The sequence below is a fragment of the Alosa sapidissima genome, chromosome 21 (genome assembly GCF_018492685.1).
Source record: "Alosa sapidissima isolate fAloSap1 chromosome 21, fAloSap1.pri, whole genome shotgun sequence".
NCBI classification, from domain to species: Eukaryota; Metazoa; Chordata; class Actinopteri; order Clupeiformes; family Clupeidae; genus Alosa; species Alosa sapidissima.
The window spans coordinates 15,020,271-15,090,840 of NC_055977.1; the positions used below are offsets into that span (position 1 = coordinate 15,020,271).

The 70,570-nt window shown below is 44.4% G+C and overlaps 5 protein-coding genes across 10 annotated transcripts; 3 read left to right on the forward strand and 2 right to left on the reverse strand.

The window, feature by feature from the left end:
- Positions 1-5,604: 5,604 nt before the first annotated feature.
- Positions 5,605-10,480, forward strand: LOC121695236 (progranulin-like). 2 transcript variants are annotated; one of them, XM_042075889.1, is made up of 9 exons: positions 5,605-5,623; positions 6,230-6,331; positions 6,764-6,901; positions 7,169-7,468; positions 7,955-8,092; positions 8,388-8,522; positions 8,817-8,954; positions 9,227-9,400; positions 10,102-10,480. In XM_042075889.1, the coding sequence occupies exons 3-9, from the start codon at positions 6,764-6,766 to the stop codon at positions 10,228-10,230; spliced, it is 1,152 nt and encodes a 383-aa protein (XP_041931823.1). In that variant the 5' UTR covers positions 5,605-5,623; positions 6,230-6,331; the 3' UTR covers positions 10,231-10,480. The 2 variants fall into 2 exon arrangements, with proteins under 2 accessions (XP_041931823.1, XP_041931824.1); XM_042075890.1 differs by having other exon boundaries at positions 9,230-9,400.
- A 2,817-nt stretch (positions 10,481-13,297) lies between these two features.
- efcab1 (EF-hand calcium binding domain 1) lies at positions 13,298-15,772 on the forward strand. Its single transcript, XM_042076959.1, has 6 exons — positions 13,298-13,456; positions 14,296-14,451; positions 14,718-14,822; positions 14,958-15,109; positions 15,439-15,543; positions 15,639-15,772. The coding sequence occupies exons 1-6, from the start codon at positions 13,381-13,383 to the stop codon at positions 15,687-15,689; spliced, it is 645 nt and encodes a 214-aa protein (XP_041932893.1). The 5' UTR covers positions 13,298-13,380; the 3' UTR covers positions 15,690-15,772.
- On the reverse strand, positions 15,761-17,804 carry rbm48 (RNA binding motif protein 48). Its single transcript, XM_042076958.1, has 5 exons — positions 17,625-17,804; positions 17,279-17,469; positions 17,027-17,172; positions 16,386-16,933; positions 15,761-15,913 (listed from the first exon to the last, which is right to left on the reverse strand). The coding sequence occupies exons 1-5, from the start codon at positions 17,748-17,750 to the stop codon at positions 15,842-15,844; spliced, it is 1,083 nt and encodes a 360-aa protein (XP_041932892.1). The 5' UTR covers positions 17,751-17,804; the 3' UTR covers positions 15,761-15,841.
- Positions 17,316-29,675, forward strand: pex1 (peroxisomal biogenesis factor 1). 5 transcript variants are annotated; one of them, XM_042076956.1, is made up of 24 exons: positions 17,316-17,435; positions 18,405-18,548; positions 18,670-18,753; positions 18,899-19,013; positions 19,142-19,830; positions 19,933-20,052; positions 20,319-20,442; positions 20,714-20,817; positions 20,997-21,088; positions 21,643-21,775; positions 21,986-22,082; positions 22,202-22,372; positions 22,635-22,789; positions 22,982-23,186; positions 23,334-23,500; positions 23,857-23,991; positions 24,794-24,858; positions 25,639-25,781; positions 26,282-26,385; positions 26,617-26,811; positions 27,131-27,364; positions 27,820-28,014; positions 28,859-28,995; positions 29,299-29,675. In XM_042076956.1, the coding sequence occupies exons 4-24, from the start codon at positions 18,911-18,913 to the stop codon at positions 29,369-29,371; spliced, it is 3,441 nt and encodes a 1,146-aa protein (XP_041932890.1). In that variant the 5' UTR covers positions 17,316-17,435; positions 18,405-18,548; positions 18,670-18,753; positions 18,899-18,910; the 3' UTR covers positions 29,372-29,675. The 5 variants fall into 5 exon arrangements, with proteins under 5 accessions (XP_041932890.1, XP_041932887.1, XP_041932889.1 ...); XM_042076953.1 differs by lacking the exon at positions 17,316-17,435 and adding an exon at positions 17,873-18,254 and having other exon boundaries at positions 18,402-18,548; XM_042076955.1 differs by lacking the exon at positions 17,316-17,435 and adding an exon at positions 17,873-18,254 and having other exon boundaries at positions 18,402-18,548; positions 26,617-26,793.
- A 6,196-nt stretch (positions 29,676-35,871) lies between these two features.
- Positions 35,872-57,728, reverse strand: elmo1 (engulfment and cell motility 1 (ced-12 homolog, C. elegans)). The gene is made up of 7 exons (XM_042076750.1): positions 57,307-57,728; positions 48,040-48,203; positions 46,088-46,200; positions 40,751-40,858; positions 40,259-40,341; positions 38,284-38,361; positions 35,872-37,953 (listed from the first exon to the last, which is right to left on the reverse strand). The coding sequence occupies exons 2-7, from the start codon at positions 48,198-48,200 to the stop codon at positions 37,753-37,755; spliced, it is 744 nt and encodes a 247-aa protein (XP_041932684.1). The 5' UTR covers positions 48,201-48,203; positions 57,307-57,728; the 3' UTR covers positions 35,872-37,752.
- Positions 57,729-70,570: the final 12,842 nt, after the last annotated feature.

The window sequence follows — 70,570 nt, forward strand, 5'->3', positions numbered from 1 at the left end:
TATAAGAGTACATTAGCAAAACGATATCAGATTTATTGGTCACACTTTACTTGGATAGGCCGCCCACAAACTATCTGTAGATGCTCAGATTATCAACAAACTATCTGTTGACATTCCTATTTATGGTTAAGGTTAATTTTAGGGGTTGGATTTGGTTAAGGGGATGTTTAATAATTGTTCAACAACAATTTTACTGTACTGAAATTATTTTTTATCTTTTACATCTCTGTGGGTGGACTATCCAAGTAAAGTAAGTACAGTTACTGATTTGTTTTACTTGCAAACAGGGTGTCAGAGGTATTTTCAGGATGTTTTATAGTATCAACTTAGCACACTGACCTATCTTGCCTTACAAAAACAGGACCACACAATATTGCATGTGTGGGATAATTTCTATGTTGTACAAATAGACGTGTTTAGACCAGATACTGTACATTTTCTCTTCCACTTAATTTAACCCTAGCCCTTAAAGTTTACATTATAACAGAGAATAAGTGCAGAAAATAAGTATGTACTGTTGCTGACCTTTTAGCATTACCACAGCAATGCTAATAATAATGTTGTAATGTTTTATACTATACTACATAAAACCTAGTCTTCATTTAAGTCGATGTACTAGAGCATTTCCACAATTGAGACATGATATTGTTAAGACTTTAGCACTGTTTGCACTGAAAAATAACCTAGAAGCACACTTTCCTTCTGATTTTTATTCTATTTTTTTAATCCAATACATTGACATCTAATAGATATCCTCTAAATGTTCATTTTGTACTCATAACAGTTCTGCTATATTACAGAAAGTGATCTGAATAAAGGGACTTTGGTTTGGGACATTCAGTTACAGTTCAGTTACAGAAATAAAGCCAAGGCCGTCTGAAGTTTTGTAGACATTAGATTATCTCCATAGGCTTTATTTCTGAAATTATACTGTGTACATGTAGTCCATATAATCCATGGGTTACAGAATATTCTGCTGACGAAAGCAAATGCTTGACCTTTTGTCCTGGTAGGCTTCAGTGTCTCAAACATGTGTTCAAAAGTCTATGGAAGTTCAATCTGCCTTTGCTTATGTGGACAGAACACATTCTGCAACCTGCTGACTGATAGGATGTATCGGACCAAAGACAATTTGGGTGCATCATACTTTGAGTTATCCAGTCGTACCATGGTAAGTTGTGGAGTTCCCCAAGGCTCAGTGCTTGGTCTCATGCTCTTCTATTTGTATATGGGTGCAATTAGGTGCTATAATTAGTATGGCATTAACGCCCATTGCTCTGCTGAACTTTGCCTATGAAACCTAATGAAATTGTACTATCTATGGCACATCCATCCATGAGGTCTGTGTGGGACAGATTTGTAAGTCCTGCTCCTGCAATATTCTGTCCCACTCCCGTAAAAATGTGTAATTTTCAGTCCTGTTCCCGCCCACATCTGTAGCATTATATCCCTTACCTGCCCGCTTAAAGCCCACATAAGAAAGCTATGCAGGAGGGATAGGCTATTAAATTCAGAATAATTGAAAATACATATTATGAAGTAACAAATAACATCCGAAGCACATAACTTTGTAGATGCAATGCAACAAGAAAGAGAGTATTTTCAAGAATTAAGTTTTCCACCATATCCTCCTGAGAACCAAGAAAAAAAAAGTGTCCAACAATTTCTTTTTTGTTGTGATTTCCTTTCTATTTAGGATTAAAAAAACATCTTACAATTTTTATTTTTTAAAAATTTATTTTTATTTTACATTTTATAGCATGTCCCCTGTGGTGGACAAAAAGACCGTTTTAGTATGAAAAGGTAGCCATGAAAATAGACAAAAATGGACAAATTATGCTTTTAGTGGTATTAAATTAAGGGTAAACTTAACCAAATATAAGGGAAAAGGTTATTTATACTTCTAGACTACTTTATTTGCCTTTTTGGACAGTTGTATTTCTTTTTTCTGGATTGTTCATTTCATTTTTATGTTTTTCTTTCATCTGCGATAATTCATTTTTTAGTCTTACTCTTCCTCGCTATCTTCTTGAGGCACAGGTTCATAGTCCTCATCTCTGTTTCACTCACTCATCACCTGAGAGCTCCAAATCTGACCCCCCCCCCATTCATCCTATACAAATGATTTCCCAAATTTCCCAAAAAAACAAAATATTTTGGCCCTGGTGTCCATTATAATGGACATTCATAAAGTCACTATTATTTCAAAATGTAAATAACTTAACTTCTTTCAAAATTAATCATATGATTCCTGACATTTTCATTAACAAGACCATATATTGCCATCATAATGAATGCTTAATAAGAAGACACTATTTGACTTATCTCTCCTCCTTCCATAAAATGTGCTTGTTTTGATGTCAACCATTTTTGAGAACAAGAAAGAGGAGGTTCCCAGCAACCCAGCCAATCACATGATATATCATTAGAAAGCCCAGGATGTCCTCTTTAAAAGAACACAGGAATAGAATAGCTCAAAGGGGTAAAGGGGTATGCATCTAGAACTTATGTCCACTACAAAGGATTCGGTCTCAGGAGGATATATACACTGCCTGGTCAAAAAAAAGGTCACACACTAGTATTTCATTGGACCGCCTTTAGATTTGATTATTGTATGCATTCGATGTGGCATCATTTCCACAAGCTTCATTTATTTCTGTCCAGGATTGCATTGATCTTGTATTGATGACAGGAGCTTCGGAGTTCGGACCACTGCACAAAGTCTTCTACAGCACATCCCAAAGATTCTCAATGGGGTTAAGGTCTGGACTCTGTGTCTAGTGTTGATGTCTCATGCTACCTGGACCACTCTTTCACAATTTGAACCCGATGAATCCTGGCATTGTCATCTTGGAATATGCCTGTGCCATCAGGGAAGAAAAAATCCATTAATGGAATAACCTGGTCATTCAGGTAGTCAGCTGACCTCATTCTTTGGGCACATAACGTTGCTGAACCTAGACCTGACCAACTGCAGCAACCCTAGATCATAGCACTGCCCCCACAGGGATGCTCTTATATTTGCTTAGTTAAATCCAGGTGGTGACCTTTTTTTTTGGCCAGTCAGTATAAGTTAAATGTGCATGGAGAACAACTTCATTACAATGGTAGAAATGGGTTCTTGAGAGTGCAGTGACACAGACAGGACATAGCATCGCAATGTGTATGTAAAACGCTTGTTTTGGCCAAGAAAAAATATATTATATTCTTGTAGACGTCCAGACGGAGATTAGAAACGGTTCAAAGAACGAAAACAAACAACATTTTTGGATGAACGTAAACGGGAACAAAACCAATTTCACTTGTTCCAGAGTGAAAACGCTATTTTCAATTTTAGAAAACTTTAATAACTGTATTTATCATTCCGATTAACCTTTCTTTGAATATTATTCAAAAGTCCATGGGCTTGGAAAGTCACCTGCCCACGCAGTGTTCCCCAGACCCCTTATAGGATGAAAATAATCAGATTTTATGAATAAGTGTCTCCCCTATATAATAAGCTTGGCCTATTATGAGTTGATAAAAAGGATTTTCATATCCAACACTGTAACTGCCTTTTCCAAGTAGGTAGCCTAAATTACTGAAACATTGTGTGAAATAACAGGCTACCAGAGACACTAGGCCTTGTGTCTTGCAATTGGTAGCACCACGCATAGGTTAGGGTATTACAGGGCAGCAAGGACATTTTCTGTGCCTGAAGTTAGGCTATCAGACATTTTTGAAGATTTAATATTATATAGGCTAATTGTCTACTTTCAAATCTCGCCCCACGTCTGAATTCAGACACAGTGTTTTTAACAGTTAGCCTTGATATCTAATGTGCTTGATATAAACTTTAAGGCTGTTGGGCAGAAAAAGAGCCTATAGCCTAGTATTGTGCCACCGGCTATAAAATGAATTTGTAAAGGGCAATGTCAATTTTAAAGGAACGTCATTAACCGTTCTTCTATAATGTTCTAACCGGTTACCATTAAGAGGAATGGCCTTGGAACACTGGAACGGGAACTAAAAAAATAACGTTTTTACTCATAACGAACCGAAATGAAAATCATTGGTTTTCAGTCTGATTTTAAGTTTTGTAATTCTGAATGTAGGCTACCTTTCTTTAGAAAGGCACTAACGTCTGAAATAGCCTACTAGTGGTGCCCTTGTCCTTTGTCATGCTTTCAATTTTAGAGCAGCAGGAAACTATAGCACAACTATAATTATTTACACTAACACTACTTTAATCCTTTCTATATTTTTTTATTTTACGCAAATATATAATTTTTGGGAGTGCAGCGAATCATCTGTTTCTCGCACTCCCACAAACACACCTCTTTCATCCCCCCTGTATCCCCACAGAGCCTCAGGGGGATCCCACGGGAGTGCAGACCTCTACCATGTAGAATAGTCAAAGTCTGCTTTATTGTCAATTTCTTCACATGTCAAGACATACAAAGAGATCGAAATTACGTTTCCCACTATCCCACGGTGGAGACAAGACATTTTACCAATTAGGTCCACAGACAAAACATAACATTCAATTAAACAATATAAAAAGTAAATAAGAAGGCACATACAGTGAAGAAATAAGAGCAGCAAAAAATGGGTTGAAATTGTGCAATTGTGCATACAGTAGACAGTCAATATAATAGTGCAAAAGTCAGGCCAATAAATGGCTGAGGTAGTTCTGTTTGACCTAAGTATGCAAGTGGCATAGTGGTGCAAGTTATGTAAGAGCAGCAGAAGTTGTGTTCAGAAGTGTTTTCAGGACACAGGACAACAACAACAAGTTGCAAAGTGTGCAAGTGTACAAGTGGAGTAGTGCAAGGCATTGTGGGTCCAAAAGTCCAGGATGTTATGTGGCTGAGGGTGGAGGGGGGAGAGGGGGAAGAGAGTTCAGCATCCTAACAGCCTGGTGTATGAAGCTGTTGGTGAGTCTGATGGTGCGGGAGCGCAGGCTTCTGTACCTCTTCCCAGAGGGCAGTGGATCAAACAAATTGTGAGCGGGGTGACTTGCATCACTCACAATTGTGGTCACCTTGCGGGTGAGGTGGGAGGTGTAAATGTCCTTCAGGGAGGGGAGTGAAGCGCCAATAATCCTTCCAGCTGTGTTCACTATGCGCTGCAGGGCTTTCCTGTTGTATTCAGTGCAGCTTCCGCCCCACACCGCGATACAGCTGGAGAGGATGCTCTCAATGGTGCCTCGGTAGAATCTGGTCATGATGGCTGGTGGAGCACTTGCTCGTCTGAGTTTCCGCAGGAAGTACAGGCGGCGCTGAGCTTTCTTCGCCAGTGATGCAGTGTTGGTGGTCCAGGAGAGGTCTTCACTGATGTGCACCCCCAGGAATTTGGTGCTGCTCACTCTCTCCACCACAGCACCGTCGATGGTCAGTGGCAGGTGTTGGGTGTGACCTCACCGGAAGTCAACAACAATCTCCTTGGTCTTGCTGACGTTCAGCAGGAGGTTGTTGTCCCTGCACCACGTGGTCAGAAGGTTGACCTCCATCCTGTATTGAGTCTCGTCGCCCTTGGTGATGAGACCCACCAGAGTTGTGTCGTCAGCAAATTTCAGAATTTCGTGTCAGTGCCACGGAGCGGTAATCATTGAAGCAGGATGGAGCAGTTTTCTTCGGCACAGGTATGATGGTGGCAGCTTTGAAACATGATGGGACGATGGCTTGCTTCAGGGAAGTGTTAAAGATGTCTGTGAAGACATCCTTAAGCTCCTCAGCGCAGTCCTTCAGCGCACGACCTGGGATGTTGTCTGGGCCTGCTGCTTTACGGGTGTTGATAGCAGCAAGTGTCCTCTTCACGCTGTCGGCAGAGAGGCACAGGGGCTGCTCGTATAGATGCTCGAATAGATAATAGATCCATAAACAATGCCCTTATTTTATTTATTTTTGTAAATTGAGCGCATGATTTAGTAAAATAAACTAACACTCTTTTCTAAAATGAGTGCACTATTATATATGGGAAACTGACATTTAAACTCCAACCAACATTGTTTAAATGTGCAATTTTGTCTCCTACAGTTCCTTTGGTTGACTGAGAATTGGTTGCACAAATTATTTCCCAAAATGTCTTTTCCATATATTGAAGCATGTTTGGCTCAAAATTCATCAGTCAAATGTTTCCCATTCAACTAAATGTTAAGGTCATTTGTTGTCCTGTAGAAGAACTTAACTTATGCCTACTAATCATTGACGTGGAGTGGAGCTATAACAGCAGTTTCTATTTTACTTAGGGGAAGTTCCGAAGGATATAGTCTGAGGTTGGAGGGCAGGTAGTGCATAACAAGTGTCAAGAAGAGGAGAGTGTACAACACCACGGTCTGGCTGCTGTGAAAGTAAGATGAGTTTTGATGATGCTATTGATGCCGATTAGCTAATGCTATATTTTGCTTGCTTATTTTCTCAAATTCTTTTTCATGTCTTGTGATTTGTCAATTGTCAAGGAAAATTGAATGTCTGTTAGGGATGGCTTTAGTTATCTCTATATATTATTATATTTTATTATTGTCACTCAGATTATCTAGCCATATTAATATCGATTATCTGACCAGAGATGTGTCAGCGATTAGGGCACATAAAGTCTCTTTTTTCCCCATACTGTATATAAACCAGTTGAGGTCATTCATGTATAGAGTGCAATTCCAGTAGAAGTGGCCTGATCAATGTGCAAACTACAAGACACACTGTAAAACAGTTTGAAGTAATCTTATCTGAATTGCACAGTACAAAAATGGTTTGTGTCATGTAAGGTCTTTGTTTTGATGCAGATGTTGGCCTGTGCTGTGCTGGCATCCCTCTGTGCAGGACTAGTCTCTGCAACAGTCTGCCCAGATGGGGGTCTGTGTCCAGACAGGAACACTTGCTGCCTGACCAAGGGAGGGTATGGCTGTTGCAACGATCCCTTTGTAAGTTGAGGACAGTGACTGGAGCCAGTGAAATGTGGGCAACTTGTGCCAGGCCATCAGAATGATAACGGATGTATTAACAAGTAGATTTTGTGTAAAAGTAGTCTGAATACAAAATAATTTCAAAATTACAACAAACATGAGATGACCATGTATTTCCCTAGATATTGCTCACTGTGCCATCACAGGTGTAATGGGCCTTGGTGTTAAAGGGAAATTATAAGTGTATATTGTGACTGACAACCCTTTTTTAATGATATTTCCCAGGCTGTCTGTTGTTCTGACCAGCTGCACTGCTGCCCAGCTGGCTACCACTGCAGCAGTGCAGCTCAGTCGTGTGTGAAAGACAGCATGCCATGGTACAGACTGGCATGGCTGAAGCACACACCTGCCCAAGAACCTGAATCCGCTCTCCTCAAGTTCTCTCTTCCTGAGTCTGACAGCAGAGCCATTCAGGAGACATCAGATGCTGGTGTGGTGAAGTGTGACAACACCTATTTCTGCCGTGATGATACAACATGCTGCATAGGCCGCTCTGGTAAATGGGGCTGCTGTGGACACAAACATGTGAGTGAAAATGTGAAGCGCTTATTCTCATTTGCGATGTATGGTATGTATTACTGAATTTAAGCAGACACTTTTGACACATGACTTGGCAGTGGTTGTAACTCCTCAGGTTAAAAACACTCATATTGATACTTGACATACTTGATATTCATAAAATTACCATTGTAGAAATTCCAGCCAACTGCCACTGCGTGTATTTTAATCAATTAAATCCACATGGCTATTGCCTTCTGTATTTTATGTAAAAAAACATTATAGTTCATACATAATTCAAGACAGACAGACTGATCGATTGGTGTAATATCAGACAGTCTCTCTGACGCTCTGCTTCAATGTACTCATTATCAATGTTTGTCATAGTGCTAATGTTTCTCACAGCCCTGGAATTTACTTCCCCATCACATCAGGTACTTCAGATCACTTCTTAATCTGAAAACCTATCTCTTTAGGCTAGCATCATCATTATTACGTTTTGTTTATTTTTAGGGTCAGTGCTGTAGGGATGGCATTCACTGCTGTCCATTTGGCTTCTACTGTAACAGAAACTCTACCAAGTGCCTGAAAGGGGATCTGAGCATAGATGCAACTCCCCAGCTGCCAGCTGTCAGATCTGATGATGAACAGGTATACAGAACTCAAACTCAAACTGTCATGGAGGATTTGAATTGTAAAAAAATAACTTTGCAACATAAAATGCTTGTATTAAAAATGGTATGGAAGGGGCCTGCTCTGATAACTCATAAGCATGAGCCTTACATCTTACACTCTGCTCTGTCTTTATGGCTGCTGGCCAGTGCCGTGCTCTTCCAACTATTAGCACTGCAACTAATAGCAATACAAAAAAGTTCAAATCATCACCTCTTCATAGATATTAACCAAGGGACTCAAAACCACTGTCCTCTAACTCTCTGTTTCTCAGTCCAACCACAGAGCCATTCAGCAGAGGCCACCAGCTGTTGATAAACAACATTGTGATGAGGATTATTACTGCAGTGATGGTCAAACATGCTGTTTAAGCCCTATTGGTACATGGGCATGCTGCATGTATTCACGTGTGAGTGGAAATGTGAAGCATTTTTCTCATTTGCTATTGATACAGGCTATAACTCTTGCTAAATACACTATTTGTGATATTTTATAATTATTATATAAGAATTATAAATTACTCCTGCCAACTACTGCTGTGTATGCCATTCAATTAATGGAATCCACATAGCAACTGTCTTATTTCTATTATGTAAAACCCCATCAAAATTCATACATAATTGAACATATGGTTTAGCAATATTAGAATGATTGGAAATATAGGCTTATTGATTGATTGATTGATGGATTGATTGATTTTTAGGGCCACTGTTGTAGGGATGGCGCTCACTGCTGTCCAAGTGGCTACATCTGTGACAGCAGCTCTTACAAGTGCCAGAAAGATTATCTGCGCATAGCCGCCTCTCCCCAGCTGAATGCCCTCAGATTTGATGGCTATGAGGTATTTAAAAAAAAAAAGCTGAAATGGTGTTGGAATATTTGAATTTAAATAGATAACTACAATAAATATACAGAACACAAAATGCCCTTTAATATGAAAATGTGGACTGGTTTGATAACTCATAAAAATATGTCTTAAAACTTACTGTACGCTCTGCTCAGTCTTCATGGCTGCTGACCAGTATCAGGCTCTGCTAACCATGACCACTAAATAACTAACAGAATAAAATAACCTAATAGCTGTTAACAAACAGATGTTTTTCATACCGCCAGCAGAGAGACTTTGCTGCTCCTGTACCCTGGTACACACTGGAGCTGGCCCCTGGAGAAGGCAGCGTGGCCCTGACCACTCAGGTCATACGCTGTGACGGACGTTTCTACTGCCCCGACGGCAACTCCTGCTGCCAGTCACCCACTGGAGAATGGGGTTGCTGCCCGCACCTGCAGGTAAAGCACCCCGAGCACTGTGCTGCCACAGAATGGCCAGGAAACTATAGAGTATAGAGACTTCAGTGATACAGTATTGTGCTGAAACATTATTTCTTACATGTGCATTCATCCATCTATGTATGCATTTATGGACACATATTTATCCACCTGAATCCATCTACAGTAGTGGTGTCAAACTTATATTAGGCAGTGGGCCGGATTTGTTGGAATGAGACCTCGTGGGGGCCGTCATGGTCAATTTCTTTTCTATGCATTGGTATCAGATTGTTGTTTGATGATATACTATACCCATTTATTAGCAAACAAGTACAAATCATCTACTGACATCATATCCTGCTCTTTCTTTCTTGATACACCCTACTTCCATGTCAGTTTTTTGGCCTTTTCTTTCCTGAGGATGGTTTGTAGTGCTAGGTTTAATCAATTTATCACATAAATTGCTCATTATAAATTGTTGAAGATAGCTGCATGTGAATATCTTTTCTTTCTAATTTTTCCTTCCTACCCAAAACATCTTGGGGGCCGTATGGGGGCTGCTGGCAGGCCTGATCTGACCTCCGGGCCTTATGTTTGACACCCCTGATCTACAGTGTCTATATGGCTACCTGCCAGCATGGATGTGTACAGTATCTATACGTTTTCCACATATCATATCATTAAGTGCATTGCTAACTCGGTCTTCTCTGTATTACACAAAGGGCCAATGCTGCCTGGATGGTAAGCACTGCTGTGAGTACAAGTGGAAATGTGACCCGACCTCCATGAGCTGTGTGAAGGGAGACACCAACATCCCTTCATCTGCCATGAGGGAGATACAGCTACTGTGATGCAGCAACACTGCTATGGGTCTCATGTGCAGAACTTCACATCAGTGGGATTCATCCATCAGCGCTTAGGATGCACACTGCTCAGTCTTTCATTGCTCACTGTTCAGTGTTAGCTTTTTGATTTCCATATAAAATAATTAAGTTCAGAAATCATAAAATCCTGAAAAGCATCAATAAAAACAGTAAAGTAAACAATAAAGGCAGTATGATCTACACTTGGAAATAAAAATATATATATATTTACACCTGATCAGTGGGAATGTGTTTTTGCATGCTTTTGTTACACCTTAAGGTTCAAATAATTAAATTTGATGTCAGGCCTACATATTAGGCAATTATCTATACATAATTTGGTATTAGAAAATAAGGACCTAACATTATTATGTAGGCTACTTGTGGTCATGGGCGGATTATGAACTGTTGGGCCCCTGAGCCCAGATGTATTAAGGCCCCCCCCACTTATTGTCGTATATGCGGGGGGGGGGGGGGGGGCATGGTTTTTAATTTGTTTGATGTGATTTCCTGTATTCTGGTGCATTTTAAGGATGGCCAATACTAAATTCAATCAGATTCATAGCCTACATCCTGATTTGTTGATATTGAGGCAATGATTCCATGCAAAGGCTTGGGCTTCAGGGCCCCCTGATCTCTTGGGGGCCTGGGCCCGGTAGGCCCGTGCAGTAATCCATCCCTGCTTGTGGTTTGTATATGTTTATGGTTATTGTTATTTACAAACGGTAAATAACTATAATATTTGTATTTTTGTAGGCAATACGCCTTTCCTTTAAAACGTAAACTGTTCATTTAAATGTTAATGGGTGGTTGACATGACATGGCTTTTTTTTGGTTGGTCCAATGTGTCAAAGATGACTATGGTGATATTGTTCAGAAAATGCTGTTTTATATGAACATACAGAGCATTCATGGGATTAATCTTCCAGTTTTTCACAATTTTCAGCCAAACCAGAAAAAGCTCATATGGCGTGACTGTCCCAGTCACGTTTCACAAATTTTGATTTTGAATAAAAACAAGAAAATGAATTCATTTTCTGTTTATTCAATCATATATTGATAACCCAGATGCCTATGTGTGTCTCTGCTTGACTAAAAGTTCAGGCATAATATTGTGAAGCCACCCTTAACTAAAACACTTTGTCCCAGAAATGGATATCATATAGTGTGACGCCATATTACTTTTTTTAAATGGGCAATTGTTTGGAGACCTTTGGGGAGTAGGGGTCCTCCTTCTTTCAGGAGGAAGAACAACACCTCAGAAGGACACTGAAAGTTACAAGGTGAGTTTTCTCTCTTCATGTTTTCAAAAAAATCAAGTATATCCAGCACTCCTGCTTCAGTTCCCTTTTGCATTGTCTTTTGGTGTGACGCATTTTACGCAACAATGCCCAAATAAAATTACTTTTCAGTCAGTATTACCTTTAAAACTATATTGTCATATTGCAGTTAGCATGTTTTTAGGATGTTAGCACATTGCTTACACGTCATGCTAAGTACATGAAACCTCATATGGTGTGACCCCATATCATATAGTGTGACCGGGTTTTCTCGTCACACCATATGATTTATTTGTCACACTGTATGATAGAAACTGCATTTTCCTGCATAAATAATGTTTTTTCATACATATGTTTAACTCATAATTAAGTGTAATATATATGTTGACATATTTAACATGATTTAACATGTATTATTTAAGATGTGCAACTATTGCATGTATTGCGAATCACACACACATAAAACATAGAAATCACCCCCACACACACTCACTCACTAACTCTACAGCCTTGGATACAAAACATACATACAGTATTTGACATTCTAAATATCAATAGTAGTAAAAAAAACAGTAATATTAATGTTGTCTTTAGCACTATAAGTAATTGCAACAATTTAATCTGATTATAATGCAGGAAAACTTTTTAAATTATCTGAATAAATTGTTGAATTTGTCTTTTAACAGATATAAAGAGAATAAACTCAAAGGGGAACTACAAACATTCAGATTGAAGCCCACCATTGAGAAGAGAAAAACTCAGGGAACCCAAGAGCTATACAATATTTGGTGGCATTCTGTTTTGCATAGTTGTGATTTCTGAAAGTGAACCTTTACATGATATACCTGTCTTAAACTGTCTTTTGTTGCTTGTGAAATGCATATAATACACATTTTTGTATTAACAGATTGTTTTGTGGTGTTATTTATCATATGGCGTGACACCATATCATTTGGTGTGACATCAAGAAATTATGAAAATAAAAAGGCTTTTGGGGTCTAAATCATACAAATCTCAATGGAACAGATAGAAAATAGGGTCAGCAAAAGTCACAAGCATTTTCTTTCTTTTATATCAAGGTATGTCAAAATGAATATGACGTTTATTGAAAGATTGAGGACATATGCCTTACTCTGTGTATTGATGAAGAAATATACTGTAAAATGTAATAAATTTGCACAAGGAAATGCTAGATCTTGATGAAGTAATGATAGAAGATTATAATACATTGCTCACATTAAAAACAAAATACCCTATTATAATTTTACAAACAATAACTTTCATGTCACACCATATGACAATTTTAGTTACTACCACAACTAATTAGTAGATAAATATGAATTTCAACACAAAATCTAAAAGACCATACATATTTTTGGGAATGGAAGGGTCAGTACAACAGGACTAAGTGATTTCCATGCCTAAAATCTGAATTTTCTTTTTCAAAAACTTTTTTTCGGCCTAAAACGTCAACAACCCTAATGCGCTGTTTATTGAAAATCATAAGTGAATTTTAAAACTGCTAAGAATTAACATAGTCTAAGTCTAGGATGCATAAACATGCATTAAGCCCAAATTGTAATTAGAGATGCACAATCTAGATCAATTTGTTGCTTGCAAACACTATTTTTTTCTGTAGGGTGCGCTTTTTTTGCCAAAGAGTAGACAGTATAACCTTTTGCCACATTACTTGCAGTCAGCCAGACCCATAGACTGTACAGTCTATGGCCAGACCTCTATCGGGCCTCGACTACTTTCCCTAGACATGATCTGTTGCTATAGCAACGTGTACACAGTAGACCCTACATCACTTTGTAGAATTTCTTTTGTAAAAGTTGAACAAAAACTGCTAGTTACAATGTCAGAAATGTCTGCCATGAACAGGAAATTAATTCAGAATCTCGCTGAAACGCTCTCCAAGCAAGTGAAACGCTGTAAGTAAGTCATTTCGGTCAGATTTAAATAGTGTTTCCTTGTAACGTTAGATGAGCATTAGATAGGTTTTGCAATGCATAACGTTAGCCTAGCTACATTTTGGTCGCAGTCAACTAGGCTAGAAGCTACACAGGAAACCATAGCATAGATAAGCAATGTTGTTGTTTTGGGATATTACAAAATATATTTATGCTCATTCAAAATGTTAAGTGCAGACTATTCTATTATGTGCCAAAAGTTTGACAACCTTGATCTATGAATAATGAGTGCCTAACTTCCAATTGGCTACATTTTTATTCAGCTGAAAGTTTAACCTAGGCCCTTTCGAGGCCCTTTTTGTCGAACTGAGTTCTTTAGTTAACATTTCTATTTTGGACTTTAGTAACTGCGTTTACAGATTCATCAGATTACAACATTATACTCATCGAATGAAATAAGCATCCAGGCCAGATTAATCTCTTGATAAGTGAACTGTCAAGTGACACTGGGATAATTCCTTCGGTTTCTGTAAATAATAATACAAATAATAATAATAATAATTTAATAATAATATTAATAATCTATAATAATAATAAATTACACCCTTTCTTGAGCTGTAAACCACCATTTAGCATCAGTAACTCATATTTTATGGGTTGGCGATGGAATGCAGGATGATGATAGGAACAATTCTATAAGATGATTAAATTTGTTAGGCTAGACTTAATCATATTCACAAATAATTCGATCAAATGAGTTGTGATGCAATAAGGATGTTTTTAAAGGAAGACTGAGCTATGACCATGACTTACTTCTAACAACTTTTTTCTTCCTGCCTTTTTTTGTGTTGTTGTTGCAGTTAACAAGACAGAAGCAGAATGTCTGATCAGACTGTTCAATGGTCTGATTGGAGACCAAACTGAAAGGCGAGTAGGAAATGGACTGGATCGAGGCAAATTCAGGAACGTACTCCACAAAACATTTGGCATGACTGACGACATGATCATGGACAGAGGTAGGCTACATATTAGAATGACCGAATTAACACCAAAATCGGATCAGTTAGTCAAGGCCAGATAAGCCTATAGCTAATTTGAAATAGGCTGCGTGCAATTATGTGCTAAAAATGAGCAAAGACAACCAGATGTGCTCTTTCTCCAAATCTATCCAGTCTTTGATAGTATTCATGGATTTTCAAAGATTTATGCTTGACTTTCAATAAATGTGTAGACTATGAATTGTACTGTATTGAATTAATAAAGCCTCCTTTTCTTTGAATAGTCTTCCGAGCATTTGACAAGGACAATGACAGTTACGTCAGTGTCAAAGAATGGATTGAGGGATTGTCCGTCTTTCTACGTGGCACCCTGGATGAAAAAATTAAATGTAAGTTCAAATGGCTTTGACATGTTTCAGCAACCAAGTAACTATCATTAGCATTGACAAGTTTCAGCACAAGTGATCACCATTTCACTGCATACTATTTTCACACACTGCATATATTTTCTGTTAAATTCTTAGATTGCTTTGATGTTTATGATCTCAATGGTGATGGATACATTTCACGAGAGGAGATGTTTCACATGCTTAAAAACAGCTTAATTAGACAACCAACAGAGGAAGACCCTGATGAAGGAATCAAGGACCTAGTCGAGATCACTGTCAAGAAAATGGCAAGTCAAATGCATACTAAACTAAATCTTCTGTCAAATAACCAAAATTGATAAAGTGTCATAAACGCTTAAGTCTTTGAGCCCTAATTTGAATGATGGGTTAAAAAGTCTAAAGCCTAACTAAAGCAAATTTGATAACAAAGCAAAATCAATTTCTATAATTTAAAGGCATGGGCCAACTGCATTAAGGAGTCAGCTCAGTGGTCCCACCTGCCACATGATAGCTATATGTCATGTGCAAGGACTTTGCTTGTTGACTTTGCCCAACATTTAAATGAGGGCCCTTTATGTGGCAAAAATGTGTCGCTAAATGAAACTTTCACCTATAGGACCGTGACCATGACGGCAGACTGTCCTTTGCAGACTTTGACAAGGCAGTGAGAGAGGAAAACTTACTCTTAGAAGCTTTTGGAACATGTCTCCCAGATGCAAAGGTAATCTTATTCAGACTCATGAATGCATTTACTATAAAGCTTTAATGCCTGTAAATAACTAAATAAATAAATGCTTTTTTCCCTTTTTTATGCAGAGTATACAGGCATTTGAGCAGCATGCATTCCAGGAACCTCTTGAACACTGACAACATATTTTTGGATCTGAAATTGATGTACTGAATGTCATGGCAATTATACAAGCACACAATTAAAGTGATTTATTTTTCAACACGTTTATTTTATTACAACAACATTAAACTTTGCTGGATTCCAGCAGAAATAGAGAGGAATGGTGTGGTTAAATTCTTCGCCTTGGCTTAGCAGTAACTGCCTTTTTCTCTGGTGGCTTTAGTTCTGGAACTGAGGCAATCTGAAACAGAAGGAAATACATTTGCCATCACTAAAGTGGCTATGCCTCCAGATGTGAGAAAACAAAATGTCTCCCTTATTTGACCAATTTGTTATTTGGTTGCACAAACCTGCATAAGTCAGAATAGAGTGATTATCATTGCTCTGCGAATCGGAATCTTCTGGTTGGATACATACATTACTATACTACCAAATAATTGGGCAACAAAACAGGATTCATTTTTTGTAGACAGTGACTATGCATGGTATAATGAAGAGGTCTATTAATGATCGACAGTAATAACAGCTCATAGGACGCAGCAATGAATCTTGTCTTCACCACCTTGCAGCTATATAATAACTGTACTCTCACATGAAGTTGGTCAACCACACATTTTGCAATTTCAGTTTAACAAACTATAAACCTACTTTCAATCATATATATTATCAACATTATATTGCATGTCTCTAATATAGCAATGCAATTCTCTTACCGTCGACATTGTGGTCCTTATTATGTTGGCTGTAATGTTTAAAGAAGCATCTTGTAAGTCTGTCTTTGGCATTTCCGGTAACTGGGGTCCGATAATACGTCCACCTTCATCACTGATACCCATTAATGACTGACTGATTGTCATCTCTGCTTTGCGTTTCCTACTGTCTAAGTGAGTAGGTCTTGGTAAAAATCGTACATGTGAAGATGCTTTCTTGATCGGTCTGCTGTTTGTCTCCCGTTCTCGTTGAGCCACATGGAGTTTAGGGTCTTTGCTGGGATCAATGTAGTGGTGCAAGGAGCCCATTTTGTCCTCTGTGGGTAACTCCCTCCCCTGCTGCAATTGACCAGAATATGGCGGGTAGCACAGGAGCTTCTCTTGAGGGGGCAAAGGAAGCAAAGGAAATCCTTGGTAATGGTCTCTGTAGCTTGAACTCCTCTCCTTTGGAACATTCTGTGATACCGGCTCTTCACATGTCTCCTGTGAATCGGTCCTTCCTGGTGTAGCAAGTGGCCTGCTCTCTTCACTTTTTGGCTCACGTTCCTTTTCTGCAAAGAGAGAACAGAGACTTAATAGTGACATTTAAGGTATCAGAGATGTCTGTGTACTTAGAAGGATGCAACGCAAACTGTCTGTGTTACCTTTGCTTTGAGCCACTCTGTTCACGTATCTCCTTCTGTCCTGTAATTTCTGCCTGGTATCCTCCACAGTCTCATACTCAGGAGCGTAACACACGTGCAGTAACCCTCCATAAAAGCTCTTCTCATCAGTGTTTCGTTTAGCTGCCCTGAGAGAGAAACAACTGACGTGATTACAAAACTGCATGGCTTGGAGTACTGCACAAATACGGCATGGCTTGGAGCTGCACAAAAGTTTTCGAAAGTCCCGCTCACCTCGCACTTGTGAGCTTTTGAAATTTGAAGAGAAACACTTCAGTGAACTCTTCGGCAGGATATTCGTCAAGCACACGATACTCTTCTATAGCTCCATACAGCGCGAGGAGCTGCACCAACTCTGTCATCACACCAATCGCTGGCACCCCTTGCACCAGTAAGTGGCGGGATTCAAGATTGATAGTGTATACCTAGATAAAGAGACAAATATGAACGGTTTCAATAATAGACGTTCGAACGTTTGTCAATATTAGCAAGGCAGCTAGCCAGCTTACACTGTATCTCTCTGCTCGCTTTATTTTCAAACAAGCTGCTTAGCTTTCTGTGGTGATATATATACACTCACCTTCACAGCCTTCGGTCTCCTTCCATCTCTGTACTTTGGTCGTGTGTGACAAACAGATTGTTGTTCATGGTGTTTATACACTTTCGGACCGTCCCAAACTGAAACCTGCTTGGAGGAGGTCGCCATGTTTTCTCAACAACAACAATACCCATAGACCGGAATAGTGTGAACTAATCAAACAAGATGTGCGCGATTTTTATCCTCCAATCAACAGCAGAGTTGTATAGCAGATGGCAGTGTTAACCTTAGATGTTTAAGTTAATAATATTAATTGTGTAATAGTAATGCAAAGTAATGACAAAGATGAGATAAAATAGCTGAGAGAAAATATGTTTTAAATGAATATCGATGATGTAAAGAACATGTGCGATTGAGTATGACTGCCGCGGTCTTCATCAAGCTGTCATTCTTCGGACCATGCTACTACTATTAGGCTAACTGGAAACATCAGCTAGGAAATCCAAACCACTAACTTCATATATTTATGGAAATCATAGTGAAACTTCAGCATCAAGCGAAGTAATGTTGGGCAGTCATGGGATTCAACCCGTCACAGTGGTATTTAACAACGCGAAAAACTGTTTCCTGCATTTGCCACCGAATTTGATCACAAAACTATCATTGCTTGAGGTAACGCTAACTGCTACAAACATCAAGTTGTCTTTTGTTTACTCAGTAAAACAATTCCTTTTCCTTGAATTAACACAAAGTAACACAAAGTATCAAACGATACACACAAGTCCACCTTATGTTATTGCACCATCTCATTACTCAAAGCAGAATCAGATCCTAGAGCTGTCCTGGGATGGCAGTCCCCCCGTCTTTATTAGCTGGACAAGGGGCAGACACACGACAGCACAAGACAATCCTGTCGAGCTAAGTCGTCAACTGGCGGAGAAACTTGGACTTAAAGAGGGAGAGCAGGTAACTTGGAACTTACTACCAAAGAGATTTCAACTTGCAGATTTGTGTGTCTGCAGAATAGTCTTACCCTGACACGTTACCCTTATTCCTCCATCATTTGGAAACTATGTTGGTCTTCTAGGGTTTTCTGCGACCTTGTCAAAATGTGCAGTCGGTGCATCAGGTGTTTGTGGAGCCGCTTTCCTCGGATGACTGGGAAATCCTGGTAGGTATACCGTTTCAGTGTGTCAGGTGTTCATGCGCCTCAGAAATCACAAGTATTGTGTTTCTGATTTTGAAAATGTCTTCTTAATAATACGTAGGCTATATATAGTTCCAATTTTGTTTTGTGAATGACTTTTTTTATGTAGGAGCTTCACAGCATGGCACTGGAACACCAGTTGCTTGATCAGATCCGAGTGGTGTATGAAGATGCTGTTTTTCCTGTGTGGGTGGACCAGCGAACGCTTATATACATCAAAATAGGTTTGTATATTGAGAGTTATTGTGTTATTGAGTTTGAATAATGTGCACCATGTACTGTATGTGTGTCAAGAATCTGGTTCTTGGAGACATGCTTGAAAGCTTCTTATTCTTTTTTCTTTATCCTGCAGCCTCCTTGTCACCAAGTGTGCCTTATGGTCGACTGGAGCAGTTCACAGAGTTGATGGTCTCTCCCAAAATGAGGAGTGGACAACATGGAACCCCTATGGGGTCAGCACACCTGAACCCAAGCCATAGTCTCCACACACCTCATCAAACCTCTGATCAGTTCACCTCCACAGGCAGCATATCTCAAGAGTCTCCAGGTGACCAGCTGGATGTTAGCCAGAGCCACCTGAACCAGCAGCAGTGGGGTGGAATAGCAGATTTTAAAAGCCTGTTGAGATACGTGTTCACAGGGGGCTGTGATGCTAAGGACGCTCTACCTGTTCCCACGATCCTCACTGTCTTCAGTGACTGTGTGTTGAGAGTGTGCAGAACTCCTCCTCGTTTTGCCAGTCACCTGGGTGCCATTTACGGTGAGGTCCACATGTTGCCGTTGGCCCAGCACGAGGTGCAGTACCTCAGCAGTAGACAGCCTGAAATAACGTATGGGAAACTCTCCAAAGTGGCCTCTCCAAAGGAAGCAAGAGAGAAGGCCAAGCAGGCCATGGAAAAGAGCAAGAGCGAAGTCAAATCCAGTGGGGATGCGGAGGATCAGGACACTGATTTGGTTCTGGTCAGGGTGAAGTGTCACCTTGGAGACCTTGATGACCAGGTGTCCTTTCAAAGGGGGGAGCTCCACAGTGGGAGGTTGTGGGTGAGTTGTGAGCACATTTCTTATCCCCCTAACTTGTAGAGGAAGACTGCAGTGACCATTTCCCTCTCAATCATGCACTTGAATATGCTTTATTCACTTCAGATTCCAAAGGCTTTGAGGAGCAGGTTGAAAATAGACCTCCATTCAGCTGTGCGATTGAGGCCTGTGAAGTCAACTCCAAGAGTGGCCTTGTCTGTCAGGTTGCAGCCAGTACAGGCAATGGTAATATTTTCTCCTATCACACAGATTTACTGTTAATGGTCATCATTGGTCATTTATGGTCATTTAATAAAAACATGGCATTTTCAAGGACTAATGTGGAATCAGAATAAGAAAGAAGTTTTATGTGCCGAAAAAGTAAAATAATTGACCTGTGACCCTTCCTTGTCACTGTAGTATTGGTAAATGTTTTCTTCTCCATGTTTATTCAGGTGTACAAGAATGTTGCGTCTTTTTTCACTCACTTGCATTTTATGCCCTTTTTGCAGCCCCAGACTGTGGGAGAGGAGGAGGTCCGCACTGGCTTCCTGGAGTGGCTGCACTCCCAGAGCCACCAGCCGCTGGCCTGCCTGACCAGTCGCTCCAGCTTCATCCTCCTGCCAAACGGAGAAGGTGCGTCCTTCAGACTAGCACATTCTGCCTCCTCACAAAGTAAACAACATTAACAGGAAAATAACATTGAATGTGCCATATGATTTGACGTGAGAACAAATCATATATAATAGAGCTTTGTCTTACATATGACCTGATGCCTAACTTGTGTCTGTGGCTGCACTCCCAGAGCCAAGGCGGGGAAATTTGCAGTGTTACAGCAGCAAATAATGCAATAACAAGAAGCTTAAAAAAAAACAATATAATAAAATATTTTACTGTGTTTCCTCAGGAAAGTCAGAGTTTGCCTTGGCTGTGTTGAAACCAGAGCCCTCTGAGAAGCATACAGATGAGCTTTTCCTATTAACAAGTTTACTTCAAAAGAAAGATATACAGGTATTACACTTCCTGGTACCTGGTTTTCCTCTGTAATCGCTACAGGTTGTAATTACATTTGTTAATGGTTGGGGTTCAGGTGCTTCATTTTAACAATACTTTGTAAAGTAATTGATTGATAATTATTTAATTAATTGGTAATAATCAACATTGATTGATGCTCTAATGTTCTCATCTAGGTCGTCCTAGAGCCAGTGAGTCCAGGCTCGTCTGATCCTGTGAAGGATTCAGAGGAAATTCATGAGGATTTCCCCTCCCTCAGTTGTCTTGGGTAAGAAAGAATATCACCACCATAGCCACAACTTTATTTTTAGGGACTGAAAATAACTATATTCACCCGCTGATAAAACAGGCAGCCCTTGGCACATTGAATGCAATGGTATACAAAGCTAAAATACAACCAATGAATCATCTCCCCTCTGGTAAAGGAATAGCACTGAATGCCGAGTTACAAATTCTGAATCTGCCTTGATGATTATTCTACTTTGTCTTTTATTACTTTTTTACTACTTTTGCCTTTGTTTTTTTGCTTACTAATTATTCTTTATTTTTAAATTATTTTACCTTGTGTTTTATGTTTTCTTTCTATTTCTTTTTATTATGATCTTTACCTTTTAACTATTCTTTGACTATATTGCCCTTCTATGCTTTTACTTGTTATTATTGTTTGGTTTTGTTTATGTAAAGCACATTGAATGACCTCTGTGTATGAAATGTGCTATATAAATAAACTTGACTTGAATTGACTTGAATGCTTAACTCACTGATTGAATAGTGTTCACTCACGGTTGTCTTGCTGTGGTTGTCTCCTCCTGTCTTGAACAGGGCTGTGGCTGAGATGAGCGCGTTGGCGTTTGAGCACCTCTCGCACAGCCTGATGGGAGGCCTGCTGTCCCGGGAGCTGGTGGCCTCTGGGGTTGGGCTGCGGAGTGGAGCCCTGCTCATCACCGGAGCCAAGGTAACCTTTGACCTCTGACATCAGAGATTAGTGTTTTTCTTAGCATCAGCATTCACCACACTGAAAGGTATTTGTTAAATATATTTTAAGAAATATATGACATGCCCATGTATGTGTCCATTTGGAGTTAAGTTGGAGTCCATTAGTCCATATGGAGTTGGAGTCCATTAGTGAAATCTTACTAAAAATGTTTCATTTTTCAATCTACAGGGAAGTGGAAAGTCTTCTTTATCCAAAGCACTCTGCCGGAAAGCTGTAGATGACTTAGATGCTCACATTGAAGTAGTGGATTGTAAGATGTTGAAAGGTCAGGCATTTATTAATTTCTTCTGTGATTAATCTGTAATCTGTTCAACGGTTTTAACATGGGTGTTTGATCTATGACATCGGATCTATAAAATGTATTGTCTTTCTCCGTTCACTCAGGAAAGCGAGCTGAGACTGTTAGGCAAAGGCTGGAGGAGATTTTTGAGCAGGCAGTGTGGAGACAGCCCTCAGTGGTCCTCTTGGATGATCTAGACCTGCTGTCTGCGGCTGCTGCTTCTCCAGAGCACGAGCATGGCCCAGAGGCTTTGCTACATCTGCACATCGCCCAAAGTATGACTATATTTATTTAGAAAAACACAACATGTTTATATCAATTCTGACCCCTTGTATGAGAAAGTTATTTTATTATTAGAATCACTGGCAAATGGACATTCATTTTTTCAGACCTTGGACACTACAGGGATATTCACACTCATTATCATTACTGTACTTACACTCTACTCACTATTACTGCTGTTCTTGATCAAAGTGCTCTGTGTGCTGCAGCCAGGTCTGAATGAGAGAATGCCCAACTCTGTGTATTGTCTCACAGGTCTGAAAGATGTTGTGGATGATGTTATTGAGCGGGGCAGTCTGGTTGCCCTGGTTGTCACTGCCCAGAGTGAGGACTCCTTGCACCCATCCCTCAGAGAGGTGCAGGGCACCCACTTCTTCCAGAGCTTTGCCCACATCCAGAGCCCAGATCAGGTAACCCAAAAGACTACACTTCCCATAATTCAACATTAATTAAAATGGCATTCTAAAACCTGTAATATTGTCATGAATAGATTTATAGTACTAGCAAGTGTTTGGCTATGCTAACTATTTTATAGTTGTTTTGGATAAAAGCTAATGCTATGTACCTATAACCATAACCATATGAAACCTCCTTGCTTTCAGGCCCAGAGAGTGGAGATCTTGAGGTCTCTCATGCTCAGTAAGAGTAGCCTGTGTCCGGACTGCCTCGAGACGCTTGACCTTGAGGCTGTGGCCAAGCAGACGGAGGGCTATCTGCCAAGGGACCTGTCTCTGTTGCTGGAGAGGGCAGTGCATGCCAGCGTTGTCAACAACAAGGGCTACAGCAGTGCACTGGATAAACATGGAGGTGCTGAGTACTCTTCGAATAGACTGATTTTGCATAGCACAGCACTCTTCTCACTTTGTATAAGATTTATACCTAATATTTGTGAAGCATTACCCCCCCCCCCCCATATTACTTCTGACTGTCCTGTTCCCTTGCCTGACATGATAGACCTGCGAGTGACCTGGCCAGACTTTGTGCACGCTCTAAGGGACTTCATTCCCCCTTCGCTGTGGAGTGCTCAGCTCCAGTCTCCTGGTGTGGCTGGCATGGAGAGCGTGGGGGGACTGAGTCAGGCACGCCAGATGCTGATGGACACCATCCTACTGCCCGCCAAGGTAGGAGAAGTCCGCACGACCGAGTGGGCTATCAAAACCGCTTGCGTGATAACCTAGTGATGTTTTTTAAAAAAAGCAACATTTTGTAAATTGTTTTCTAGAAGTGTTTTGTGGCAAGTCTGTTGTGGCAAGCTACACCAAAACACCAAAAACAACAATATAAGTTCTAGATCAGCTTAAATGGAGAATGTAATTTGTTGTGGATAATGTGTACGTTGTAGTTGAAAACATCACAAACACACACCCTTCTGATTTAGACTCACCTAAGGTCTCATCATCTTTCTGCAGTTTCTCACCTCTCTCTCTCTTTTTCTCTCTCTCTCTCTCTCTCTTTCTCTGTCTATCTATGTCTCCAGTACCCAATCCTGTTCTCCAAGCTGCCAATCCGCCAGCGCACAGGGCTGCTTCTGTATGGAGCGCCAGGCACAGGCAAGACCCTTTTGGCTGGAGCCGTGGCCAAAGAGAGTGGCATGAACTTCATTAGCATTAAGGTAACTCACTGGGCTTCAGAGCAGAACCTGCCACGGTTCACACTAGAGCAATTACTGAAGTAAAAGTTGTGGACTTCCTTGGATACGTTGTTATGGTATTCTTTTGGGACAGACATTTGTCGGTCTTCAGAGTGCTGCAGAATGTTCCATTCACATGAATGGGCCTTCCCAAAGTTTGGAGGTCCCTTAAATCTGTATAATGACCACTGCACGTATACTGTAAAATGACGGCTGTCAATAGCAACGAGTTTTGTGATTCTGATTCACGTCTTTCACATCATTCCGCAAGTATCATCTTTTCAGTAAATATTTTACCATCGTCAGGTTAAAGCATTTTCATTGTCAGTAACTAGAAACCTCAACTTAAGAGTAAAACAAGATACATCAAAGTAGCTTTTACACCACGGTGCTTTAAAGAGTAAAAGCAGAAACCTGTATGATAGTCAGAATATATTTCTTTGAGTTTGTATTCATAAAAGTGGCTGTTATGAACCTCATCAGCATTTACAGTAAAGCGCACCTGGCTTCACCACTCAGACCATTTCTGTGGCTTTTTCTCATCTGCTGCACTGCAGGGGGGAAGGCAGTCGCCAATAAAGGCGAGATAGAATAGCCATGATGTATGGATTCATTTGCCACCTGGCACCGTTAATATCAACAAAATGTAATTGCGTCTGGGTGGGAGAGTTTATGATAATTCTATGGCGCACAAAGCTATAATCTGCTCAAGGTGTTTTTATGAACTAACTCTCTTTCTCTCCCTCTCTCTCTTTCGTTCTCTCTCCCCCTCTGATTTGGGCAGGGTCCTGAACTTCTCAGTAAGTACATAGGAGCAAGCGAGCAGGCCGTCCGGGATGTGTTTCAAAGGTCAGTCTGCTCTTTTATGGACTGAGAGCTTGCTCTCTGCCCTGTCCTTGACTGCGAGACTCTGTGTGATTTAGATACTCGGTCCCTTCACTTGTTTATTTCTGCCTTAATGGCCGTTCACACCAAGAATGTTAACTTTAATGATAATGGCAAAAAGGTATTGATCTAGCTCATTTAAATGGCAACGTCCACACAAACTGTAACAATAACGACATAAAGAACGATATAATCACGGCCACTTTTATGGTCGTGGTTATGGTTATGGTATTTAGCAGACGCTTTTGTGCAAAGCGATACAAATAACAATAATACAAAGTTAAATTTAATAGTAAACAATTTAAAAAGTTGGTAAGACTACATTGAGGAGAATATCAACAATAATAAGCAACAATGTCAATAATAAACTAAGTGCATGTTGAACAGATATGCCTTTAGTTTAGACCCCTCTTGAAAGGCCCAAAACTACTGTATCACAGGAACGGAGAGCACTGGGCAACTCATTCCACCAACAAGGAACCACTGAGTTAAAGGATCTTGAATCTGACTTTTAGTTATCGTTATAATTATCTGTAACTGTAGACTTTGAAACTTTGAGTAAGTTTTAAAAGATGAGTAACGTTACAGTGTAATCTTATCAGTGGAGATACTGTATGGTACGAGAGCCCATGACTGTGGTATCCCCTTGGCCATGTGTGAGGTTTGGGTTGTGTGAGAGCAGAGGAGGAGGGAGGAGTCAGACCCTGATGGCTGATCGCACAACGTTGTCCTTGCCTTTTACAGAGCCCAGGCCGCCAAGCCATGCATCCTCTTCTTCGACGAGTTTGACTCGCTGGCCCCCCGCCGAGGCCATGACAGCACGGGGGTCACCGACCGCGTGGTCAACCAGCTGCTCACACAGCTGGACGGAGTGGAGGGTCTGGAGGGTATGGATGACTACGCATACGTGTTTACACACATACCCGTCATATTGTTTACATACACAGGCATACACACATATTGTATGTTGCACACACAAGCATGTACTTATCCACAAAGAATCTATGCTTTTAAATAGCTGACGTTAATGAGTGTAGGGATTAACGTTTGATGTGTAGGAGTTTTCAAGAGAGTAATCTAAGACCACACCAGCTAGTACAGTATAACATACAGTGGGGTGGTCATAAAGTATACTCTAAAGTGAATTATGAACATACTCGTTGCTATACTTTTTGTAAGCTGTTAGTGTAAGGGCTCTTTACAAATTTAAGTGGACTGAGAGATTTTCAATTTAATTTTTTTTTTTAATGGCGTCTCAAGGCAATTTGCAGAGCCTAACTGGAACTTGGATCACCATATTCCTTTAGTGTATATCCTCCATAATCCTGATCCTCATATTCTAATATAAAACTGCTTGTGCCACTTACAACCTGTGTTCTGACTGCAGGTGTGTACGTGTTGGCTGCCACCAGTCGTCCTGACCTGATTGACCCAGCCCTGCTAAGACCAGGGCGCTTAGATAAATCCCTATACTGTCCTCCACCGGACCAGGTCAGTGTCCACCAAGCACAAACTAATGCAGGTTTATTTGTTTATTTTGTATGATAGATCAGACAAAGTGGTTGAGGTTACGGTCACCTGCTGCAATTCTTGTGTTCCTCATTACATAACCTTTTGTATGGTTGCTATAACCATATTTATTCTACAAGTCTTCTATACGTCAAAGCTTGCTTATAAAGTTGTGATTGAAAGACCTCTGTGTGGTGGTGGTGTTGGTTCCAGGAGGCCCGTTTGGAGATCCTCCGGGCTCTGACGCGAGCGCTGCCGATGGCCGCGGACACGGACCTGGAGGAACTGGCGGCAGCGACGGACTTGTTCACGGGGGCTGACCTGAAGGCTCTTCTGTACAATGCCCAACTGGAGGCCATCCATTCCAGTCCTGGGGCCAGCCTACTGCATGTGAGCCCCCAGAACTGGGTATAACACACTGTCTAGATAGATGGATGGATGGATGTATGAATGGACAAATTGATGGATGGATGGATGGATGGATGGATGGACGGACCGACGGATAGATGGATGTATTATTGATCTCGAGGGAAATTTAGGTGTCCAGTATCATATATAACACATGCCAAAACCATGCACACACCCACCCATACACACACGCACACACACACACACACGCACACACACACACACACATGCACACACCCACCCACCCACACACACACACGCACACACCCACCCACACACACACACACATTCTTTTCTCACCCCCTCTGTTCCCCACTAGGAGCTGGGCTCGGGGTCAGACAGTGACGGCAGCCTCTCCTCCATGATCTTCCTGAACCACAGTAGCGGGTCAGACGACTCGGCCGGAGAGGGCGATGGCGTGCTGGACCCACCTGTGGTCCTGCTCGACCCCAGCGGCGACATGCCCCCTGAGGTACCCCGCCCCAACATGTGGAGGCTCTACTTTGGCAGCTCCTACGAGTCTGAACTGGACAATCCGTCCCCACCGGACCTGGTCAGTCACAACCTCTTTATTTGTCTATTTTTGTTTAGATCGATTACTTATGTACTTGTTATCTTTTTTGTGGCCCAGACATGTGTTGATTGACATGTGTTTGCTGGGTCTCTATCTCTAAAGTTAATAATGTACTTACTCTTGGCCTGAAGACCTTTAATTACAGTTTTATTCTTCTGCTGTTAAATGTTGAAGTTTTAAATAGATCTGAAGAAGTATTTGGATGCAGGTTGCATTGTTCTACACTGAAAGAAGACACATTTCTCTTGGCAATGTTCAATCTCACAAGTTGTTTACTAAAAGCAGAGCATCTGCATTATTGATTCAGTCTATCTTAGATCAGTGTTGTACAAGAATGCATTTGTAGCCCTGCGAGTCTGCAAGACTCACAAACACAAACAGCATTGTTCTCCTTCGTCCACTTCTCTCATACCTCATACCCACCTTTTTCCCAGAATTCCCTGGGTCCCTCGGGGCCCAACTCCACGGGTCCAGACCTGACGGGGGCGTCGGTGAGGGAGACGGGCCCGTCGCCAGCGCCGGCCTTCATGGCGTCCGTCCAGCAGGGCTTCCAGGAACTGAACCCAGAGCAGGTGGAGCGGCTACGCGCCGACGTCTGCACACTCAAGAGGAACTACCGCCGGACACCGGTCAGTACCACACACACACACACACACATGAAGTACTGCAGTAATACTCTAGCAGGGTTCCCAGAGGTCATGGAATTTCTGGAATATCATGGAATTTTAGAAAATCTTTTCCAGACATGGAAAGTCAGGGAATTTTATCATTTTTGGGGCAAAGTCATGTAATATCAGGAAATTTAGTTGTAGCAGTTTAAAATGTACTCGCCAAAATACATTAATACAAATATATTTCCATGCACATTAATACAAATATATTTCTATGCACATTTGTGTATATCTGGTTATTATCTTTATGGCTTGCTTGAGTAGCCCAACTGTGTTTATTCAATGCCTATTTATTCATCTTACTTTAAAAAAGTAAAAGTTTATTGACTGCTATGCGGGTGCTCGGAAATCATTGGTCGGTATAATGTACTATTCATTATATAGTGTCATGGAAATTCAGATTTTCTGTCAGGGAAAAGTAATGGAATTTTACATTTGACTTAGAGTGGGAACCCTGCTCTAGAAGTCTGTAAACGTACCGTATATATGAATTGAGGTACAGCATTAACACACTTGGAAGTATGCACACTTATAATAGAAAGACACTTTCTTACTTACTTACAAGAGATAAAGACTTGCATATAGTATAGTAGGAAGTACAGCATTAGCACACTTGCACACTTTATATTGAATGTGCATTAACATTAACGTTTAATTTTCACTAAGAACACACATGCACACATGCGTGCCCACGCACATACAAACACATACACTCACACACACACACACACACACACACACACACACACACACTCCTCTATCTGAGTGTTGTGTTCGAACTTCTCCCTGGTTGCGTGTCCAGGAGGACTCCCCGCTGGCCCAGGCTGCCGGCGGGCCCAGTAAGCTGTCCCTGCTACTCTGCCAGGCTCATCTCACCACAGCGCTCACCGGGACCCGGCCCTCCATCAGCAGGGAGGAGTGGAGGAGATACACGGAGATGTGAGTTAGCATGCCGCTTCACACACACACACACACACACACACACACACACACGCATCAGTAACAACAATGGTGTCAATAGATGTTGGAATAGATAGATAGATAGATAGATCGATAGATCAATATACTTTTTTGCCACACAACAGTGTTGGTGGTAATAAGTAGTTTACAGAAAGTAGCTCAAGCCAAAAAATGGAAATGGTTATGGTCATTTTGATGTGTTTCATGAGCATGAGTTGGTGTATTAGTTGAGTTGTAAGATATACGGTAAGTCAAGGTTTTTTTTTTCCTTCATTTTTCTAGGTATGAATCCTTTGGTGCCTCTCGGCAGTCTGCAACTGCCTTCAAACCTGGCCAAAGAGTGACTCTGGCATAATGTAAACACACACACACACACAGAGAGCCGTGAGGTGATGATGTAACTTTGACAGTGAAGGGAATAAAAACTGTAGCTCATGTGCAGCAGAGCTCTTGTTTGTTTACAAACAAACAATGTATATAAAGGAATGTAACAATCTTTTGTTTTTTCTACTGTAGATAATTTAAATAATTTAAATCACTATGACTGTGACAACAAATATTTCAATGAAATTGTGGTGTTTTTAAGCACTAGATACTTTTAATAATGAAATCAGCTAAATTAAATATTAAAAACAACACAAAGATATATTACATGAAAAGAGCTTGTGTTTTTAATTTATTGTAAAACAGTATCAATGCCTAGATATCCCAACTTCCACTCATCTCCAGGAGGGGGCAGTGTTTTCACAGCGCTCTCTCTCCCAGCTTCAGTTGATGCACTGAGCAACACAAACGTAATGTTTGGCTTTTTGGCTCTATTACTGAACAAGGCAGCCATGCCCGCAGCTAGTGGATTCAAGCCCACTCAGACTCCACACCTGGTCAGCATGAAATCCCACCTCAGCTCTGGTATGTAGAACCAACCAGAGAGATAGAGTCTGTGAGGGGCTCAGTGCTTTGAAGTAGTTCCACTCCAGTCTTGAGAGGGGTGTTGAGGAGAACTCAAGCCCCTCTTAGGCTGTTTTTAAGTTTGTATTCTCTCTCTCTCTCTTTCTCTCTCTACCCCTCTTTCTCTTTTCTATCTCTACTCTCCTCTTCCTGAACTCCTCCAGTGCCAGTTTGTGCTCTTCCCGTAGCTCACTGACTCTGCAGTTTTGGAGAGAGAGGGAGAGAGAGGCTGCAGGGGCTTATTTCTCCCGACTTCAAACTGTGACCGGAAGAAGCTTCCTCTGCCCACACACACCACAGTCACATGGGGGGGGTCCAAGCCGCCTGGAGTCCCAGCCAGCGCATTTGTTCTTGCCCTGGGTGTCAGTGCATAGGCGTGCACTGACACACACACACGTGCACACACACGCACGCACGCAGGCAGGCACCCACGCAGGCACGCACAGAGAGAGAGAGAGAGAGAGAGAGAGAGAGAATTGGAGATGCACAATTGCACACTCATGAGCAAGTTGCACGTGCAAAATAAATAAATAAATAAATACAAAAAAGGAGGGGGTGGTAAGTAGAATGGCAAAAATAGATCAGTAGAATCCACAAGAACATTCTGGTCCAAACGCAAACAGGAGAGAATGAAAGACACCAACTCAATATTGTGCACAAGAGGCCCTGCCTGCTTGGACTTAACCGTTAATACCGATTCAGTAGCACTGCACAGTCAACCAGTGAGTGAGTTAGACAAACACACACTTCCTTTCAACTCTTGGGGCCTTTCTTTTATTCTGGGATTTATCTGGGCATGCACGTATCACAGAGCTAGGACTGTAATGTAATAGCATTTTAAGACCAATATGTTGAATGCCACACCGTGGACATTTTGCATTCTAAAAGTGGTCATCTGCAAAGAGTCTGCACAAATAGCCCAACAAGCAACCGTCTGAAGAAACAGACAGAAGAAAGGACTTAGGAGCGGGAAAAACAAAATAAAAAGGACTTTCCTCGAACCAGGAAAATATAAAGCAAAACTCACAGCCCAAAACACCACCACCACCACCACCACCACCATCCATCCATCCATCCATCCATCTATTCATCCATCCATCTATTCATCCATCCATCCCACTGGTCTTTGTTGAGTGCCCCATGGCTGTTAGTTCCCCATCAGTCCACCACCCTCCGTTGATTTCACCGCTCAGTGAAGAACACAAACCGACTGAGAAACAAAAGGAGCAAAGATGCCGAATTGACTTCTGGGATGCCGAGAGAGGAAGCGAAAGAGAGAGAAAGAGGGAGAGAGGGGAAGGGAGGGAGAGAGAGAGAGAGAGAGAGAGAGAGAGAGAGAGGGAGAGAGGAAGCGAAAGAGCGAGAGAGAGGGAGAGAGGGGAAGGGAGGGAGAGAGAGAGAGAGAGAGAGGGGAAGGGGAAGGGAGAGAGGAAGGGAGAGAGGGGAAGGGAGCGAGGAAGCGAAAGAGCGAGAGAGGGGGAGAGAGGGGAAGGGAGGGAGAGAGAGAGAGGGGAAGGGAGAGAGGAAGAAAAAGGAGAAAAACATGGATTCGTCTTCACAGTCACAAGGAGACAGATGCACAGAGAGGCAGAAACACGGCAGTGTGGTAAATCAGCACAAGCTCGCAGAGAACAAACAAGCACAACAAAAAGAAGAGATGCAACCAAAATAACAAAAATGTCCTCTATAAATAACCTGCTCTGAACTGCAGGAAATATAGCGGGTTCATCTGGAGGACGTCTTCAGATCTCTTTAAAAAGACATTCAGCGACGGGACTGGTCGTGACAGCACAGGGCTCAGGAGGAATGATCGTGGAAAGGAAGTGACAAAGAGATGAGAGCACAACAGCTGCCTCTGCTACTTGGGACAGTTTACCGTGACAAATACCAACAAAGCTGAACAGACTCCTGCTAGGGACCAAAACAAACCCTACCATCTTATCTGGGCGTTATAGGAAGCTGTATATTATTATGCTAATATAAATATGCTGTATATACTGTGTATAGACACACACACACACACACACACACACACACACACACACACACACACACACACACACACACACACACACACACACACACACACACGAGACCTTTTGTATGTAGCCTTGCAGTAATCATTACTGATTAGACAAGTTGGAGCCCAGTTGTAGATGTGCCACTTTCATGGTCACGCTTGCCCATTCAGCTTACTGTATAGGCTTTCACTCTGAGCAAGAGGGAGATGATTTGAGCTGTGCTGGTGGCATCTCCAACTGAGCCGACATCGAGAGTCAGTCGAGGGCAATCCGTGCATGATTTTAATCCAAGATCTGCTTCTAGTGCGTGTGTGTGTGTGTGTGTTTGTTCGGTCTCGTGTCTAGGCATGATGTGGCATGGTGTGTGGAGAGTGGTGAGGCAGGCCCCATGCATAAGTAAGTGCCTAAAGACTTCCAGCTCTTCCATTTACTGCACTGTATTTTAATATTTTCCCTTCCGCCAATGTACTAGGTGATAAATGTTGCTGCAAATCACAGCAGACAAGCAGCTCTTGTGTGACTTCTTGTTCATTTGTGCAATCAAAATGTGAACAAAACAGCAAAAAAATAAGAGGGACAAAATATCAAGAACGATGACCCTATTAACTGGAATCTTTGTCATCTTAAAGCAGAATAAATGTACCAATAAATGAAGCGACAGCTTGATCAGGAGGAGTTCTATCTTGGATAATGAAATCATTCTGCCCTGTTAATCCCTAGCCGGAGGGAGGGTGGTACAGCGACTCATTTGTGTGAAGGTGGCTCTTGTCATTTTGGCTGATTCTCATGCAAATTTGTCCCTCAAACCATGAGTGTTATTACAGTACTTATTAAAAATGTGGATTTGAGAATGAATAACGTTACATAATATTTAGTGTTATGGAGGGGATTGTCAACTAATGTTTAACTTGGTGTTTGAGTTTCAGTGAAGAGTGAGTGTGTGTGTGTGTGTGTTTTGTGTATGTGTGTGTGTGTGAGAGAGAGAGAGAGAGAAAGAGAGAAAGATTGTTAGGAACTGCGGTGCCCCTTGTGATTTATTACACCGAGCGGCACAAATCAATACCAGGGCACCCAATTATTAATGAAGCCAATATAGGGAGCGCGCGCTTGAGGGGTGGGCACTGCTGTGCGGCACTGGATTTAAACGCAATATCTGATTAGCATCCATACAAATGCAATCTGGAGCCTTTCCTGAGGCTGAAATAGCTTCCGCTTCACTGTGCCTGGTTTCTTCATGGAGCTGATGAAGTACTTCCTCACACTCACACACACAATGGAAAGTGCACTAGCACTCTGTCGGGAAGTTGTTTGACATTCTAGAGACTAATCTGAGTTTAAAAAGTGGGGGTCTTTGTCATGTCATATCGGGTATATATTCCCTATTCTCCTTTTCTGTGTGGTAGCTGATTTACAAATGGGGCTGCTGGAATGATGGTGACATGAGAATCCATACTGCTGATATCTGCTTCATCCTCTTAATGTCTTCCCTCACTCAAAAAGGCAAACCATGAGGGGGTTGTGGTTATTGAGTGTTGATACATTTCTTGGGTATTGTTTATTGCAAGGTCATGCATATTGTGACTGTGGTATTGTGTTGTCCTTGTGATGTTTATTGCAGTTGTCAATACAGCAAGCAGATTATTGATCATCATTTTGTGGGGACTTGAGGTAAATCTACAGAGATGCCAGGATATTAATTGAAGCAGTGAATGTTCAGGGCTCATTATGTATTGTGTGTGTGTGTGTGTGTGTGTGTGTGTGTGTGTGTGTGTGCGTGTGTGCGCGCTGTCCGAATTTGGCTCTGTGCTGTGCATGCCTCATGAGCAGCATGTGAAGAGGCAAGACGAGGCCATCTCGATTACGTGATGTGGTTAGCAAGAGGCCCGATTACAGGCTGAGGGGCAAGACAGTGCTGACCACCCCCCCCCCACCCCCCACACTCTCCCCTCTAAAACCCATCTTCCTTCCGTAGGCTATTGACCCCACCTCTTCCATTCCGTCTTCCTCTCATATGAGTTTACACACCCAGCATGCTAAAGCTTTTGAGATAGCTACTCACTCGGGCCCGGGGCTGATGCAGACTTGCCAGACCCAGATATGGGCCGGATGCGTTCCAACTTCCTGGGTACGCTGTTCCCCCAGATCCTGTCCTCGGAGCCTCGCTTGTCTCCACCTCAGGCCCGCGGTGAGCTCAGGTAGGGACGGGAGGTTTTTTTTGGGGGGAAGGTTGTCTCCCGGGGCCTGATGGAAGGTCTGCTGCATTATTCATCCTTATCCTCCTTCCCTTTCTTCCCTCTCTCCTCCCCTCTTTCCTTCCTCTCTCTAGCTTTCTCTATCGTGCGTTGTTGTTCTTTGGTGCCAGCTCCCGAGAGGACACGCTGCCTAAAAAGACCTCGGGCTTTGCATCGCATTGCACTCTCACTGGCTGCCGTGACTTTGACTTTGCCCCCAAACTTTGACAGATCAGCCACAGCAGGGGTGAAGCGCACCAGGCAGTTGGGGGTGGGTGGAGGGGGAGTAGTCAGTGCTGATGGTTAACACTGGTTAACAAGTCATGTTTTTTTTTTTCCATCCAAGGTGAGGTAAGCACTGCAGTTTAGTTGGGTTTCAGCTTGAATTTGGGTAAATTATTAAAAACACACTTTCACAAACACATACACACACACACACTCACCCATGCACTCAATTACATACACACACACACTCAAATAAATGTATGATGTAGTCATACTGCCCTGCGTAACCCGCCAAAGCCCCCACTGTGTTCGTGCTCTAGAGCTGCTTTTAGGTGAGTCAACACAAGTTCCCTTTTTTCACTTGCAAAGCACTTAGGCGTACTCAAGCAGCCTGGCCCTAACCTTTCCGTCTGTGCCACCATCCTTTGCAAAGTCATAGTTGCTGGAACCATCTTGACCCCATGATCTGTCTGGCCCTCCTTTTGGAGGGAACTGCAACCTGAGCTATGAAGAGGTTGCTCATCACAAACAAGTGGATGATGAAACAGCTACACACACACACACATTCCTAAGCTATACTTACATTCTCTTTCAGGCACCATCACAAATACTCACACACACACACACACACACAGCAGGCAGGATGAGTAATCCACTTAAGGACCTACTGTAGAAGCTGCTCGCTCACTGCCAGAACAAGCATACTGTGTGAAACATGCAGTCGGTGTGTGTAGGTGTTTGCCCTTGATAAGTAGTGACCTCATCTATGCCTCTATCTATATAAATCTATATAAATAATCATGGTCAAGTTCAAGAGTACAGTATGTGTTTATATATACTTGAGGATATAGTATATATCTATCTCCTCATGAGAGGTTTGACATTCAGAGATGTGCATTCTTAGGACACAGTAAACATTTGCATGCCTTCAGTAAGCAACCAAGATTGTCATCACTTATATGCATACACACAGACACACACACATACATATATATATATATATATATATATATATTATATAAAGTATAATAGCTATATAATAGCTTCATGTTGTTGAAAGCGGTGCTCAGGTCATGTCCTTAGCTGCATCCCTGCAGGTGTGCGAGGGGGAGGGGGTGGGGGTGGGGGTGGGGGGCAGAGCGAGGTCGTGACTACAGCTCTGGCTGCGGAGGAGCCGTACCTGCAGTCAAACACAGCCAGCCGTGCAATGGGAAACACAGGTGGTGACGCCGTGGCCTGTGCAATTCCCCCGCAGCATCGCCGCTCAAATGAAGCCCAAACCCTCTTGGCTTTTATTTTGTCTTTCTGTTTGGTGATTCACGATTCATTCTTTCTTTTTTGGCTGCAGGTTAAAAGGACCTTTTTCACACTTAAAATATATGCTTCATATATGGATTGGAATTCGTAACAATTAATAAAAAAAAAAAAAAAAAAATCAATTCTTTATTAAAGATTGCTTTCAGTTTTACTGTGCTGACTCTTACTCTCTGTGCCGTTTCCATGGTTCACCCAAGAGGGAGCTACACAGTTATACATTCTCCACTCCCACCACTTACTCACACTAATGTACATTAATCTGGGAGTGTTTTAGACCAGCTGGCCTATAGCTCACTTTTAGCTATAGGATAACTGGTGTAACCCACTTTCAGTGAATTATGCTAAGCTAGGCTTTTATCTGGGGTTCTGGGGTACTCGGCAAATAAGCTAATTTTCCTTTTAACCTACTTTCAAAAGACTATAATAATGTCTCTTGTGGGAGGCCTCAGACAAACTGGCACCCTGACATGACTGGTGGTAGAAGAATCACAACATCAGGTCTTATCGAGTTACTGCTCCAAAATATTCAACATCCAACATTCTACATAGTGTTTCCCCAAACATTGTTACTGCACAACATTTTCACAAAAACCCTAATGCAAGTGCAGAGGTTTTAATGTAAGCAATCGCAGAGAATGTTCTCATTTATTCAATTTTAATGTAAACAGCAGATTGATGGACTCAGCCAATAACAATGGGAGCAAATAAAATTCTACAAGTAATAACTATAATATTTTTTCAATTAAATTAAATAGGAATTTCCAAAAGGTGTCATGGTCCCAGAATAAAAACAAATTTTAAAAAACCTAAAAGAAAAAAAAAAAAACTTTTTTCTTCCCTTTACTGACAAATGTACATACATGACCCCCCCACTCCCTCCCCCCATAACACTGACTACTTGGCAGCATCACAACCATTACAGAAGAGTCACACCAGCTTACAAAATCAAACAAAAGTGGATAGCTTGATATTGCTCTGGAATGATCCAGCGGTCTTTTGCACTGCACCTATTTGGGTTACCAGGAGCAGGAAAAAAAAAACCTCAATGAGACAAGAAGAAAAACAAGAAAAAAATAAAACCGAAGGAAAAGCAAGCACGCAGTACAGCAGAGATTGGGCGAGGATGATTAAGCACTGTAGGTGTCGTCAAGGTGACGTGTTGGTATACGGTTGTAAAGGAGGCAGTGCTCAGTGACCACACAGCCTGGTTAATAACAGTCTACAGGTACGAGAGCGGAGGAGGAGGAACACAAAAATGTAAGAGAGAGAGAGATACACCAGATAATACAACAGTTTCCTCTCTCACTTTCCTTTGTCTCTTGCTTTTCCCCTCAAAACCACCAACCCGTTGGCCCCTTTGCTCCCATCCTCTTCTCATTCCAGACTTTAGCTGCCACTTCGATGAGTGGAAGATGGGCGGTGTATTGGTGAACACAAGAGTCCCGCTTTACCCCTCCACTTAACTAGCACAGTCTCCCTCAATGTAATGGCAATGAAGACCTCAAACCTCAACGGCCTGAGAACTACATAAAAGCTTAACAGCAATACAACATGGTCGGTGCTCAAGAGTACAGCGTTTCTACGTGAACTGGGCGACTTTCTCGTTGGATGTTCGATGTGTCTGCCGAGGTGAAGGTAGAAACGGGTCAGGGCCGTGAAACTAGAAATGGGAGGTTGGATGGATGAATTGATGGAGTTGTTAGGTGTTGGTTGGTGTCTCCTCTTGTCGATTGTGACGTCTGTGGCAGGTCCCCGAAGGCTGTGTTCATATTTATGGTTGAAAGTTGGTGCACCTATTGAGAAGCTTGCTTTTTTTAAAGACAGTTTTAGCAGAGAAAAAAAGTTAAATCCTTTTTTTTTTTTTGTTCTTCATTTTTTTCAATGCAAGAGTTTCTCTAAAAGTTCTTTTTTTGTTTGTTTAAAACTTCCAGTAACAACTTTAGAGGGAAAAAAGGGAAACCGTTGGTCCAGTGGGTAATGGTTTTGTTTTGCTTTCAGTTGCAGTCGTAGACAAAGTCATAGTTGCTAGGCTCCTTGGGGATGGGAGGCGGAGCCTCAGGGATCTGGATGTTCTCCAGGTCGAGGAGGCGTAGCTTCATCTCCATGCTAAGCAGAGTGTCCAGGTCACTCTTGGTGAATTCGCTGGTCATCTCCTTCCCTAGCAGAGCATTTAGCCCATCTGTCCACACACAGTACTGCAAGAGAGGAAAAGCAGCAGGAAGAGACTTGTTAATGTTCACACTCTGAATTGTGATATAATATCACCTCCACCCTACAAATGTATTTGTGGATATTAATGATGTGCTCTCAGCATATTTAATTTCACATTCCAATATTATCCAATTATTCACTCCTCTATTTCACATGAGAAGTCATTAGCGCGGTGTCAGCGTGGGTATTCTCATAAGACCATAAGCTGACAGTTAGCCTTTAGCATATGAAGCGTATGAAGAAATTATTAAGTTTAGTGTTGCATTGAAGGCCTAACTCTCTCTCAGGTGCTCCAACTCCCATCTCGGACTCACCTCGTGTTTGTCAGGGGCGATGAAGTTTAAGTACTCATCGGACTCGTAGAGGACGGAGAAGGCCAGCTCCAGCACTTCCTGTTAGGGAGCGAGGGAGAGGGGGATAGAGAGAGAAGGGGAGAGGGAGATTGTCAGTGGAACATTAATGAGTCTGCTGTGTTTGTGCTTCTGCCTCCTGCCAGCCTGCCACTGCGTCCAACCCTCCCCCCCCCCCCCCCCACACACACACAGATTTGCGGAGCAGATGGCTGGCTGTCGCCTCGTGCCGGCCGCTCCCGCCTGCCGCGAGGCTTAAGGGGGGCGGTGATGGGACGGGACAGCAGGCCTGAGGGACACCAGCAGCAGCGGGGTCCCAGACTTCACGACTAACTCGGCTGCTTGATGGGCCTGGCGAGAGCGCATGAAACAGCTCTGTCGGGGGGGCATTGGAGACAAGGAACGAGGAAACCGAGAAAGTGCACATATCCTTAAAGGAGCTACAAACATCTCCTTAAAGACTGCAAAACTGCTTTTATTTTAGTGAAATATATCACACTGACATACTGATGATGAGACCAAAGCAGAGCTAAGCTGAGCCCTTTCAGAAGTGCACTTCCATTTTTTATAATGTCATCCATCCATTTGTTGACTACTGATTCAACTGCACATACACCGTATCTACGCACTTCACTTTTACTGATTTTATCTGCTCTTTTTCAAGCACTTCATCTTTATTTTTTTCCTTTACATCCGATAAAAATGTACTGTGTTTGCCGTAAATGCCGGCCATGCTGAAAATACACACATTTGCTCGGACGACTCTATCTACAGTACACATCTGTACACCTCATCTGTACTGACTTTCACATGCTTCACTTTCCTGTCTCCATCCCTAATAAAAATATACTTTGTGCTCCCTGAATAAAAAGGGCCATGCCCTCTGGAGCAGCTGCAGTGGGCGAGTGAATCTGGCACGCAGGCGACTCCCTGCGGACCCCGCCGAGGCACTGCTCCAGACGGTCGACATCGTTCCCTTTCGTCCTCTGCCATGAGCGATGGCGCGGCTGCCCGTGCGTCGGCACATTTCCACCGCGGCCACGAAAAGAAAAAAAAAAAAAAAAAAAAAAAACAACACGAGACTCGAGGAGGACTCGTTCCAGTCTGTCCAGCCCTGCGTGTCATCCTTTCACGTCAATCCTCCTCTGGCCCGGAGTTTCTTCCGTTTTATCGGCAAACTAATAAAAGAGGTCGGGAGGAAGGCGCAGTGGTCTTTTATCTTCCCCGCTATATTTACACTCTACCCCTCATCCGTCAACATCAGCACTCGGAGACGAAGCACTACAGAGGGGATCCGTGGCTCTGAAGCGGCGCTAAAAACCGCAGGGAGGCAACTCCTTACCACCAGGAAAAACTGACCGACAACTTCCGAGGAAATGTACTTTATTTTTATTGTTAATGAAAAGAACACGATAAAAAGACAGATTGAACACAGATTGATTGATTGATTGACAGACTGACTTGACTACCGTCTACCCTCAAACCCATTCCCTCCAACCCACTTCCTCTGTGCAGTCACAGGCACCATGGCAACGGAGAAGACAGCCTCCTGTCTGTGTTTGTTGGGGGAAAGGTGTGTGTGTGTGTGTGTGTGTGTGTGTGGGGAGGTGAAAATGAGGAGCGGCAGGGAGGTGACGTGTGAGGGAGACGGGGGATGATTGGAGCTGATGTTCCTGTCAAGAGAACATCAACGCTGGAGGACACCTTTGTCTGGAGGAGGCCCGGGGAGAGAGCGCCGCGTTGATACACAACAAACATGACCACGCACGCGCACACACACACACACACACACACACACACACACACACACACACACACACACACACACACACACACACACACACACACACACACACACACACACACACACACACACACACACACACACACACACACACACCTGCATGTACACACATACAGACAGTTGATGATGATGTACCTTGTTCTGCTTGAGAGCTCCTTTCTCCTTCATGTGAGGGCAGTCCTTGCCTGTGACAACAGCTTTGATGTCAGCCACGGGCACTGCACAGAAAGACAGACACAGAACAGAGTAGTTAGACAGATTCACCATCACACAGACAGGTAGGTAGACAGAGTAGACAGACAGGCATTAGCCTTCTGAGACCAATATTACAGAATATTGCAGAGGTCCGTGTTTTATGGGGAGGTCAAAAGTTATTAGGTAAGATACTGTAATTTAATGAAAACTCTGAGTGTGTGTGTGAGTGTACGTGTGGGTTTGTGTATGTGTGTGTGTGTGAGGGTGTATTTGTGTATGTGTGTGTGTATATGTGTGGGTTTGTGTATGTGTGTGTGTATGTGTGTGTGTGAGGGTGTATTTGTGTGTGTGTGTGTGTGTGTGGGGGGGGGGGGGGGGGGGGGGGGGTTGTGTGTGTGTGTATGTGTGGGTTTGTGTGTGTTGGACACTTACGCTTCTCCTGCAGAGAGTCATGGGGCACCTCACCCTGGGGGTTCTCCTCCAGATCTCCATAGTGCAGGACTTTATGATTAGGAGACAGTCGACAGTACCAGAACTTATCTAAGGGAAGAGAGAAAGGGGCGAAAGAACAAAGAAAGGTCAGCGTAAAATGTAATGTATGTTGACCAATGCAAACCTATATAATAAACTGCATGTGAAGAGTTCAGATGCAAAACCCTCTAAATCCGTCTGACCACTTTTCTTTTAAATGAGCATTTAAATTCAGGCTCCTATAGGTTTTTGCCTATAAATCGATATTTCAGACCAGGAAGAGAGTGGTATTTAGTGGGTTTAGAAGTTAAATTATTTGATTAGTGTATACTATGTGTGGAGAGCATCCCCTCACCATCTTTATCTAATTTTTGACATAGGTGGCATTTAGAGGCTTTTGCATCTGAACCCTTCATGTATACACACAGTACCACAGTGAACCTAAAAGTAAAGGTGACTAATGTTTAGCAGACACTTTTAATGCAAAGCGCCACAAACTCGCAGTGGCGGGTTATGGAATTGAACCCGGGCCAACTGATTGTCAGGTCTTGACACATCCCCTGTTACATCATGCCCACAAATGCCTATACTGTCTAATCAATCTAATCTAGCCCAGTTCAGTCTAGTCTATGCTGTACTGTATGTATACACAGTGCCAAGAATATACATTGAGCATAACTGTGTGACTGATACTACTATTTGATAAAAAGCTCATCCAGTCTTGGAAGAACAGATTAGTCAGAGTGGCATGGCTTCTGGGACCCAGTCTTTGAGACTGAGACCAAGGCTGGCGTGTCTGGGCACCCGTCTCAGAGCCCCGGTGCTGCCTGCTGGCGAGCCACCACAGGGGCCTCGGGCCTGGCACGGCACCACACGGCACGGCGCGGCGCAACGCAACGCAGACCTGACTAGGCTGGGCCCCCAGGGCCTTTGGCTGGCATCGCCCTGTACACAAGCAGCCGCTCCAATTCATAATTGTCGAAAATAGATGCCTGGCAGCACAGCGTGCGTGCATGTGTGTGTGTGTGTGTGTGTGTGAGAGAAAGAGAAGTCATTATATATGTGCATATGGCAGTGTGAAAAAAAGATAGCATGACAGAACAGTGAGGAAACTGACAGGGGAAAGCATTAAATGAAGCAAGATTTTAAACAGAAACAACTAATGACATATATAAGGTTAAAGCTGGAAAAAAAGATGTACTGTAACAGTGTGTATGTATGTGCAAATGTCTGTCTGTCTGTCTCTGTGTGTGTGTGTGTGTCTCTGTATGTCTCTGTGTCTGTGTGTGTGTGTTTCTGTGTGTGCATGTTTGGTGGCAGATTGAAATTGAGTATTTCTTGGGTGGCGGTGTGGGGCTGGGGAGTGGGGTGATGTGACAGCTTGTTCATTAGGCACAAGTCCTCGTGCTGCAGCCGAGTGAGGCTGGTTTATTTACCAAACGGACGTGCTGGTGCCAGAGCTCTCTGCCCAGATACGCAGTCCCCACCATCTGCACACGGCTGTGACAACCTCATACACACACGCACACACCCATCATGAATAACTCAACACAGACACACACACACGACCGCCGCACCACCACATACTAGCCATCAAGAGCCAATCTGTTCCTACCAGGAAAGAGAAATCCCCTACGTTCTATTTTTATTTGACTTATTTTTATTTATCCTTTATTTAACCAGGCTAGTCAGATTGAGAAAGAGGTCTCTTTTCCGAGTAGCCAAGAACAGCAGCAAGTCTGTGTTACAGTCATCCAACGGAGGCATTTATGGAGCTTTCATGATGTCAAATCTGAGTCACCTTGCAACGCCAACTAGGTCAGGTGGGACATGGGGTCCACTTAAGTGACCGATGAATATTTTATGTGAAGAGATGACTGTACAGGGACTGAAAGGGAACTCTCCAGACAAAGCCATTTTATGAAGTGGCAGCTTGCAGGCTAGCTGTTAGCCTGTTAGGGAGCCGCTGGCCTGTTCCACCAGCGTGGGCCCTAAGGCAGTCAGGTAGCCTTGTAGCAGGTCCAGAAAGAGGGCCGCCCAGAGCAAATGGCTGCCACAGGCTTGACAAGCTAGCCTGCCTGACCAATTGATTCTGGGCAGAATATAATACATTTCAAAACTGATGAATTTAAACTTTAAACAGTTTACAGATAAAAATCACTAAGGGTGAAGGAGTGTACCCTTTCAATTCCATCTAGAATTCTCCTATGGATAGTAACGGTAATAATTGGTCTAAAAGATTTGACATCCACAAACAAATATTACAAACTAATGACATGCCCTAATGTCTAAGAAAAAGTTGGCCTGTGCGAAATGGTTTGATGCATTTTAATGGAGACACTGAGACCAAAGTGGTGTACAGCCAAAGTGTGTGTGTTTGTGTGTGTGAGACAGAGCATGTGTGTGGATATCTGTGAGTGTGTGTGTGTTTTAAGATGGAAGCATGTGTGGGCGTGTTTTTTTTCTCTCTTTTTTTGCACTTATGACAGCACTTGGTACGTGCCACAGAAACATTGACTAAACCGCGGGCCTCACCGAACACATGACCGGCATCTTGGATGCCCACACAGCAGCGACTTCCCACGACATCGAGAGCGAGACGGAGCGGAGCGAGCCTGAACAAGAGGCTGACCACGTTTGTCATCCAAAAACAGATGCTGCTTTGAAACGACGAGCCGAGCCAAGCTCACAGATCCGCTCAGTGAGAAAGTAGAAGAGGGGAACACCTATAGCTCAATTTTTATTTTATTACATTTTATATATGTTTTATATAAGTTTTAACCTACATAGGTTTTACATTTTAATGCTTTTTCAGAGGCTGTGACCCTTTAATAAGCGATATCATCCAGAGGACCACCAGCTGCTGTGTCCACATGCCACACACTAAACTACAGAGAGCGAGAAAAAGCAACGAGTGTACGAGTGTCTAATAATATATGGGTGAGAAATACATGTTAATCAGTTACAGTGGTGAGAGGAGATATCTAAAGCAGATCAGCTGTAAAAACAACCCCCACAAAAACTGGTATGGTAAGGTGCCTGTGATGCATCAACACGCGCGAGACTGAGACGGCGCATTCGTAGACAAGAGAGATGTGCTGTGAGGAGCTATAATAAGCTGCTGTGTCTGGATGGATCACCAAACATCCACACACACAAAAACAAAAAAAGTAACAAAAAGAAAGTAAAGCAAAGTAACACGCACGCTGGGTCCATCCTATCACCCTTCTCCCATGCTCAGTAATGTCTGTGTCTGTGTCTGTGTGTGTGTGTGTGTGTGTGTGTGTGTGTGTGTGTGTGTGTGTGTGTGTGTGTGTCTTTTTCAGAGCAAGTGCAAAACTGACTGAACAATTCCTTTTAGAAATGGCATCCGAGGCCATTCCACTTTCCCGCTACAAGTGGGCTCGTCACGCGCTTCCACCCCTTATTGCCAATTCATTACATCATTCGATTTACGAGATTAGAGATTTGCGTTTGAGTCTGAAATGCCCCCCCCCTCCTCTCCCCTTTATCCCCCCTTTCTTCCCCTCACGCCCTTCATCGCAGAAGAAAAAGCGCCGCCAAGGCGAAGTGTCAGTTTTGATTTCGCTCAGCTCGCCCGAGCTTTTAAGATGATAATGATGATACATGAGCATCTTTTGGAAAAATGGTTTGAAGCTCATGCGGGCACTCGAACTGAAAATGGAGAGACGGAGGGAAAAGAGAGGGTTAGCAAAAGACTGGGACATTGATTTCAAAATGGCAGCTTTAAGGAAAGAATGAAGAATGACTGACTGAGGGAATACTCTTATTTATCTGTGGACATGGGGATTGGAATATATGTTACTTATAGAGAATAGAGACTGGGTGAAGAGAGAGGCAGATGAAGAGAGAGTGAGATAAAGAGAGAGGGGGAGAAGAAAGAGAGAGATGAAGAGGGGAGGAAGAAAAAAAAAAGGGTTCAGAGGAGGCCGACCGAGGGGGAAATAGAGACATTTGGGGCCCGTGAAGGATTAAATTCTGTCCGAGCGGCAAGCTGATAAGGGCGTCTCTCTCGCCGTCTCTGCCCGTCCTCTGGTCGCCCGTGTCAAAGAGGATATTAGGGCTCGACTGCCCCCAAAACACGCCGGCACAAACCCCGTTAAAGCTCTGTCCTCTATCAAACGGCCAGCTGCTCCCTGAATGTCGGAATGTCCCGCAGAGAAGGGCACTTTAAACATTCGCCCAACTCCGCTCATCCCCCCCCCCACCTCCCTCTTTCACTGGCCAGGCTTAATAATAGAAGCCATAAAGAGCTCTACTGCGCAGCACATCAATTTTAAAGGCGCGTTATTCAGCGGAACAGCGAAAGCCTTTTGCTTTCATGAGAAAGGACACTCTCGTGCTCTCGTGCAAGCGCCGACAAAACGAAACGATAGCCCCGAGCACGAGCCCAGTCTCTTCTACCCCCACCTCTCGTCCTCAGAGGAGAGGAGAGGAGGCAATGCTTTCAGAAGACAGGGGGGGAATAGAATTAAGCTGTCTCCCCCACCATTACTGGGATCGATTCACGCACTTCAGAGCAATGAAAGCTCGTCGGAGCCCTCTAGAGAAAGAAAGAGCAAGAGCAAAAACGAGGGAGAATAAAGAGAGAGTGAGAGAGTGAGAGAGAGAGAGAGAGAGCGTGCGAGTGCAAGAGTGAGATAGAGCCGAACAAAGACGTGTGCGTGCCATTCTAAAAAGGTTTAGTCTGTGTAGCCATAAAGACGCGAGACAGGAAGATGGAAGGAGCCATCTTCGCAATTAGGGAGCTTTTGCAGCACGGAGCCATAAGACCCGCGTTCCTGCGCCTATTCCCACAGCGGGGCGAACAAAGACAGATACAGAGAGAGAAAAGACAGGCAGAGTGCTGGAGAAAAGGAAGACGGAAACAGAGAGAGAGAGAGAGAGAGAGATAGAGAGAGTGAGGAAAGAAAGGAGTGAGGAGGAGAGAGCATTGTGAGATGAGTGAAGATCAGGGTCATACAAGAGGCCGAGTGTGGTGGAGGCAAGAGGAACCAAACAAAGAGAGTTGGAGAGATTACAGAGGGAGGGGGAGTGCAGAGAAAAGGGAGAGAGAGAGAGAAAAAGACATAACCAATGGGAGAGAGACAAATAGAGGGGGAGGAGGAAAAAAAGTCTGTATGTAGTATGTCTGTAGTATACCTGTAGCTTTGGCAACAATGACTTTTATTCATTCACACTATGAGAGAGAGAGAAGGATGGAGAGAGAGGGATGAGCGAGAGGGAGATAGAGATAGAGAGAGAGGGAGAGATGGAGGGATGGAGGGGTGTGCTTACCTTGCCTCCTGCGGCTGCTGATCTTCCTGAAGCAGGTGCCATCACACAGGCGGTTGAGGCGCTGCTGCTTGATGAGCTCCATGATCTCCGGCTGGATCTTCTCACGGAGCTCACTGGGCATTGAGGAGACAAGGGTGAGACTCATACAGGCTCATTCTAACACACACACACACACAGGCACATACACACAGCACAGGCACATACACACAGGCACGCATACACACACACACACACACACACACACAGACTTCACAACTTAATCCACTTCAGAGGATAAATTTACTCTTTCTCCACTCCCCCGTTTCACAAGCACACACACACATTTATCTTACTGCGTTCTGTTCACCAGCGAGGACAGAACAAATATAATTTCAGAATACATTACAGCATTCAACTACTTCAAATATATAGTTATTATGCTGTTCTATTATTCTGCAGGAAGCTGGACTTGGAATTTATAATGGAAATATGTACTTGTACATAGAAACACAAAGCAGGGAGTGCTACATTTTAGCACATGTGGACAGCCCAACTGTGCCTTATTATCAAGAAACAAGAAGCATAAGCACAGTCCCATACGTGTATAATATATGCACATGCATTTGGATGTATTACATGTATATGTGTATTAGTATGGCTGTGAACATGTATGTGCGCACTGATGCTTGGATGTGACTGAATTATGCATAGCCTTCATAACAAGGCATGGCACACAACCCCTGGATAACAGCGTTTCGGTCATTAATGGGTAGTGCATGGGTAGCTGACGCTCTCGTAAAATCCCTTCTTTCATCTTCTGGAGTCTTCTATCACTCATCTCGTTTCTGCTTCCTTATCCTCACATCGTTAATGAGAGCGAGGGGAAAGGCTCGTTTCCCCGCATCACGCGACGTCCTCATTAAACGCCGTGTTTCTTGTGGAGATTTACGAGAAGTTTTAGCTGCTCTGCTCCCCTTCCCCCCCCCCCCCCCGTATCTTCACATACCATCACAGTGAAACGAGTCAGAAAACGACAGTCGCTGAGAACACCAGTCGCTGTGTTCTTTTTAAAATATCATTATATCAAACAGTGTGCTTCCTCTCATGTTTTATAGGTTCTGTAAAAAGGACACAAATACCATCTAATTTTTTGCTGTGGATATTTTACAATAACTCCATAAATGAGGCACACCTTATTTCTTTATTTTACACCAAGTAAATCATTTACTTTATCCTGAAGGACATAATTTACTGAAGGTCAGACATAGCTTTAAAATGTGACATCCAAAATATCAAAATCTAAAGGGTTGATCATCAGTATCACCTGTGAGCCACTGCGCTCTCCACACTGCCCCATTGCCATCTCTGTGGGCAGCCCCCTATGAAGCCCTAGACCCAATTTCCAGTTTGTGTGAGCAGGTAAGAGCTTAAAATCTTGTCCCCTCCGGGCCAAAAAGTCGAGAAGTGGTCCAGAAAATAGAGCTGTAATGGGGACTCCTTTTAGTGTAATGAGACCGGGGTAGCTGAGGGAGAACATAGAGTGGGAGACTCCATTGGGGGAAGTAGGGTAATTTCAGCTTATTGCCCTCTGTCTCCACCTCCATCTCCAGTTATGAGTGGAGGGAAGCAGGTGGGCTTTGTTGAGTTAGAGAGGTACACCTACCCCTCTCAACCTGCTGAGGCTCATAGGGAAGTGGGTGGCTCCACTTTATACAGTCGTTTGAAACTTGCTCTGTGTGCTAATCTTATGGGTGGCATGGGCAAACATCTGCAGACTATGATGCAGAGATTTGGTTCCAATTTGATACTGACTGGGGGGGGGGGGGGGGGGGGAGTGTGTATACTTACAATACATAAGAGCCTAGAGAATATATCTAAACCTACATGCTTTGTACATACATTTTATACAGGCATGGATGTGTGTGTGTGTGTGTGTGTGTGTGTGTGTGTGTATATGAGTGAGAGAGACTCACAGGATGGGCCTCGACTGGAAGTCTTCCTGGTTCATCCTCTCGGACTGGCGGATCTTTAGGATCTCTGTGTAGCTGAGGTTCTGTAGGCGGCTCTTGAACTGGTCCAGGGAGTTAGGCTTGACCGTCAGCGCTCGCATAATCTGCTCTCTCACCACCTGCATCACCTGAGAGAGACGGAGAGAGAGGGAGAGAGTCAGATCTTTCTAAAAAACAACAAGCACCATGACCACACATCATTTTTGTGTACCATGAGATCATTAGCTGTGCGTCATGTAAGACATGTCAGAAAAACAACAGTCTTTGGTCAGCCACTTGCAACTACCGACCCACATAAGGTCTGTTTGGATCTGGTACCAGATAAAGAGTGATTGGGGAGGGCTGAAGAGGGACACAGACACTGATGAGTCCATCAAGGCGCTTAAACAGCTACAAGGGGTTTATTTTCAAGGTCACTTTCTTACTCTAACAAAAGCTCATGTTCAGGTCACACTGTGGCCAGCTATGACCACAAAATGTCCCTTTGCCCAGGAGAGAGAGATGGTCAGACAGAAACACAGACTATCCACATCCATTATCCTCAACACTACTAAGATTCAGCACAACCGAAGTAAACACTCAACCTTCCCCACAAAGGACACATCATCCATCAGAAACATCTGAAGGCTCTCTAACACTGCTACTCTTTCTGAAGGACACCTCATCTGTAATCCAGTTCCTAATCAGGAAACCTCTGAAGGCCTCCAACAAATTAGTGCAGCTTTGAGAACTCGTCTGTAAGAGCCTCTAAAATTCTTCATCTGCCGCTTTTACAGGAAGTACAGAGCAGATGAACTGGGTCCAGTTGTCACAGGTGTTTTATTCCACTCCACTTTCCCCAAGCTTTCCTCCTCTTCATTTGTCTTTCTGTTCATGTTCATTCAGTTATTGCTCTTTTCTCAACTCATTTAGTTCATTCAGTGTTCTTTTTTCCCCTCAGCAGTTTTTCACCTACACACAAACCAGCCTGCTGAGTTTCTGTCAGCTTTCATTTTCCTTCAGAGAAGCGCCTCGGCATCGCTTAGCAACCATGGGCCACAGGGTTGATATTCTAATAAGCCGTTTGGATGTCAACACTGTCAAACACATCAACAAAATTTTCAATGGGAAATATCGCACATTTGTAAACACTTTGAGAATTCCTTTGAACACAAAGCTCCAGCTTCTAAAGCCTTTTAACAAAGCTTTGCTGTTGTAGAAATCTATCTGGCAAGGACGTCGGTGTGCGGCTAACAGCTACGCTAATGGCTTGTGTGCAAACTAGGAAGCAGATGGAGAAGCTCTGTAGTATTCCGTGCTAGACTGGCCAGCGCGACTGGGAGGAAGAAGGCAGATGGTGCAAAGCCATTAAGAAGCCTCAGATTCAGCACTTCAGCTCTGCTTAGGAATGGAAGAGTGGCCCCTCTCCTGTCATCTACCACCAGAACCAATGAAGGGAAGCAAGGCTAACTATCCACACTGCATGTAGTGTGTACTCTGGAAAGCTAAAGATTAGTGAATGCAAAACCCTGGTGAATGCAAGACCCTGCATCTCCGGTAGGTGTGTGAGCATGTGTATGTTTAGTGTGCACTCTGGAAGGATCAAGAATGGTGAATGCAAGACACTGCATTTCTGGAGTGTGCGTGTTTAATCCTTTTAAAAATGGTGTCCACTACAGAGCACAGAAGTATATCTTAGTTGAAATTATAGAGCAGAAAATGAAATAGGTCCCAGAGTCATTTAGCCAATTGGTCTTGCTTGGGCTTTTAGTTTTTAATACTTCATGCATCAAAGGGTTAAGTGTGTGCTTTAGTAATAGTAGACAGCATATTACTCTGAGTTGTGCTGTGGGTAAACTCCCCCGCACCTCCTTGCCATTGCACCCACCTCTCAAGTGAGAGAGCTAGTATGGATCTATGCTTCCCGTGACGCAGGCTGCACGTCTTTGTTTGGAAGATGAAGCTCCCCCCAGAGACTGGGGCTACTGCTGCTCAACAGACCATTGGCTCAGACCCCTCAACCCCTCCATTCTGGTTCAACCAGCTAATGGCTTCCTTATGGCTTTATGGTTCACTCTCTGGAGCACCATCCACCAGCCCTTTCTCCTAATGGTAGCACCCCCCCCCCTCCCTCCAAACACACACAGCCATCTCCTTCCAGTCTAAACAACTGAGCTGGTCTCACACACACAGTGCCATGCTAAAACACTGAGCCAGGTCCACACACACACACACACACACACACACACACACAGTACAAGGCTCATTGTCACACTCTCCCTCAAGTCTCATCTTGCTGGCAGACTCCAGGGTGTGTGTGGTTATTACAGGGTGTCAGCACATCTATTACTGAAGAAGATGAGCCCAAATCTGATGGCGAGGGAGGGGTTGGGGTTGGGGGGTACAATCCCCCCTCTAAAAACAGCTTTAAGCATTGGCTTTGGATAATCCCCTGTGCCAGTGCACCAGGAACAAACAGCAGGGGGCGAGAGGGAGAGGGAGAGGCTGCAGCTCCCAAATTAGGAAACAGGGGAAGCCGCTACCACAAGACACCCCCCAAACTAAGCCACTAAGCCACGCTGCATTGCTGGAGCCACCCCACGGATGAGGATTTCACGTCTGATTACACAGCTTCATCCAAAACATGTCATTAAGCTTACGCCAGTGACTGAGGCACTCGCTCACACACACACACACTCTCTCCCTCATACACAGACAGACACATACTGTACATACACACACACACCACAGAGTGACCTCAGGCCAACAAACAGCGAACCGACAGGCAGCCAGTGGACCGTGCTCGTCGATAGCCGGTTTGTTTACACTTGAGCTCGAGACTGTTAAAATCGCATCTTCTCCAGACGTCTGAGCACGTCTGAGATGCTTGTTTACTGGGAGGTATTTTTATAGGGAGGTTGTCTGTACAAGAGTATTTATAAGGGAGGTACTAGTCAGAGATGTCCTGAGTCCTGACAAAATTAAACTGACCACTGATGTCCACAGCAACCAAATGCCTGTACTAATTGACCAGAACCATGAAGCATTTGATCTTATGGAAAAACTCTGATAACCAAGAATATTAGCCAATGCAATGACTGACCCCAACCTCCCACCTTTCTTTTTCTTCTCTAAAAAGCAAAACAAAACGAAACATAGGACTGCAGACACTGATAAGTAACATGCATCCAGCTCACCAGATCTTTGCGATTGACATTTCTGAGTGTTGATTGGTCATTAATGGCTGTGCTCCATGTGACTGTAAGACTGGTATGTGGAGACTGAAACTACCTTGTTTCAGTCATCTTTAACCAGATGCTTTGACTGAATAACAAAAGTGTCCTTCTAGTTCAGTTGATGTATCTAAGCAAGTGTCCTTCTAGTTCAGTTGATGTATCTAAGCAAGTGTCCTTCTAGTTCAGTTGATGTATCTAAGCAAGTGTCCTTCTAGTTCAGTTGATGTATCTAAGCAAGTGTCTTCTGTCCTTCATTTGGCATTCTCTGCCAGTCCCTTCCCGTTTGGCTCCGGACCGCCAATCACACCTGATAACCATTCAGCATGCTGTTGCCCACGGCAATCAGAGCGTGCAAGATTTATCGCAAGAGCCTCACGTCTTTTTCTGTCTTTTTTTGGTTTTAATTATAGCCTCGTTCAGCTATCCATCATAAATTCACACGTGCCGTCCTCCGCCCCCCCATCAACCCCCAACACACACACACGCACAGCCCCATACACACACTCAGCCCCATACACACACACTCTCACACACATAATGAACACTCGCATTATTCTCCTCCTACCGTTCCTAAAAGTCTATCAACTGTGGCTGGAGTGGGAGGGTTCATTATTTACCGAGGGACAGCGGTGACTTTGGCTTGACTTTCCTCCATACTGACAACTCTGGAGATTGAATGACATATAAGCCTTTACCCAACAGCACACACTCCTTCACAACAACTCCACAGTTACTGCCAGTCATACCACCTCAAAACACATCACATCCATCCTAAAGCCTGATTTGTGCTCTCTTCACGTACGAAAATAGATACGTCCTATTCAAACACTGATTCGTTTTGTCCGTATCCGTGTTTAACATTGAGCATAAATGAGCCTTTATTGTGTTTATGTGCACTGGGATGGAACGGTCAATTGATGCTATGCAGTACAAAACACAATATTCCAAGACTTCAACGGGGACCATAGTACAGAATAGTAGCTGTATTAGATATGTTACATGTCTGGGTAAAACACAAATCCACACACTGCAATCAAATAATTATAGGAATGCTCAAGTCTCAGTAGTGCACTTCCTTTAGGACCATGCGGTACTAAAGACCCCCCCCCCCCCATCTCCACCCGTCATGAAAGCACTCCAAAACACCTGACGAACCATGGCTGATGAGGAGGCCTCTCAAAAATCAACACCCTGATGTCTGCACACAGACACAGACACACACACACACAGACACACACACACCTCCCCCTTCCTTCAAGTCCAATCAGTCATCAGTGTGGTTCCATCCAGAGGCTGGCCCTAGCCACACAGCACCGAGCCACACGCTGGCAATCGTCCATGTTGGTGGGCGGGCGGGCAAGCAGTTTCAAGGGGGGAGTGTGGGGGGTGGGGGGCACTCAAGCTCCCTCCCAAGCGAATCATCACGGGTGGAATCGACAAGCATGTACTGTAACAACCATATAAAAAATGGCCGTGTCCACTTCACACGTGTCTGCAGGTCCCCCTTCAATTCACTCCCTCTTTTTCTCATTCTTTCTGCCTCTATACATACTTCTTTCTTTCTTCCTTCATTTTATTCCATTCTTTCCTTCTTCTTCACTAGTCTCTCCTTCTCCCTATCCCCACCCTGACTCTCTTTCTCTCTCTGTCTGTCTATCTCTCTGTCTCTGCTCTGCTCTGTCGCTGCTGCTGCTTTTAGTGACTCACTCAGCGGGCTGCCCACTTGCCTGAGTCTGCTGCTGGGGCTTAATCAGGTGCAAAGCAGGAGGGGGGGGCAGCGGCATCCTGACTCACATAACAACACACTCGCTGTTATACTAATCTAGTTGTAAAAAATATATAAATAAAAAACACCACACTCACACACAGCCTCTACTGTCAATTAACAACAGCTCACTTCAAAGTTCAGGAAGCGGAACCATTAGTAAGAAAAGAAAGGAAATACACACATACAGATGTGTGCACATGTGTGTGCGCGTACACGCGTACACACACACACACTCACATGAAACAAGAAGATGTGAGGTGCTATTTTTAAATGCAAAAGAGCAATTTAAGCAAAAGAGAACTGAATATCCCCTTCTGTTCATTGACAGAAAAAAAAATACAATAATGAGGCCGTTTCTGTTCCCCCTTAATTGACCTGTCGCTAAGCGCCACCCTTAGAACACTGATGAGCCAATGACAGGCCAGCCTCAACGGGACTCGAACATCAGCTCGGACAACACCATAGGAAACAACAGGGAGGAGGCATAAAATGACAAATTAATGGTTATTTATGGAGTTTATTAACTCAAAAAACCCCGACGGATAACCATGGTCAAACGTTTTGCAGGGGGACGTGTAATACTGATAGCCGGTACCCCGAGGGGCTAGAAAACGGGGTATATTTTCATCAACAGTAGCCTACAGGACGTCTCTCGCGTTTGCAACAGCTCGACATAATGTAGGCTACTAAGCCAACAACGTGGGCACAGGTTCTCTGTCAAATCCCAAGATGAAAATGCTCATTAACCAACTACTATATTCTTACTACATAAAATATTAACGTAACCTAACATATCTTAGTATCAATCTTCCACTAGCTAGCTAGCTAGCATTAATGTCAGTGGTTTTTGCAGAGTGATTTGCACGGCTAACGTTACTCGCCACAACTGCTTGTCACCTTGTATGTATTCTAAAGTTTTGAATACACCCCTCCATAGCATAATTAATTCCCTTTTGATAGCTTCTGGAAGAAAGTAAATCCTTTTTCGACCAAAACGTCCTCAAAGCCTGCTTTCATATACTGTCAGCTGCCATTGTCCAGTGTATTTCTAATCAAGTCTGGTTTGTTTGTCCGAGTTTTCACACGGTAACAATATGGGGCGGGGCTTAGCGACAGGTCAATTGATTGAATTAGTAATGACTCGCTTGCAAATGAGACAGCTCCGGCCTTGCTGGTCAGCTCTGTGTGAGAGTGTGTGTGTGTGGTGACAGGTGTTACCTACAGGGTAATTGGACTAACTAGCACTATATGTAACCAAGATCAATAGACCGTGGAGATGTAGTCTCTGGTCAACTCTTTTGACACCAGCTCATAGTAGCGCTCTCTCTTGCTCTCTCGCAACAAACAGTCACTCGCCCATGCCAAGGTGTGCTCTCAGCTGGCAATGGGATGGCATCTATGCTCTGCTGTGGGTGTCGGCTTGGTTGCCACTGCGGGGAGGGGCGGGGTGGGGGAGGGGGGTTTGAGTTGTGATGAAGTCGCGACGCTGCCATTTTTAGAAGCATGGCGGTGCATGGGCATGCAGGCCTTATTTTTTCATTCCATTTTTCATTTTATGTCTCCTTCAGGGAATTACTGAGCAGAAGACAAATGGAAGCCCTGGACACACCAGGGAAGCTATTGATGGAGAGGAGCGAGGGAGAGTGTACAGACTAGCACATCTATCTGCAAACACACACACACACACCTTGACTGAATAGAGCGCTAACACCACACTTAAGCACACACCACAAAGACACACTCAAACACCTATACTTCTTGTGCCAAACGCACACAAATAGAGGACACAAGAACAGGGGACATGCGCTAACCAAACGTATCTCTAACACAAAACATACACACACAATAACGGTGTCTTTAAGCATCACAAAAAAAGTATCAAGGCAATCAGATGCATGAGCTCATGAGCATGGTGGTGGATATTAACCCAGGTGGATCCAGCAGTAGGCAGACCTGCGAGGTGAAGCTGCTCTTTCTGCTAGTGCTGGTTTCTGCTCTGGGCTTAGAGACTAGTCTACCCCTTGGGTCCACAGCAGAAAGCAAAGAGGCTCTTTCCTCTTGTCTGCATTGATCCCATCTACGGCACAGGCCATTGCACCCCCACACACTAACTCGCCAACACACACACACACATTCACAAGGCCGATACTACCATGACGACACTTGCAAGGATGCACGTATACACACACACAGCCAAACAAACACATGCCCTCCCACACACACACACACGCACGCATGGATGCACACATGCATACAAAAGTCTGCAAAACAACCACACCAAGCATGCCTGGGGGGCCAACTACACCCAGGCAGACGAGGAGGAAGAGGGGAGATATAAATAACTCGTCTGATAGAGACCCGGCCGGCGCAAAATCCAATAAACCAAGAAAATTGTATTTTCGAGAGATTCACGTGATCAAGATTTTCCATGTATTGATTGGTACTGGCAGGCGGCCTCCCCAGCAGAGAGAAAAAGAGTAAAAGAGTGTGAGAGAGAGAGAGAGAGAGAGAGAGAGAGAGAGAGAGAGAGGCATGCCGTGCACCCAGCTACCCAGTGGGTGAGTGGCAAGGCCACAGCAGCTTGCTATAGTGTACGCCAATAACGAGCTTGGGGGATATGGAGTGCACGTACGGCGTGTGCTCACCTGCACCGTTATTCTCCCGCTAACGCTTTTTACAGCTGTTGCTCTTTTTTATTAGCATCCTCCTGCTCTCTACCGGCTTTGGTAGCACAGCATGCGAATGGATGCTAATAAGAGCATGGTCAACTTGAGAGAAACATGAACAGAGACAGTGCGTGAGAGAGAGAGAGAAAGAGAGAGAGAGATAGCAAGGGAGAGAGTGAGAGAGAAAGAGAGCAAGAGATAGCTGACTGAGAGATAGCTAGTTTGACAGAGGGGGGGGGGGGGGTACTAGGGGGAGGCTGGAGCTTGGGGATGAGAGAGTGAAAGTGTGTGTGTGTGTGTGTGTGTAAATATGAGAGATGGTGAGGGAGTGTGTGTCTGTGAGTGCAGGAGTAAGGCTGTGTATTCTTTCTCCCTCCCTCCCTTTCTCTCCCTCATTCTCTCCCTTTCTTCCTCTCCTCCTCTCGCTCTGTCCACTGATGCCGACATATCTTAGAAAGCAGCGATCAATGAACTGAGCCCCGTTCTTCACCACAGCCATTCAAAGCCATTTCCATGAGCCACAAGATGGACAGGCCCCCACCCCCATCCCCTCACCCAATACACACACACACACACAAATAGGAGAAAGTGCAAATAAGAGTTGAGAAGGTTCCACCATCGTGGAAAATATGCCTTAATGCAGATTCGGTCAGGCAACCACACAAAGAGGATTACGCAAAATATTACTTGTGCTTTTCTACACATTAGGTTACAATGAGATTGTATAGTATCAAAGTATAGATAGATAGATAGATAGATAGATACTTTATTGATCCCCAGGGGAAATTCAAAATTTCCCCAGGGGAAATTATAGTATGGCAATTGCATGGATTCTATACAATGTTGTAGCCATGGTTATGGTTATGTAGTAGTGGGGTAGAGTATTTACTGTGCTTCCAATGTTTAGTTCATCTGACTGCTTTTCACCAATGACCATCAGTAACCAAGACAAGCTGTTCTTTGAAATCCCCTCATTCAAAATATTTGCGTTGCCCTGGTGTGAGGTAAAATTGTGCATGCATGTGTAGCCTGTCTCTGTTTGTGCGCGTGTGAGAGGGTGTGTGTGTGTTTGTGTCGAGCATGCTGCCGTTTTAATCGCTGGGGGGGGGGAAGCTGAAAAGCTGCCCCTAACCTGATTAGGGGTGAGGGGGCCTTCTGCCCAACGCCAAGCCCTTCACTCCATCTGTCTGCCAGCAGCACCTCGGCTCTCCCCATCTCACCTCGCATCGCATCCCAACCCCACGCAACACAGCGCAGCTCAAAGTCCCACACCGCATCCAGGCAACAGCACAAACAACCTTCCTCTCTCCCTCTGTCAGTTTTCCTCTCAACTCACTCACTCAGCCAGCCAGCCACCACCCCCAAAGACACGCACGCATGTACACACGCCTGCACACACACACACACACACGCAAAGCTCATGCTTACTGTACATGTTCCTACTCTCTGCACTAATTCACTCTCACTCTCTATCAATCATCAATTCAGAACAGCTTGATGTCCCTCTTCCCTTCCATTTCAATCTCTCAATCCCCCCTTTCTCTTCCTCCATTCGGAGTGGAGGACTCCCCGTGGTACTCACATGGAATGGTCACCTCCATGGTTACGAGCAGCTGCGCTCCACTCCACTCTCCGCTGGCGGCCGTCGGCAAGAAGGAGGAGGAGGTGGGGGGGTTGAGGGGGGGTTACGGAAGCGCCGAGGTGGCTAATGTGAGCGCTAACGCTGGCTAACGCACACACATGCGCCCGCACGCCTATATGCTAAGAGAGCTAGCGGACAAAGCTGTTGCACTTCTCAGCGGAGAGAAACAAAAATGGAGAGATTAAACCAACAGAGGTGAAGCAAAAAGAGCCACAGGCTGGGGAGAGAGCGTGCAGTCTCTCTCTCTCTCCTCTCAGCTCATCCCTACCGCGAGCAATTCACCCTCTCTCTTTCTCTCTTTCTCTCCTTCTCTCTCTCTCTCTCCCTCTCGCTCGTTTTCTCTGGCTGGTTTGGCGCTCAGAGAATCGCCGTCTGGGAGAAGGGATCGGCACGGCGGCTCCGCTTATGTTGATTTGTGCGTTTCAGCCGCGATTGGGCAGACGCGGCCGTGGTCTCAGCCAATCAAATGCGCCGGAGGAGGAGGGCTCACACATGGGGGTTGGGTGGGAGGGAGAAGGACAGAGGGGAGGGATGGAGGGAGGGAAGGAAGGAGAGATGGAAGGAGGGATGGAGAGAGGAGAGGGGGAGGGGGAGGGGAGGCAGTGAGAGTGGCGGCAGAGGGAGCGGAGCTTAGACGGGAGTTCAGCTCTGGCTATACTGGGCTGAGAGTGCCGCTCCACTGTGCCTGGCTGGGGATGGTGACGGGGTGGAAGCAGTGGAGGGTGGAGGGGGGACAGGGACAACTGCATCCCAGCCGAGGCTTGTCATTTTGGGCTTAGTGGGAAGAGTGAGTGGGGTATTTGTCGCGTCCAAGTTCTCACACACACACACACAAACACACACACACACACACACACACACACACACACAAAGCACAAAGACTTTCACATACTCACAGGCGGACAGACACACAGGCTCACAAGCAGCAAACACCAGACGTTTCATCTTGTCGTGTATAGGCAGGGGTAGCAGCGACTGGAAGATGGTAGCCATGGCAACAGGAGAAACGTGTTTTTTCCTCCTCTCAGAATTTTCTGCCCTGGGAGCAACAGCGTCAGACCTGCCTCTTCCTTCCCTTCCACAGCCCTGACTACACAACCACTCACAGGATGTGACAGGTGTGTGTGTGTGTGTGTGTGTGTGTGTGTGTGTGTGTGTGTGTGTGTGTGTGTGTGTGTGTGTGTGTGTGTCTGCCCAAAGGTAGCCTGTTTAAGTTGAACTGAACCTAAGAATTTTATGATGCATGTAAGTTTGGTATGTAGTGATGGCATGTACTGTGTGTTTCTCTTTATATGTACTGTGTGTTTCCGTTCTGTCTGTTCATTACACGGTGCATATGCATGACCGACGCATGTTATACTTACTCTACACAGACATATGTGTGTGAAGAGAGAAGAGGTGAGTGCAGATATTTAAGGAAACTCTGTGTGTGTGTGTGTGTGTGTGTGTGTGTGTGTGTGTGTGTGTGTGTGTGTGTGTGTGTGTGTGTGTGTGTGTGTGTGTGTGTGTGTGTGTGTGCGCGTGTGCGTGCGCATACACTACATAATAATGTTTGCTGGGCCACAAGAATGTATATGGAGGTTTGTGTGGAGCATGTGTGGCGAAGGGTGCTGTGCAAGATCACCCTTAGAATTACTGCAAGTCCAACAGTGTGCGAGCAGTGCTGTGCTCGTCCTTGTAGTCCCTCTGGGTTATGTTTACTTCACTGGATATTTTTAACAGAGGAGCATCTGGTTCTCTCTCTCTCTCTCTCTCTCTTTATATGTGTGTGTGTGTCTATGTATGTATGTCAACAAGCACATACACATCAACATGCTGTCACAACAAATTTCCTCTTGAGGAAAGCAGAGGCTGTCAGATCTAACACACTTTGTTCAACATATCCCTACCCATTTAGATTGTTTAGATAAAAACCATAAGTGACACTTCCAGTCTACCACAGCACAACACTATTATGGTTTACATAGTGACTGGTGTGTATGACAGCACAAGGACTCTTATCTTGAACCAATTTTTTACCAAAACAATATGTTTTCGATATGCTGTTCCTCGTAGTTACTCAACATATTACACTGTAAACACTACAAGAGGGTACAATCATACTGTGAAAGGGCCACTCTAAAATTGCGATAAAAATCAAATATATTCTGAAGGTGGACATCATTTCTGGCAAAACATTCCACTCCAAATATCAAACTATTTACACTTCATCCTCATTTATGACCACCACTTCCACCCCTGTGGGCTTCCTGTATTTACATCACCATCTGTAGTCCCTAATGCAAAGGCTAGCGGCTGGCCCTAAATGTCAGTCCGCCTGTTCAACCGGCGCTGGTAATTGGGGCTATTTTTAGCTGCTGCCACGCCACTGCAGATGTCCTGAAGGTAAAGCAACAGCAGCAGCAGCAGCAGCAGTAGGCAAGGTGGTGGTGGTGGTGGTGGTGGTGGTGGTGGTGGCGACGTTGGCGGTGGCATATGCGCAGCGCGGCAGCGTCAGCGGCTGATAGGCCGTCCTGCTGCCGCGGGTGACAGCGCGTGACGGAGCAGGGGCTCTAATTGAATCGGCTTCTCCAGACCTCGGGCTCCCGTCTCCCACGCAAACAACGGGGGAGCGAGCGGAGCGTGTCACCGAGCATCTCTACTTTTGTGTGTGTGTGTGTGTTTGAGACACCGTATGTGTGAGACACCGTGTGTGTGTGCGTGTGTGTGTGTGTGTGTGTGTGTGAGACACTGTGTGTGTGTGTGTGTGTGTGTGTGTGAGAGAGAGACAATGCGTGCTGATTTTCGAATGAACGCAGGCCTGTGCATGCTCACATCAGATTGATGTGAAGTGCATATTTAGCCTGACCATGGGCAGTATTTGTTGTTTGATAAATGGCATGTCCATGCATGTGGATGACTGATTGTTTATTGCATGTGTGTGTGTGTGTTTGTGTGTAGTGGGGGCATCTAATCCCTCCGTTTCAATAACGATCCCCCACCCCTCCTGTATTAGCAGCTCTTGGCCCAGAGGTGTCCGTGACTCATCTCGTGCAGAGGCAGCCACAGATGAGGCCGAGCGACTCTCACCCAGCCCAGCCTGCCAGACATGACAAGCCGATTACCCACGCTAGTCATGAATCCCCCGAGCTGTCATGCAGGCCTGCTTTCATTAATAAAACATACTATTGACGTTTCACATCCCTCACCTCCCTTAACCCACCAGCGTCCCCTCGTCAAGGAGAGATGCGGCCAGACCTTGTGTCCATCCCTTAAGTCCGATAAAACGTAGCTGGCCTACTTTGCGATGACTTTGTGATATGCTACGTCTTAGTTAAAACATTTTGCAGGGCAGCTTTGGCGCTTTGCGGTCATGGATGGGAGCCAGCGATCCTTGTTCTCAGGTACGGTCTGAAATACGCCTCTAATAAGGTCAAGAGCATCGCCCTTCTGCTGCCAAAGCAAGTGGCATGCTGGTGTTATTAAGGTCAGCAGGCACCTATTTTCTATTCATGACTAAATTATGCTCAGTAATAACAAGCTACTTGGGCTTATCACTTCCAGACACAATAGTTGCTCTGCACGTTGGAGAACTCAGCCAGTGTGAATGAAATCAAAAATGAAATCAGCCTCGTGGTACAACGGTGTGCTTCAGAACACTGAAGGTCACCCACCCACTGAGGGACTAATAAAACGACACTGTGGCTCTACAATTTCCAATACAAGTGGTGTTTCTCATCAAACATCACAATACAAATATGTAATCAGGAACCTATCTTTTAAAGAGCTCTGTGGCTTATTATAATATAACTCTTGCAGTGCTCTAGAACTCTGAGATTAAGGGCTCAAAATGGAAGGGCTGCCTTATTGAAACACATTTTTAGGCAATCCCATAGCAGATGCATCATACACTCTCTTGAAAGCTGCAAGTGACCACACCTCAGTCTTGGTTATATCTTTTTGTCTACTGTCTAAAGTCTACTGAAGGCTTTTCTTAATCAGATTCATTGCAGTTCTACACTAAAATACAAATAACCACGGCTCAGCAAGGGATTGTGGGAGATGTAACGGTCCCATGAATCTCTTAACTTGTGCTGAATTATGCTGCTTGCTCCACCACATACACTTAAAGGGGGACTTACTGACACCAGCTCAAAAAGTATGTGACACTATACAGAAACTCAGAAAGAATTCAAATGAATACAAAATGGGCAGCACTGCCGACTCCCTGAGTGTTACCACCGGGCACTACCACTGGGCGCCATTCCCACCGGGCACTACCACTGGGCGCCATTCCCACCGGGCACCACTTCAGCTCTGCCTCACTGGGGCTCTCATGGTCCTGCCAGGTTCTCTGCACCCACGACTCCCACTGCTGCTGTAGCGGCTGAGCCTGGCATCTCTGGCTCTCGATCAACATAAAAAAATAAAAATAAAAAAAATGGCCACCTCACGTGGCCAAGTGCCAAGCCAAGCCGAGTAGAGCCGAGCGAGGGAGTGAGTGAGTGGCCAGCACTGCCCACTGCTGAATTAGCATTTATTCTCAATTAGACCGTCACCTCCGAGTCACCGCTCTTAATGAACACCCAGCGGAATGGTGATGTGCACTGGCCCATGCAGTGTGTGTGTCTGTGTGTGAGGGAGAGAGATACAAACACACACACTCAGCAGAGAGGTGCACTGCTAGGCCACACTCACTGCTGAGAGGGTCTGGCAAGTCCCTCTGTCTTTATGATTTAGTGCAGACAACAGCAGCATTACTGCACTGCTGGCTTGGCAAACAAACATCACCTCCCTCCCAACCCCAACAAACTATACTAGGAACCGATCTAGAATTACAAGCTCCTTCAGCCTGGCACCTCGGGTAGCAGTTTCTTCCAGTTGATTCAAATTCTGTGTGGCTTGGTGTGGTTTGTTGTGGCAGGCGAACTCAGGAATTGCCCCCAGATGCAGAGCAAAAAGATATAACCAAGACTGAGGTGTGGTCACTTGCAGCTTTCAAGAGAGCCAAAGTGTGTGATGCATCTGCTATGGGATTGCCTAAAAATACATTTCAATAAGGCAGCCCTTCCATTTTGCAAATTCTGAAAAACTCACAAACTTTGCAATTTCATTTGAGTCCAAACACCTTATAACGTGACAAGATAGTTTTATTCTTTGGCTAAATCTAAAGCGGTCACCACCTCCATCTCTCTATCCGAGGCCTTCTGATGGAATTATCCGCCGGTAAATGAGACCAAGAGCAGATGATGCAGATTCTCCTGTTCGCCGCCTCTGCCGCTGCTGGCGATGTCAGCTTTCTTTTTCTTTTCTTTTTTTTTGCCGGTGTCGGCTTTCAATCGGTACTCATCTCCCTGCCAACTCATTATTCACCAAACAACGGGTCTGTGACTCACACGTCTGCTCGTGAGCTTTCCCTCAAACTCCGCACTTGCCACTTCGCTTTCTCTCTCCATTTCTCTCTCCCTTTGTTTCTCCATGCAAGTCTTTTGTGGCAATGCAAAGGAGCGTCGTATCTGGAGTGATGAGGAGCTGGGACTGGGAGCAGGAGGACAAGCTGCACTTTCATCCTTGTGGAATTTGGGAGTCCCTCTAATCAATAGATTAACAGATTGTGTGTGTGTGTGTGTGTGTGTGTGTGTGTGTGTGTGTGTGTGTGTGTGTGTGTGTGTGTGTGTGTGTGTGTGTGTGTGTGTGTGTGCGCTTTTCTTAATGTAGTTCCGTTGTTTTTAATGAGGACGAAATGCAAATAAAGGAGAAAGACTCTCTGGGGCCGGGGGTATATCTCTGGCGTGCTTCCTTTTTGTAAGACAACGGCAATGATTAATTTAATCGGCGTGACCAGGGAAAAATGTGCTCGGGGGAGGCATTTAAAAGATGCAATTTCATGTCCACGCATTCTAATTAAGCGCAAATATTAAACTCTTTGTTAAAAAGTCAAGCTTTCATTAGGAGTTCCAATGCAGACTGAATAATTGTGTAAACATTGTCTAGGCAAATTTACACTGCAATCTTTTTTTTCCTTATCTCAGCTTCTCAAAGTTAGTTCCATAGAGTTTCTGAAAGCTTTGTTCCAATGTTGGGGCTGTAATTGCTCTGGTCCCATAGTTCCTTAGTTAGATTAGGAAGGGAAGAGCATTAGCAATGGCAGTGTTAATGGGTTGATTGCCTGAGAGGATACCGTGTACTGAAATGTAGATGGTTTATGGTCACTTCATTCAAGTTTAGTGACCACTAGGTACAACTCTGGACAAAATTGTACTACAGCGCCGATTTCATACCAATTACCAAAATAACTTGATATACAGTATAAACAGGATGAACTTAGCTTAGATGCATGTGCGATTAAAACCATCATCATCATTAGCTATTTCATGTACAACCACTACGGTCACAGCATCACTTTGTTGCTTTGGGGGTGGTTTTGTGCATGATGTATTACATTTGTATCGCATACTTAGGTGCTAACCCTAGATGCTAACCCTAGATGCTAATGGGTCATACTTCGGTGCTAACCCTAGATGCTAACCCTAGGTCATACTTAGGTGCTAACCCTAGGTGAAACAGGAATAAAAACATGTCCATGTTTCAGTGTGCAATGAGGTTGTGGTCAGTACCTTGTTGAAGTCCTCTGAGGTGGCCCTCATCTCCTTCCAGGTCTTGTTGAGCAGCTGTATGCAGATGCAGAAGAACTCCTCGAAGGAGCGGTCGTGGGTGAAGAACATGGGGTGGAAGTCATGGCAGTTCTCGCTCGCTGCAGGGAGAGACCAGAAGAGGACGTTATAGCACAGCAGACAACATGGTGGGGTTGAGAACATAGGATGAGATATTCCATTGTTATTGACCCGAAAAGGCACAAAATGTCAGTGTTTTCCAGCTATTTCCATTTCATTTTATTTAATTTTTCAACGAGAACGCGCCATCAGTTGGGCAGCCTCTTTGCCTGCCATATTACAAATTCAAAAGCTTTATTGGCATCACACATTTCAGTACTCAATTTTCTTATTAGAAAATTATTATTTTAAAATACTTTACATAGTGTATAAAAACATTTGTCATTTGTGTCAAATATAAAAAATGCCATACACAGAATGCTTGTATTTCTAAAATTTGCATAAACGCAATCAGGCAACAACAATTAGTAAGTATTGCCATCGGTCAGTGTTCATAATAAAACTATGGTTGGTGTTGCCCATAAACTTTCATTTTACTTGTTTCACTTCATCACATGTTTGACCATTCATTTATAAATTCATCTCAATCACCCATTGAGGCACATGGCAGTAAGAAGTACATGCATCCTTTCAGAAATAGAAACGGAAGAGTGTCCCTTGACAAGGAGGTTGAGAAGAGTTTCGCTTTCTCTCACTCTACATACAGAGTTCTCTTCATTCTAGCTTTAGGCAGAACAGAATTGTGGGATGTTTTGCCCGCACTCTCGGATGTACACTGTTGTGAGTGAGAACTTCCAGGCATTAACACACACACACACACACACACACACACACACGTGACACTTATTTTAGCAAGCCCTTTCAAGCCTCACATGGCTCCCTGCCTGGGAGCATTCACCCAGTGGGCAGGCGCACACACACACACACGCACACACACACACACACACACACAGGAGACAGACGGAGGCTGCTTGCGTCTGCTGCACACTTCCACGACTGCTGCCTCCCTCAGAGGGAGGCTCCTGGCAAAAGAGACGGCGGCGCAGGAAAGCACCAGAGCAGGCTCGCTCTGCACACTGCACTCCTACACATGCATACACGCACACACACACACTTGAGTTATATATGGAATTTGAAGGCAGAGGTTGGTGCTATTCCATTGTGTAGACCACTTCAGTTCGTGACAAAGTGCAGCTCCATTATTGAGAAATTCAAGTTCTGTGATATGCACCTCAAATGAGGAGGAGTGTAGATAAAGACTGGAAGATGAAGGAAAACAACAATCTCACTCTCTCTCTCATCACAATATCTTCAAAGTCATGGGACGAAAGACGTACAATCTATCGAGGCAGTACAATTGTTGCAACTGGGAAACCGGCTGAAAACGAACAAGAGAGTCTGTGGAAAACTAAAGTGGGAACGTGACATGTTCCGGCGAGAGGCTGCGACAATGACAAAAGCAGCCAAAGGCCATCAGCAGGTCACGCAGTTGCTTAGAAAACAGCCCTCGTATCAAGAGCTTGAGTACTGCAATAGAGCACCGTGTGACTTTAAATGTCAGTCAAGCACTGGCCTGGGCGGTCTTCCTCCTCCTCCTCTCTCTCTGGTCGTGTCTGTTGACAGCAGTCCCACCGGCTGCATGGGGTCCAGCAGAGGGGTGGTGCGGGGAGGGGGGGGTTGGGGGTGTAGGAGGAGAGGTGTGGGTGTTGGGGTGGGGGTATTATCAGCCAGGGGCTCCGGCGGGGGCCCAGGTAATTAGATCGGCTCGGCAGAAATGGAAACTTCACGGCATAATGAATGACGCCCTTCGGGGGCCAGTCGCAACCCTTCCGTTAACTCAGTTGGAGTACGATGGAGGGATTGTGCCGGTGTGTGTGTGTGTGTGTGTGTGTGTTGGGGGGACTGTAGGAGCAACGAGTGTTCAGCCTGTTCAGCTCCACCAAACAACCCCCTACCCCACCCATCCCCAAAACACCATCTTCCACATCCCCATCGCTCTGCAGGCGCCTGAGAGCCTCGGCAAGGCCGCTGACCGACTGCTTAGTCGACAGCACACTGCCCTTCAGGGACAGTCAGAGGAGAGCGGAGACAGGGGCCGGACTCAATCTGCTAGCGCTCCATCTGCCTCACAAGGGAGTGGGGGAGGGCAGCTCAGGGCAGCTCACGGCTCCCGCAGAGTGTCAAGGTTTGGCAGGGGGAGGTGTGTGTGTGTGTGTGTGTGTGTGTGTGTGTGTGTGAGAGCAACATGGAGCAGAGGCATTGAGGGTCATCTGGGACTTACCAATGCTCAGGCTAGATGCGGTCTAGGAGGCATTGCCAGACAGAAATCTCCATCACCTTCACAAGGTCGATGAGGAAGGTGTGTGTCTGTGTCTGTGTGTGTGTGTGTGTGTGTGTGTGTGTGTGTGTGTGTGTGTCTCCAGCTCATGGCGACACAGGGTGGGGACATCGGAGGGTCATCTGGGACTTGTCTGACTCCCCATGGTGTGCGAGGGATGCTGGCGTTGCCAGACGGAGCGCTAGATCCTCTCACTGCAGTCACATCACTACGCTCCCGAGAGCAGCAACAAGCACAACCAATCTCATCAGGGGGAAAAAAACAACTAGAACCCTGCAGTTAGGATGAAAAATAACACAGGATAAAACGAAAAGAAAAAAAGAAAGAAGAAAGAAAGAATCCTCCCTCTGTTCTCCGAGCTCTGTAACTTCTCTCTAATTGAATGCCTATAACTGGGATAAACTTCTCCCCAGTGACGACTACAGAAGTCGCACATCTGAGTATTCCACCCAAACAAACATAAATCCCGAGACACTCAGCAAACAATCACATTGGAGGCCAGCTGAACTGGGACATGAGCTGCTGCTAACCGTCTACTGAGACTACAGTCTGTTGCCATGTTACAGCTTGGATTCAGACACCATGTTATGCCACTAGCTGACCATCTCTGACCACTTAATCATCATCATAATCACCATCATCATCATCACCACCACCATTATTACCATTTCGATCATCACCACCATCACCAATGCCATCATCACAATCACCAATGCAATCACCATCAATGCACCATCATCACAATCATCAACACCATCTTCGTTATCACCATTAAGATCACAACCACCACCACCAAATAGAAAGGGCAAACACAGCACCAAATGGCAAGGCGAACAAAAATACAGAGATGGAGAGGGAGATGGAGTCGGCAAATCTCCCATCAGCAGCCCCCTTTCAAGGCCCAGGAACCCAATCATGTGCAACATGACCTTAATCTGTGTGTTCAGTGACCCGAGATGATGTCCTGTCACCTCTCCAAAACTCACTGCTCCAATCTGTTAATAGTGATCTAATAGAAAACCACAGACTGGTGAGAGGATTGAAAGCTGGATTAGCTGGTGGCATGAGATAACTTTTTCTTTCAGAGAACACCCCTGTGTTACTGCCATTTCACATCCTCTCATCAAATGAGCGGTTTCTATCCCACCTACTCTCTCGTCAAAAGGTGTACGTATAAGCAATGGACCACTGTATTCACCATTCTACAGCATCATCTCTGGAAAACTGGCACCAGGTGTCCTTGGATGTGCTACAACTGTCTGGACCACAATAATATGCCGAAACATCCCTTGAGAGAGCGGAGTCCAAAAGAAGAGCGCTCAAAATGCAAAACTAACTCAGGCCCCTGGAGGCTAACAGCCATATGGCTCCACAGCTATCTTAAGCAGGGACCACACTGGCAATAATGCAGAAGCAGCAGCAGTAGCAGGTCCAATGCAATGCTGAGTCACAACAATTCTATTAGTTTAAACCAATGACTGTATATGGCTATATACAGTGGCCAAACAAACACGTGCACGCACGCACGCACACACACACACACACCCACACACACACACACACACACACAGTCACTGGTTTAAACATAGGGTAATACTTTACTTGACAGTATCGACAAAAGAGTGACATGACACTATCATGAACACACGACACTGTCATGACACATGAACCCTAACCCTAACCTCCTCTAACCCTAATCCTAACCCGAACTCTAACCTTAACCCTAACCCTAACTTGTTATGACAAAAAAACGAATGTCACTTAATAACAGAAGCATTATGTCATAAATGTTTATGACTTGTTTATGACACGTTCATGACAGTGTCATGTCACTCTTATGTCGATACTGTCAAGTAAAGTATTACCCAATCATGAACACACAACACTGTCATCACTGTCAGCGCTGTCAAGTAAAGTGTAACCAAACAAAGTTCTGTCTCGTTGCTAAGTGAGGTGAAATTCTAATTTCAGTATGGCAGAAAGAAAGGTCCCTACCCTGACCTGAATGTCTAAAGTGTTCCTATGAGACTGAGGTTGAGAGGACATCAGCTGAGATCGATGAGAAGTCCTATGCTCTCGAACTTGAACAACTTGAATCATCCATTCCACTACAGAACCATAGCAAACAATAATAGAAAGTCTACCGCCTTTACTGCTTCTACTGCTAGTCAGTATCCTCAACATGGGTGGCAAGTCCAGCCTGGGTGGCCTCTGCTGGGGGAAACACAATCTACCTGTAGCCCCCTGATGGTCCATATGCCTGGTCCATATGCCTGCTGCACTCTGTGAAACTCTAAACCATCCCTCTCAAGACATACAAGACAGCCACCTACATAGAAGGACACACAGAGGACAGTATGGTGATGATGCCTTTGACAGATCAGATGGTTTAGAGAGAGATGGTCTGATTTACACTTCACACAAGGACTGAGGCCACTGAAGAAACATCAAGCAACCCCTTAGTCACCTTCTGAGTTCAGACAGAAGGCAAGAAAGCAGAAAAATGCTGGCTACATCCATCCTTCAAAGCCCTGGATGTTGTTCTGCACGACCTTTTACAGTGCACAAATATTGTTGCGTGCGAACGCCTGAACGCAAAAGGCATCGAATGAGTCATGCCCCTCTTGATGCCACTCGTCCGATGCCACGTATTCCGGTCCTGTGGGACCGCCGCGTGAGCTCCGGGGACAAGAAGCGATCAGACATCACAACTGCAGCCTGTCCTAGGCTCAAAGGTCACAGACTCGGGGACAGGAGAAGCTGGCATGTGCCAGGAGGGCACATTGGCAAGGCGTGACGACGATGCCCGTTGCCTTTCAAATGTGACGCGAGGGTGACGAGTAACGAGAGTGACGAGACCTCGAGGAGGGCATGGCGAACTATAACAGGAAGCAAATGGCCAGGCACACAGAGAAGAAACACTAGTGCTTAGAGCATAGGCCAACTGTATGGAGTGTGTGTATATGTAAGGACAGAGTGCGAGAGAAATAGAAGAAAGGGAAGAGAAATGAAAAAAAGGAAAGGAAACGAGTGGGAGGGGAAGCTCTTTCGACACGAGCCTGAGCTCAGAGCTGTGAGGGGAGGAGAGGAGAGGAGGGGAGGAGGAGAAGAGAGGAAGAGAGGAGAGGAGGAGGAAAGAGGAGAGGCCACACTCCAGCCACGAGTCACCTTGAAGCCCAGAGACACTACAGTGGTCTAATGAATCCACTGTGAGAGGTGCTGTTCCATACCCTAATGATGTGGCCACACACACACACACACACACACACACACACACACACACACTAGCTGAGACCGTGTCTGTGTGTGAGCCTTCATGTGCTCTGACACTCTGAGCCGTCTAGTAACAAACCTGTCAGACAGAAGGCCGTCTTAGGGGGCAGATGATGGGCACCTCCCATTTAGAGAGGAGCTAGAGCTAAATAATTGAGGGGGGAGGTTGCCAGTCGCAATTTAATTTCCATTCAGACAGAATGATGAATAACATTAAGACAGAGCGGATCACATGCTGATAAGTTTGCAAGGCATCTTCAACGCATTCTAACTCAGGAAGAGAGACAGGCACAGACAGAGGTAAGGGGGGGGGGGAGGGAGAGAGAGGGAGGGAGAGAGAGAGAGGGAGTGAGAGAGAGAGAGGTGGGGATGAGAAAGAGTGAGAAAGGGAGAGGGATAGTAATTGAGAAAGAATGAGCAAGTGAGAGCAAGAGAGAGCAAGAGAAAAAGAAAGAAAACGACTGATAGACAGAAAGACAGGATAAGAGATGGAGGGGGGGGGTGGAGGGAGAGAGGAAGGAGGAAGGGTCCATGAGTGACAGCAGAGCAGTATTAGCTGGAATGAGGAGAAATTGACAGGGAGAGATAAGGCTGCTGGCAGGTTCGGCCGCGCCGAGTAAACAACAGACCGGACACGCAGATGAGGTCTGCAACGGCAGCCCCATCTGTCTGCAGATGTCTTCTGCACTACGCATCACTCACCACACACACACACACACACACACACACACACACACACACACACAGACACTCACACACACACACACACACACACACAAGCAAGCTCATCGGCATCAGTCACTGAAGCTAGGCTGCTCTCTGTGCATGTGCATAGTTCTGACAGACACGCAAGAAGCGTTAAAACAACCCAAACCTCCACGCCATCACGACTGATGGCATTCAGGCAACAACAAACTGCCTTGGCCGTCTCGCTGTCCGA

Coding starts and splice junctions, on each gene's coding strand:
- LOC121695236 (XM_042075889.1), top strand. CDS start 6,764: ATGTTGGCCTGTGCTGTGCTGGCATCCCTCTGTGCAGGACTAGTCTCT. Junction 7,469..7,954: donor GCTGCTGTGGACACAAACAT/GTGAGTGAAAAT, acceptor GTTTATTTTTAG/GGTCAGTGCTGTAGGGATGG. Junction 9,401..10,101: donor GTTGCTGCCCGCACCTGCAG/GTAAAGCACCCC, acceptor TATTACACAAAG/GGCCAATGCTGCCTGGATGG.
- efcab1 (XM_042076959.1), top strand. CDS start 13,381: ATGTCAGAAATGTCTGCCATGAACAGGAAATTAATTCAGAATCTCGCT. Junction 14,823..14,957: donor CCTGGATGAAAAAATTAAAT/GTAAGTTCAAAT, acceptor TTAAATTCTTAG/ATTGCTTTGATGTTTATGAT. Junction 15,544..15,638: donor CATGTCTCCCAGATGCAAAG/GTAATCTTATTC, acceptor TTTTTTATGCAG/AGTATACAGGCATTTGAGCA.
- rbm48 (XM_042076958.1), bottom strand. CDS start 17,750: ATGGCGACCTCCTCCAAGCAGGTTTCAGTTTGGGACGGTCCGAAAGTG. Junction 16,934..17,026: donor CAGAGTGGCTCAAAGCAAAG/GTAACACAGACA, acceptor CTCTCTTTGCAG/AAAAGGAACGTGAGCCAAAA. Junction 15,914..16,385: donor TAAGGACCACAATGTCGACG/GTAAGAGAATTG, acceptor CTTCTGTTTCAG/ATTGCCTCAGTTCCAGAACT.
- pex1 (XM_042076953.1), top strand. CDS start 18,147: ATGTTGGGCAGTCATGGGATTCAACCCGTCACAGTGGTATTTAACAAC. Junction 21,776..21,985: donor TGCTCATCACCGGAGCCAAG/GTAACCTTTGAC, acceptor TTCAATCTACAG/GGAAGTGGAAAGTCTTCTTT. Junction 27,365..27,819: donor ATCCGTCCCCACCGGACCTG/GTCAGTCACAAC, acceptor CCTTTTTCCCAG/AATTCCCTGGGTCCCTCGGG.
- elmo1 (XM_042076750.1), bottom strand. CDS start 48,200: ATGCAGGTGGTGAGAGAGCAGATTATGCGAGCGCTGACGGTCAAGCCT. Junction 38,362..40,258: donor GAGCTCTCAAGCAGAACAAG/GTACATCATCAT, acceptor GCTCCCTAACAG/GAAGTGCTGGAGCTGGCCTT. Junction 37,954..38,283: donor TCGCCCCTGACAAACACGAG/GTGAGTCCGAGA, acceptor CCTCTCTTGCAG/TACTGTGTGTGGACAGATGG.